The 72,089-nt window shown below is 33.4% G+C and overlaps 3 protein-coding genes across 4 annotated transcripts; 2 read left to right on the forward strand and 1 right to left on the reverse strand.

The window, feature by feature from the left end:
- Positions 1–29,153: 29,153 nt before the first annotated feature.
- Positions 29,154–29,873, reverse strand: LOC114368262 (CBL-interacting serine/threonine-protein kinase 5-like). Its single transcript, XM_028325584.1, has one exon. The coding sequence runs from the start codon at positions 29,871–29,873 to the stop codon at positions 29,154–29,156; it is 720 nt and encodes a 239-aa protein (XP_028181385.1).
- A 3,799-nt stretch (positions 29,874–33,672) lies between these two features.
- LOC114367273 (myb family transcription factor PHL5-like) lies at positions 33,673–38,392 on the forward strand. 2 transcript variants are annotated; one of them, XM_028324422.1, is made up of 6 exons: positions 33,673–34,538; positions 34,625–34,832; positions 35,230–35,346; positions 37,438–37,489; positions 37,631–37,700; positions 38,030–38,392. In XM_028324422.1, exons 1-6 carry the CDS (start codon positions 33,903–33,905, stop codon positions 38,219–38,221), a joined length of 1,275 nt encoding a protein of 424 aa, XP_028180223.1. In that variant the 5' UTR covers positions 33,673–33,902; the 3' UTR covers positions 38,222–38,392. The 2 variants fall into 2 exon arrangements, with proteins under 2 accessions (XP_028180223.1, XP_028180224.1); XM_028324423.1 differs by having other exon boundaries at positions 34,625–34,700.
- An 11,291-nt stretch (positions 38,393–49,683) lies between these two features.
- LOC114425564 (myb family transcription factor PHL5-like) lies at positions 49,684–52,355 on the forward strand. Its single transcript, XM_028392508.1, has 7 exons — positions 49,684–50,063; positions 50,158–50,275; positions 50,930–51,006; positions 51,236–51,275; positions 51,476–51,530; positions 51,664–51,733; positions 52,077–52,355. The coding sequence occupies exons 1-7, from the start codon at positions 49,722–49,724 to the stop codon at positions 52,188–52,190; spliced, it is 816 nt and encodes a 271-aa protein (XP_028248309.1). The 5' UTR covers positions 49,684–49,721; the 3' UTR covers positions 52,191–52,355.
- The last annotated feature ends 19,734 nt before the right edge of the window (positions 52,356–72,089 follow it).

Here is a 72,089-nt window from a genome sequence, read left to right on the forward strand (position 1 = left end):
TTCCATGCTGGCTGATCCACTTATTAAAGGTCAGACACTTAAAGTTTTTCATGAGCACATTGTTCATATGAGTGTAATTCCTGGTAGTACCTTAGTTTAGTGGGAGTCTTTCTTATGTTCTATATCTTATGGTTTACAAACATTTTGTTGTTTGGATTTTCTGTAGAAATAAAGTTGAAGTTTATCATTTCATTCTGAGTTTGTTTTGTTTGCAATATTTATTTTGTGTTTGTATTAATCTCTATAAAGAATAAAGTTTGGACCAATTGGAAATAGACATGACTGAGATCACATTACATATAATTTCCATGTTGCTTATCCATATTAACCTATGTCATTGAGTGTATTGATGTGGTGGTCATTAGGGTCTAGTTACATTTGTTGTAGTGACGACAGCCGTAATGATTCCATTACTGATACATGAGATGAACCAGGTTGTTAAGGTAGAAGTCTAAAGGTAAATAGCGTATGGATGCACGCTTAAGGATTTTGATATAATTGTTACAATATGTAGCCCAAGTGGAAGATTGCTAGAATTTTCTATTCCAATAACTAATGCAGACTAATATTATAGGGCAATTATATTAGCTATTTATCATTAGTGGGTTTTATTTTATGTGATCAAATTAAGTGAGACCGTTAGACAACTAAATCAGATGATATGGACTTAAATGAGCAGATGTCAGTGTTGATCCATTAGAGAATAATGGGAACCCTATTAGGTTAGTACATTATAAGAAGGATGTGGTCCCCAATATACCAAGCCGCCACACATAGTTTCTCTTCTCCCCATCTGAAGAGTTACGAAGGTCCTATTGAGGAATAAAGAGGTTTCGGTTGAGGAAGAATCATGAAGCCACCGATTATGTTCTTGTCTCTATATCATTCTATAACAAATCCTAAGAAGAGCGCATAGATCAAAAATCACCTACGGATTCAGGTATTTGTCTATCCTTAATAATCAAACATGTTATAGATCCTAAGATCTTCGGTAATTGTTCTAGGTTAGGACCTACTCATTCCTTTTAGCTTCCGCATAATGAATAAAGATTACCCAAGGATAAAGGTAAATTTCCATCAGTTGTATCTCAAGAACTATAACACCCTGAAATATTACTAGTTATAAATCGATGTTTAATTATATTCATTGTGTTATTTGACTATATGGTTGACTTGAATGAGTTGAGGTATGGCTTGAATTAGTCATGTGTGAATTTCTTGATGTGGATGTTGAGTTATGTGGAGTTTTGTTGACCTAAGTTGAAATTATGAGATTTCAAATTTTACCCAAAACTATTTCAGAAAAATCACAATCTTGGATTCGTTAACCGTTGGATTATCTTCAAATTTTGTCTAGAGCTTCCTAAGACAATTTTCCAGAGTCTGACCGTTGGGATATTGAAAATAAAAAATTCTAATGTATCACTAAGTGCAAAGGGTGCGCTAAGCGCAATTCCAACCCGAGAGGAAATTGTGCTGAGCTAGCAGAAGGGCGCTAAGCGCGATTCCAACCTGAGAAGGAATTGTACTGAGCGAGAATCGGCCCGCTGAGTGAGCCCTAGTGCAGAGGGAGTTGTGCTAAGCGCAAATTGTCGTGCTAAGCGCGAAAAGTGGGCTCCCGCTTAGCGAGATGAGCTCGCTAAGCAAGATCTGCAGATTATAAATACGTTCCTCAGCGTGAAAAACACGATTTTTCACTCTCCTCTTCTCCAAAATGCCACCTAAACCCTAACACCTCCTTTTCCACCACCCACGACCACCAGTGGCCGCTACGAGTCGCCGTTGCTTGCCGCCGAACCCCCACACCAAGAGGAACACTTTAATCGGAGCAGAATCCTCAGAATCCTCTTCAAGGATCCAGTGTCAAAAATTCCTTAATCCTCCATTTCAAAGCTTCTTTAAGGTGATATTGACTTCTAAGCCCTTCTCCTAGTTAGTTTGAGTTTCTCTTAGTGTCTCTTGTGTGTTGGGGTACTATAATAGGGTGTTTTTAAACTTCCTTTGAAAAACCCTTGAGAATGAGACATTGTAAAAGTTATCTTTTTATAACATTGATGTTATTTTCGTGACCTTCACTAAACCCCGGTCACATTGACGTGATCAAAATTTTAAAATGATATCTCCTTTTAGTAGAATTTGAAACACCTCTCAGCCCTTTATGTTTTGACAAGGGTATTTGACTCCAAATTGTGTCATTAACCTTGTTTCTGAAATCTATACTAAATTTCCTTCAATTTGGTATATAGAACCTTGCTTTTGGACTGACGAACGTGAACGAGAGAGGTCTCTGAGCGACACAAAGAGAAACTGACATAGAGCTCACGATAGGTAAAGGGAGTTTATTATTGTTTACAGTTTTTAATACCATAGTTGGGGTCAGGGAACCTAACTATGGGGATGTATGCCTGTCCCTGTTGCATGATGGTTTTCAAGAAAAAAATGTTTTTGACTAATGGGATACGATATATCTATTATTGATTAATAACATTATTGTTTCTATTAGACTTGTGTTTTCTGAAGACCTGGGGAGTGTGAATCTCATGCATGAACTGTATATGTATATGCAGAGTGTGACTTACTGATGATATTTCTATTGATGACATTAATTGATATGAGGTGATGTTGATGTTTATAATGATATTGATATGAGATGATGTTGTTATTGATGATTATGTCAATATGAGTTAATGTTGTTATTGATGATTATGTTAATATGAGATGATGTTGTTGTTGTTGATAATGTCATTGAGATGAGATGATCTTGATGTTGAGAGTGATATTGAGATGAAATGATGATGATGTTGAAAATGCACTGTGATGAAGTTTTTTTGTGTATGTACATGGGGGGTGCAGTGACCTTGTTGGATATCCCTGGTGGAGGAAATAGAGTGGTTAAAGAGTTTTAAGCATCTCTGGAGAGGGATGGCTTAGAATCTTTAATTATCCACGGTCAATGCATTGATGGTGCCCATGTTTCATACTTCATATGACATGGAAATAGTATAAACTTTGTCAGTAAGTACTTGTAGTTTCTCATGAGGAGGAATACTTGTACTTGGGAACATGTCACTCGGTTTGGAACTCCCTTGAGACTTAGGCTGATCACCGTGGGGGGGGGGGGGGGGGAGTTGTCTGTGCACGAGAGGGTGACCTCGACACTTACTGCCTAGTTTTCCTAAGTGAGAGTGTCGTGTGGACACGCTTAGGCTATTTCCTTGGGGATGGTACCACATTGCATTTGAGAATTGAGGTCAGGTGCATGCATCATATTGAGCATGATTGATTGGAACTATGGACTAATAATGACTATTTGTTGAGCATGTGTTGGACTAGTGAATGTTTGTGTAAGCTTATGATATTTGTTAATGTCTTCTTACTAATTATGGTTATTTGATCTTTGTATTAATTTATTTTATAATAAACTCACCCCTCACAATTTTTGTAACGTGTGGTTGATACCTGTGATGATTGCGAACCTTTGTTCGTGGGAGCAAAATGATAGCAGTAGAGTACGAGAAGTAAGATTCTTTTGTGGAGCCGCCGAGCCGACGTGATGACGTTGGGATTATTTTGGCATAGAGTTGTGTTTTGTTAATCAACTCCTCCATAGTTGGTTCCATAATTCTTTTTGTTGAATTGAGGATGTAAATCACAAATTTAATTATATGTATGAACAAATTTACTTTCCATTATGTGAATGATGTGTACTGAGTTACTATATATATATATATATATACATATATATATATATATATATATATATATATATATTCATTTACTTAAGTAATGGTGCGTTTTTTGGTGAATGTATATCGAGAAAAAAATTACTTTCATTTTTCATAAGCAAATTAACGGAGTTTTCACTTAAAAATTAAAATTCTCGCGGTTTGAAGTGGTGATATCATAACGACGAGGTGGGTCGTTACAAGAACAGGTAGAGGAAGTGCAACAACAAGTTGTTTGAACCAAAGACATGGAAGATGTCTAATCCCTCAAAATATAATAGTTTTGATGATAACAAAGATATAAAATTTTGATAGACTAATGAGGATTATTAAATGTTATAGGTTAACATGTGTCCAATATGGATATAGGTATTGTATTTCATACTTTATATATATATATATATATATATATATATATATATATATAATCTCTTTTTGAGTAATTAATTATAATTACTCTCTATGCTAATTGTTTGTGTTAATTGTGTACAGTAAATTGTTTGTAGTGTGTATTTAAATGTTTATTTCAGTGTGAGAATTAATTTAATTTGTTTGCATGTGGATTAATTATCTTGAGTTCTAAATTTGTCAGATAAATTAGTACTCGAGAAATTTTACCTATAAATACATTTTACAAATGAAATTTAATTAATCCACTTATCTAATTTTTTATTTTAATAGTTTCTAAAATTTAATTGCATTGTATTACAATTATACTATGTAAAATTATATTGTGCCAATTAACTCTAAGTTATTAATTTTATATGGTAGATTAGGAATAGTTTAAATTTTTATATGATAGATTAGGTTTGGTTGAATTTTTTTATATAATAGATTAGGAATAATTTTAGGTACCATAACTTATTAATTTTAGATTAGCTTTAGTTTAAATTTTGTATATGGTAGATTACATTTAGTTTAAATATTTGATATGATAGATTAGGAATAATTTTATGTACTGTAAATTATTAATTTTAAATTAGGTCTGAATTAAATTTTTTATATTAGTTAGTTTTAGTTATTATTAGTTTCATATGTTATGTTTAAATTAGAATAGTTTTATGTATTTTAAATTATTGATTTTGTATGTTAAATTATTTTACTTGTAATTATTTGAAGTCATTAATTTTGTATATATATTATTTTAATTTTTAGTTGAAAATATAAATATTATGTTATATATTTAAATTTATATTTGTATGTAATTTAATTTATTTGTAGAATATATATAATTTTTTATTTAGGTAAAATTGTGTTTAGATGTGATTTAATTTATTTGTAGAATATATTTAAATTTTCGTGATTGTATATTATATTTTGTTATTGAAAAATGTAATTTTTGAAAAATATAATTTATTTATTTTAAGTTGTGTTTGCATGTATTTGAAATTATTTGGAGAGTATATTTCAATTATATTATTCATATAATTTATTTATTTATTAAAATATATATATTTTGTTATTGATTTCACTCCATTTGTTTTACATATTTAATTATTTTTTTGTAAATATACTTAATTTGTGTATGTATAATTAATGTATAAATTTTATCGTCAATTAATTGTATTATATTTTATTTTGTAGGATCAATGGCATCTTCGTCGTCATGCTCATCAAATATACAAACTAGGTTTGGTCCAATTGATGGTGACGTTTTGTGGATGCAACCCAAGCATGTTTCAAAACATGTTTGGAATGGGAAACCAGACAGAAAATTACACATCAGACGAGCAGCCCCCACGTATCAAGGTGAAGAACAAATATCAGAGGAAATTGTTCCTCTGCTTCAGCAATCTGGGTTTTACTGGATAATGAAGATGGGATACCTAAAGATAAATGCGGCATTAATTAGTGCGTTGATTGAAAGATGAAGGCCCGAAACACACACGTTTCACTTGAGATGCGGAGAGGCTACTATTACTCTTCAAGATGTGTCAGTTTTATTAGGTCTTCGTACTGACGGGGCACCATTAATTGGTTCAACAAATCTTGATTGGGCCAATTTATGTGAAGAATTATTAGGAGTCAGACCACATGAAGGCGAACTTGAAGGCAGTGTGGTAAAATTAAGTTGGCTGGCTCACCATTTTTCTCACATAAATATTCATGACGGTAACGTAGACCAATTACAAAGGTTTACCCGTGCATGGATCCTTCGATTCATAGGAGGTGTCCTCTTTGTTAACAAAAGCAGTAGCAGAGTTTCCTTAAGGTACCTACAATTTTTACGTGACTTTGAACAGTGCAGCACGTATGCGTGGGGACCTACCGTGCTTGTGTATTTATATAGAGAGATGTGCAGCGCTACTGATTACAAAGTTAAATCAATCGGAGGTATGTGCATCTTAATCCAAATGTGGGCATGGGAACGATGCACGACTTTGGCTCCAAAGAGGATGCCTCCCGTAATAGAAAATAAACCACTCGGACACAGGTTTGTCGTTTAAAAAATTAGATTTCAATTGAAAATAATTAATGATGGAACGTGTTGACAATGATGATTTCATTTTTATTGTAGGTGACTGCGACGTGGAAATCAACATATTAGCAATGATGATCTTAGAGTTTTCCGTCGCAAATTGGATATCATGAAACGACATTAGGTAAGAAGATCGTAATGTATTGGTTAAATGAAATGTTAATATGTTATGTTTGACTGAAAATTGACAACTGTGTTGTTATATGCAGTTTGTCTGGGAGCCATACACAGCAACTGTGATGGCAGCGTTGCCTCCAATTTGTGTGGTTGGAAGTGTAGCCTGGTTTGCGGTGGTGCCACTGATTTGTTTCCATGTTGTTGAGTGGCACCAACCCGATAGATTTTTACGACAATTTGGATTGCAACAACCTATTCTCGGGTGTCCTTAACAACCACAGAATCTCTATGGCATAATGCTCAAAGGCAAACAAGACGAAAATTGGTTTCAGCTGTTGGCCCTGATCATCAGTCAATGGAACAATCGAGCTGAGTTTAGGGTTGACGTTTATCCTCTACAGGAGGGCCTACTGAGTTTTAACTCGGACTACATGGTCTGGTATAGGCGTAAAACAAAGATGTTTGTCGACCCAAACAATGCAAACACAGCTACATTGGTATTTATCTGTTTTTCAATGTTTAACTTCAAATTATTTTGTTAAGCATGAGCATTAATTTCTTGATGCTAATAATTGCAGGGTGAAGTTGTGGAGACTTTATAGTATATGGTGTCACCACAAGGGAGGAACACATGGACAGTTGATGATTTCGTGCCTTACGTGGAAAAGTTAGCGATTATATCCGAAGAGCAAGAGAGAATTACTGAGCCAATGTCACATGGTCCAGCATCAGAGCGTGAATTCCCAGCACAAGCATTTCACATTCTGCAGTCAAGTTTTGAAACTCGGGGCATAGGCAGACGAAGGGAGCCTGTTGAAGCAGAAGAATATTCCCAACAAATGATGGAGTGTGGTCATGGAATGTATTACACGCTAGCAACATTTTCTCAATATCCTTCACAGATGTATCAGTATCCTTTTGAGGGTCATCACACTGATACTTCTAGGAGCGAACATTCGTTCGGTGGTGTTGCGGAAACACAATCTCATTTTTCATGGCCCACTATGACTTCTTCACAGCAACACGATGCCCCAATGGCAACACCTAACGCCCCATTTGCTCCGCAATGGAATGTACCCAGAGCAATACCTGATATGGGCAACTTATTAGGTGTCGATTTGCGTCAGGAGTTTTTTGCTGAGGCTGAGCAAGTAGAAGTGGGGAGACATCGCGACAGAAGAAATCCTGATCGTCAAGCGCGAACATGGGATCGACCATGTGGCACATCCTCATGACATCATGGACACCATAATGAATGATTTTGATGTCTCTGTGTAAATTTGTTGTTGTATGTATGACATTTGATTTTGACAATTAATCTATCGCATCTCATTTATTATGCCTTACTAATGTATACAGTTTATGTAGCGCATCAAACTATACTAATAAAGAAAGTTTAAAAATAAAACTAAAGTAGAAAAATGAAAAATAAGTAGTTTTAGTAACTAAATCTGAACACCAACGCCATATGTGCAAATACTCCACATTGACTAAGTCCATAGTTCATCATTGTAGATAGTTCTCCTTTAGTATCAATTTGAATACCCTTAACTACAGCATTGGACTCCCCACTTTCACTCAACCTAGGTTTAGGGTTGAGGGGTTACGGTTTAGGGTTTAGGGGTTTAGGGTTAGGGGGTTATGGTTTAAGGCTTAGGGTTTTGGGTTAATGGTTAGGTTTAGGGTTTAGGGTTTAGGTTTAGGTTTTAGGGGTTAGGGTTTAAGGCTTAGGGTTTTGGGTTAGGGGTTATGTTTAGGGCTTAGGGCTTAGGGTTTTATGGTTTACGGTTTAGGGTTTTGGATTAGGGGTTAGGTTCATGGCTTAGGTTTAGGGTTAGGGGTTAGGTTTAGGGTTTAGGGTTTGGGGTTTGTGGTTTTGGGTTTATGGCTTAGGGGTTAGTGTTTTATGGTTTAGGGTTTAGGGTTTAAGGCTTAGGGTTTTGGATTAGGGGTTAGGGGTTAGGTTTATGGCTTTGGGGTTAGGGTTTTATGGTTTATGTTTTAGGGTTTATGGCCTAGGGTTTTGGGTTAGGGGTTAGGTTTGTGGCTTAGGGTTTAGGGTTTATGGTTTAAGGCTCATGGTTTTGGGTTAGGTTTAGGGCTTAGAGTTGAAGGTTTTATGGTTTAGGGTTTTGGGTTAAGGGTTAGGGGTTAGGTTTATGGCTTAAGATTTAGGATAGGGGTTAGGTTTAGGGCTTAAAGTTGAGGGTTTTGTGGTTTAGGGTTTAGGGTTTTGAGTTAGGGGTTAGGGTTAGGTTTATGGCTTAGGGTTTTGGATTAGGGGTTGGGGGTTATGTTTAGGGTTTACGGTTTACGGTTTAGGTTTTTTGGTTTAGGGTTTAGGGTTAGGGTTTATGGTTATGTTTTTAACTAACGAATTCATTGAACCCCACAAATAACTAATGTACACAAACCAAAATAAGTAATGTTTTTAACTAACGAATTGATTCAACCCCACAAATTCAATACATTGAAGAGAACTTAAACAAATACAAGTGAGTCGACTAACATACATAAATCAATGGTTTGAACAACTCCCACGCTTAGATTGCATTGGACAGCGACTCCTGTTATGGTCTTCGGCTCCACATCTACTACATTTTGTCGGTGCTCAGATGGTTTGACCCAATCCATCTCATTCCTTATCCTTGTTGATTTTGGCCAACCTTTCGCACGAATTGTAGTTGGGTCAGAGATAAGTGTCCATGCGTCATTAGAAGGAGGAATAGCCACTTCATTCCCAAGAGGCCACCATTGTGCGGAGTAAGCTTTTAAGATGTGCTCATTTGTGTAAACAACATCTATATATTGGTAGTAGTTCAGGCTCACGTAACCACAAGCTGCAATAAGTATGAACATGGATAGTGAAACGCTGAATACCTTCCGCATTGACAATAATGACCATTCAATTTAACTGCCCACTTTTGTCCGCCACGTTGCATAATAGGATTGAAGGTCTCCTCTACTTCAAACCTTGTGGAGTGGATGTCATACACGCGAACGATGTGCAAACAAGCTTGTTCTTGATTTTTTCTAAGTTCTTTAACAAGCTTTGAACAATATACTTGTCCTTCATTTAACTATCTTTGGGCTTGGCGGCCATGCTCAACAAAGTACTTTCAACACCTACTGTACGTTGATTTGACCAATGTTGTTATGGGAATGTTGCGAAAATCCTTCAAAACCTTATTGATACATTCTGAGAGGTTGGTTGTCATGTGACCATATCGACGTCCTTCTCTATCATAAGCCATCGTCCATTTTTCCTTTGAAATGCGATCAATCCATGTTGCTATGACTAGACTCAGTTGGCGAAATTTTTCTATATTTTGATCAAAAATGTGCTTGCAAGGAGTGTAGGCTGCATAAAATTAGTTATGAATAAAAAATTTAAGTATATATGAAACTTAAATAAATGTGACCATCAAATATGAAATCTTACCCAATTTCTTCAACATTTCTTTTTGTTTGGCATTATTGAATTTCCGATTGAAGTTGCTTGCTATGTGTCGCACACAGTAGCCATGATAACCGTGGTGAGGTTGCCAACCAAGTGCTTCGTTAGCGACAACGGACTTTATACTCGCGTGTCGATCAGATATCAGACAAATACCATTTTTATTTGTGACGTGTTCACGCAAGTGTGTCAAAAACCATGACCACGCTGTTAACGTCTCACCTTCGACCACCGCGAATGCTAGAGGAAGGACACCACCATTTCCATCTTGTGATGTGGCCATTAAGAGGGTCCCACGGTATTTGCCGTACAAATGTGTGCCGTCAACTTGTATGATTGGCTTACAGTACTTGAAAGCCTCTTTACATTGGCCAAAAGTCCAAAAAACTCTATGAAACTGACGGTGTTCGCGACTAACCGTATTCCCAATGATAAAATCGTCATGTAGTATTTGAAAATATGATCCAGGAGAATGATTTTTCATGTGTGTTAGCCACGACGAAAGTTTCTCATATGACTCATCCCAATCGCCATATTCAATTGCAATGGCTTTTTGTTTCGCCAACCAAGCTTTTTTGTACGACACCTTGTACGCAAATTCATTGTTAATCCTCTCTTGAATCAAAGAAACTTTTATTGATGGATCTTCTCTGATCATGCCTGTCAATAACATAACAAAATTTAAATGACAATTAACAAAAAATTAACATAATATGAACATAAAATACGTACCTACTACACAAGTGGCAATTAAATCTGAATCAAGTTTCTCGTGATCTTGTGTCATGGTCATATTCAGACATGTGTGTGGTCCACCCCATTGTGTGACTTTCCACGTATCTGTTTTTTTAGATAAAATTGCCCTCATATAGAAAGAGCAAGGGCACTCTGCACTTTTATTCAAGCAACAAATCACATGTTCGATTTGCTTTCAACAACTTTGAAACTTTAATGCACCTTCATAACATATTGTTTGATTGCATTTTTTACCGCATCTTTACTATCAAATTCCATGCCAACATATAATTCTTGGTCAACATTAAAGGTCGACGACATCTCCAAACCGCAAATGTCCTCCTCATCAGGATAACTTCAGTTGATATTGTTATAATGTAAAGCATCATTCCAAAATGGATTTTCAATTCCTTGTGCACCTAACAGTTCAAAATAAAAATTTAAATCATACTTATTTAGCATTAAATACAATTGTCATCAAATAATAAATGTATTGTCTAATTTTTTTATATAGCAAATTATACCTTCTGCTGGGTGAACAATTCTTACTGGTTGAATCATGTCGGTGACTTCATCATCTGTATCAGATATACCATCAACACTGTCATCTTCGTCTAAAGACTCTTCAACATATGAGTTAGACACAAGATAATCATCATCATCATCATCATCTTCGTCAACATGTAAATTGCTCATATTTGTTGGCGGTTGTGTCTCATCATTAGATATATAATTTCCACATGATGTAAGTGAATTTGCAGAATGAAACATTGAACCACCAGCCACATCCTTTTCTATGTACAATTCCAGAACTGACATTTGTTCTTGTTGTTTAAAACTTTCCAGCATCGTTTCAACATCTTCGTCATCACAAATTTGCAAGGTAATATATTTTCCTAACACTAAAAATCTACAACTAATAGCAGAAATAATTTCATTATTTTGTAACTTTACCTTATCTCCAATTTTTTTCTTCAAAGCATTGAAACTAATTCCACGTTTAATCTGAAACGTTTTTTACTATCTTCAAATATTACACCATTATTATCTTCATATACCCTTCCATTGAAATACAACACTGTTATAACTGAATTCATCGTGTACCTACAAAAACAATATTTTAACACGTCAAATAAATTATAAAATGGGTATCACAAAAAGTCATTGCTGGAACTTCAAAATAAAACTTTATTTTAAAAAAAAATTAACTTCAAATCAATTTCACATTAACACACTTTAAAAACATTAACGATTTCAATGTAGTAATTTTAAATTAATCAAGATGTAATCAAAATTATTAACTTTAAATAAATTTCACATCAACACACTTAAATAACACGAACGATTTTATAAAACTTTAAATCCAAACTAATAAAATGTAATCACAAAAGGTCTCTTTATTGGAACTTCACATTCAATTTTTCTTTTAAAAAAATTTAATTAACTTCAAATTAATTTCATGGGACACACTGAAAAAAAATGAATAATTTCAAGATAGTAATTTTAAAGACAAAATAAAATAATTCATGAACGAAGTTAGTAGTATAAATAATTAATCTTAACAATAATAACTTCAAAATGAAAATAGGTAATTACAAAATTACTACAAATATATTAAAATAAATATGATACGAGAAACAACAAAGCATCATCAAATAACACTTTCAACTTGAACGCTTATAAAATTTTAACACACCAACAAATGAACCTAATCTAATTAAAAAAATACTAGAACTTCATATTTAAATAAATTTCGTACTCAAAATACTCACTTCAAATAAATATGATCTACAAATTTTTTTAAATGAAAGTTCAAACGTTCATCAATTATTAAAACACTAATAAATCATCAACACCAACCTAATCTAATTAAAAAAATACTACAAATTTCATATTCAAAATATTTTATTTTCACTAATAAAATTTTCTTCAAATAAAGATTATTACATAATTTTTCTTTTATTTTAGACATTTAAACACACACTAACAAGTCTATGGAAAGTCTATGAAATATAAAAGCTACTTTAAAAAAATATTTCATACCACAGAATTTTGATTGCCAAAGCCAACAAAGGAAAAGAAGTTGCAGAGGTAAACTGAATCGCTGAAAGGGGAGGTGTATTTAAACACCCTAAAACGCCAAAGGGAGTGGCGTTTTAAACAGCCTAAAACGCCAAAGGGAGTGACGTTTTCTACTTATCCTAAATCGCCAACACTATCAGCGCCTTGTATGGTACACTGTCATCTGAAAAAGCTGGAAGCTGCCTGAAAAAGCTGACCCTAGGCTGGTGGCGCCAAGCTGACCAGCGAGTCCACCCTGCATGGCCAAAGCACCAGTGCAGGTGGCGATACCACTGGTGTCACCAGTGGCAGTGGCGCCACTGCCACGTGTCGCCGCAACAAAGGACGCGCCAATCATGCTGGCGTTTTGCATAGATATTTCATGCAGGGTACGTAAAAAATAGTCCCCCTCGAGAAAAACTTTAAAAAAGACCCCAAATGAAGAAATAGTTTGTAAATAAGCCCCAAACTGGAAATTTTGCCGTTTAATACCACCTCGATGACATGTCACCCAGTTAAATGCACAAACAATATGATATATAGCTGAATCAGCTCAGACATGGTTCGAGTTTCCGGACCAATTGATTGAACAAGTCAAACCAAGCTGAGTTTAATAACTATGATTGGACTTGCTAACATAAATTGAAAAGTTACAAATGCTGTCAACATTTGAAATTGATTGGGCTTAGAACCGGTTACTTTCTAAATCCGTTATACCAAGAACTGACCGAGAAAGTATTTTTCTAAATCGCTTCTATAGAAACTAATTTACAATGTTCTTCACAATATTTCAAAAATGTCACCTCGTTCCATATCAATTTTCGGCGTAAGTGTAACGAGTTTTTTTTTTTTTTTTGTGCTAATGGTGTTTCCGTTCTCAGCTTTTGAATTAATGTTTCAATTATCGATATGATATAAAGACATATGGAATTATCGATATGATATAAAGACATATGGAACAGGTTCTAAACTTCCACCAAGAAAAGGAGAGTAGGAAAGTAAGTAAACTATCAATTAGAGGTAGGGGCCATGATGAAGTTGGCAACTTGTGATTATTAATGAAGGAATTATTTTCCCTTTTTATTCTTGGCCCTTTTGGGCGGCAATCTCTAGATTAATTCATATTTGTGCGCATAAGTGTTATTAGCTAAAGGTTTGAAGGGTGAAAACAAAGTTCGCGCACTTTTTTGACTGAATTTCGGGACCTAAATCCACGTAGAACATTATTCGTTTTGAGGTTGAAGAGGCTGAACTGAATCTTGCTTTCCATCCTTTAATTGCAATGCTAAAATCATTAATATGATTCTCCACTTTTGATAATGACATTCACGCTGTAGCTAGCATGATAAGAAAATAAATTATTTACATCTTTGTGACTATTATAGATTTTTCTTTCTTATGTCTAACACCATTTGTATCCTTCTTAGGAGTTCGGCTCCTCTCCAGTTTACTGGAGAGGATATTATTCTCTTTCTTATTAGAGTTGGGAGAAAACCTAAATATTACTTAGATAATTTTTAAGATATTTTCTTAAATATGCAGACATAATTATAGTTTTCTATGTATAATATATTATTTATTTAAGTGCTTCATCACTATCACGGTTTTATCTTAGTGAAAGGCACCTTGAAGGGTTAAGAGTAGAAGGTATTTATAAGCGATTATTAACCTCGATTGTTTAGTGATGTGAAACTTTATGGCTATCAGAACAATTCCTCAATCGAGACTAAGGGGCAAGAGTGGCCTAAGTCCTCCTTCTAGCACTAAATGTTCCTACCTCAAATCTACAAGTATCGTTTGAGTTTTCTGTATCCGAGGTATCGTCCATTTAGGTGTTTGATTACCTTCATGATTTTATCGTTAGTAAAAGGTGTTTTGGTGGGTGAAGATGAGAAAATGCTTATAAATAATCATTGGTATCGACTTTTAAGTGATATGAGATTTTGTAACTACTTGAATAAGTTGCTTTAAAAGTTAGTTTATATTATTTGGGAAAACCTTAATTCTAATTGAATAAAATAATAAAACTTATGAAATATATAAAATATTAAGAAAGTCTAACTCAATTAATAATTGAATAAGATGCCTGATTTATTGTAAATTGTTTACTTATAATTTCTACATATAAAAATAGCGTTAACTCTTCCTATGAGCGTTTTCTAAGAAAAATTAAACATGTACCATCTTGATCAATACAGCTGTCTTTATATTTAATAATGTTGATCATCCTTATCCACTATGGTGAATAATTCATTCCGCCGGGTTATCCAAAGTAGAACCAATTGCTTGTTATAAGGGTTCCTAATGTTTGTAGTATAGAAATCGACCCCCATGAAAATGCTGATAATTTAATCCAACTAGTTTTGTTTTTATTATATTGTTTTATTCCGCTAAAATTTGTTCCCATTGAATTATATATAGACCGCTTAGCTTGCTAAACAGTTTGATCACAATACAATACTACAATAGCAAAGGACAGATACTACCTTTACAATTAATTTATTGTATATAAAGTTGTTCGATATAAGGGTGGTAGCCATGAAAAGTAGCTGTTTACATAGGGTGGATACTCCCAAAGAAATTAATTTCGTCAATATTGAAGTTGATAAAATGTAAGCTTAATTGTTTTATATCTCCAACTTTTAAATTTGATGCATTTAACTTCTAATTTTTTTAAAAAAAAAAAATTATTCAACTGATGTAGCTATGTTAACATAAGCACAAAAAATGAGGGTAAATTTTTTCAAAAAGTAAAAAATACAAATATTTTAACATGTTATGTTAGCTTAACAACAAAAGATAAATCAAAATTAAAAATAATTATAAATCCTATTTTGTGTCATTTTTTAATAAAGGAGATAAAGAAATTATGTATAAATTAAGATATTTTTTATTTATCAATATATATAAGGAAATATTCTAAAATTAGATGTTGATCACTCAACTAAAGTTGATTAATGTGAAGATAAAAGTAAGCTTTATACATAAATTTTATGAGAAAAATGCAAGAATAAAGTGAAATTGACATAATAAAGATAAATAAATATATTTAATGAAAGAAAAATAATCAATCATAATAATAAAACACATAAAAATGATGCGAATAAAACACCAAAAATTCTTCATTTAAATAAACTTTTTGTATTTATTCGCCTTTTTCCTTACTAGACTTTCTGATATTGAATAAGCTTCATTTGATGAAGAAGATGCATCTTTTGACTTCTCGGATGCTTGTAACTCTGAGCTTTTACTTATGACATTGTTTTTTCATATTTTTCTTTAGTGGACTTTCTTCTTGTTTTGATTATTAAGCTGCATATTTTGACTTCTTTGATAGTTGTAATTTTGGACTTTGAGTTGTGACATTTTGTTTATTCGCTTTTTTTTTCTTAATGGACTTTGTGAGATGTGATAAACTTCTTCATTAGATAATAAAGATGCACATTTTGACTTGTTAGATGCTTGTAGCTTTGGGTTTTGGCTTATAATTAGTTCTTCATTTGACTCATCTAATGATATTTGTTGTGAAGTGAAGTGAGCTCTTTTTTTAATAAAAATATTAATTACTAGACGAAATTATTAATATTTTGTACAAGAAGTAAAAATATAAATAAATGATAAATGTGGTTACATGTTTAATTTCTTTGAGGAGAAGATCATATTAAATGATATTTTTTGGGATAAAAGTCCATGTCACGGTATAGGTTTTTGAAATCCTTTTTTCAAGTTGTGAGCTGTGAGCTTGATTTCAAAAATAAAAATGCGCATATAAAGGGGATACAATATTGGGGGTATGTTAGCCTTATTTGTATTTTGGGTGTGAAGGAGTTTAAATTTTGTTGTGTTTAGAATTTGTTGTGCATCTCGATTAAACATTGTGAATGTTGCTACACTGGTATCATAAGAGACTTTCAATTGTATCTTGAACCTAAAAAACATTTTTGAAATTTTAATATTTATTTAATTATGTTATAAAAAATAATTCATTATAAACAAATATTAAACCTTCTTGTTGGTACTTAGGAGTCTGTTTGCATTCTCTACAAGTGTATTGATCTCTCTCTTTTGTGACTTTCTTTTGGCATCTCTCACATGCAACATAATTTCAAACAAACGTATCATCGATTTCATTGATTGTCATAAATTATTATCCTATTATTTTATATATGTTAAAACTAAGAAAAAAATAAATTATTATTGAATATTATGAATATGAAGGTCATGGTAGGTTAACATATTTGTGATTCTGATATCCATTTCATGGACATTATATCTTGCTAAGATTTTCTATTTTTTGACATTCTCTTGTCAAAATCAATGTTAGCATAACTTAGATAAGATAGTTCTTTTATTTGATGTTGCTTCATTTTTTTTCTACAAAGTAGTTATTTAGAATAAAATTTATAATATTTTAACTACATCAATCAAAGAATTAGAATAAATTAACGATTTTATTTTTTGAATGCTACAAAATGTGTATAATAAAATAAAATAAAAGAAGGAAGTTCATTTTACTCTATCTCGAACTTTGCAAAATCAGGATTGTCTAGGTTGATATAGATCATTGTACTTAAAATTGAGTTGATTGAATACTCAACTAAAAAACAATTATTAAAATATAATTGTTAGTAAATTAAAATTATTATAGTAAATAAAATATAAAAAAATATCATAAGCAAAAACTATGATATAGAATTAATTGAATTAAAATTATTTATTTATTAAATAAGTTGAATTGAAAACAATACCTAAGATAGTAAAGAAACATCTCAAATAAATAAATAAATATCAAATTAAATAACATGGAAATATTAAAATAAAGAGATACAAAATTATGGATCAATTTTTTTAAAATCTTATTTGAAGATTATATATATATATATATATATATATATATATATATATATATATATATATATATATATATATATATATATATATATATAAATTTAGAAAAATAATTTCAATTTCTATAGTGAAATGACATATGACAATTGTTAAATGTAAACATTAAGTACAATTTAACCATCCATTTATCTATTTATTCATATTTTTGGCTAAATTATGTATATATATAAAGAAAAGAAAAGAAAAGAGATAGAGTAATAAGATATATAAAGTGTAGAATATAAATTTTGTTAAGGATTTTAAATGTGTGAAAGTAGTCAAACCTCTCAATTTCTTAACCATGATAAAAGTAATTGCAACTATCTTTGAGCCTTTTTTATTGATTGCTTTTTCTAATTCTTAGGCTTTGTTTGTCCACAAAGTAACTTTAACAACTTTAGTTTTGAAAATAACCAATAAAAAAAGGATATGTGAAAATATAATGTTCTATATTATATTCTATTTTGTAAAGAAATATATATTAATGAATTGTACAAAATAATTATTTTAACATAATTTATAGTTAATGATAAAGTAAGGATAATTTATTTACTCTTTTAATAACAATTCCAATCTCCTTATTTTTGTTGGTTTGTCACGGGCAAGTGGACCTGTTTTTCATTTCCAAGTGCATGAAGTGCATCAATAATGTCTATAATAAAATATGAGATATGTTAAAGTGAAATAAATTAGTTATGAATTTGAAAAAAATTAATGTTATACACGTTAAGACAACTCTATCATCCACCCTTTGAGGTAGAGTTTCCATTGAACCAAACTCAAAATAGTGTAAAGGAATGCTAATGAGTATCTTATTGATTTCCTTGACCACATTAGTAAGCAAAAATAATCCCTTGAATGTTCTTTTGACAGATTTTTATGCATCATTTGGTGAGACAATTTTTAAATTATGTATGGTGTATAAGTTTTCCTCTTGTAGAATATCATTGATTTTTGAAATTATATTCTCTCATATCGCTACATGTAGTGAAGATTCCTATTGCAATATATTTAAAAGTGAAAATCGGATTACAATTAAAAGTATTAAATATATTTAATCAACATAAAATTTGTTTAAAATAATTTAATGTAAAAATAGAATATTATTTTTATTTTTATTTATAGAGTAGAAAATATATTGAATTTAGAAATTACTAATGTAAAAAAATTGAATGATATGTAAAATGTAAAAGAAAATGGTTACATTTTCATCCAACAATAACATTTCCAATAACATTGGATGTTGCTCATCTTTCTTATTACAAACATTCCACAATCGAGCAATACACACTTTTAGAAACCAATCATTTGAGGTCTTCGATAAATTCATATTCCATTTTATTTTGCTAGATTCTCATGTAAAGAAAGAAAATATAGTAGATGAAACTTGTATGTAATTAGAAAACATTTTCAATTATATAGCAATATGATAGGTAAGGTAATACATGATTTTAATATGTATTGAGTTAAGAAATTGAAATTTAAAATTCAAAATTGTGTTATACATCAATAATGAAACCAAATTTGAATCAAATAATTAATATAAATAAAAATCAAATTGTGTCATAATGAGACAAAATAATGACATAAATTTAAATTAAAAATTCAAAAGTGTATCATACATTAATAATCATAAAATCAAATCTAAATTAAGTATTTTTAATATGAGAAATCAATAAAAAAATGTGATCTAATGAAAATTTAAAATGTAGTAATTTTTTTACAACTCGTAATAAATAAGTTAAAATTTCACATTTTATTTAATTATCAGTTAAATATTAATTGTTAATTAATTTTGAGAGGCTTAATATTTATTAAAATATATAATATAAAAATATATATAGAATGTATATAGTATTAAATATATAAAAATATATAGAAGGGAATGGGGAAGGTTGGGGCATTCTCAACGTTGGGAATTACGAAAAAATGTCGGAGCTGAGAGAAATACCCTTTGCATCGTAGCTTTTTCTTTTCCCGCAGAAACCCAAAACTGTCTCAGTAAAACTACGATCCCGGACTTGTTAACTGTTGAATTGCCGTGAAATTTTGATATGTGGTTTGTGATGCTTTTTCTCACATCTTCACGGTTGGGATTTTCAAAAGAACATCTGTGGATGGAGAAATACTCATCGCACGTAGACAGTGGAATGAAAGCTTCAATCTGTTTGACCTTGTGGCCTCAATAACTTACGAAGGGGTGAATTAATTTTCCACTAACAAACTTTTAACCCCCTTCTAAAAGAGATAGGCTCAAAATGCAGAAGAAGCAGCAATCAATTTAATAATGTTCTTTAAACATGAAAGACATAATTGATTGCAACAAAATGAATAAGATAAGGGAAGAGAGAATGCAAACACAATTTTATACTGGTTCGGCAAATTCCGTGCCTACATCCAGTACTCAAGCAACCCACTTGAGATTTTCCACTCCCTTTGTAAAAATCCGTTTACAAAGTTTGAACCACACAGGGACAACCTTTCCCTTGTGTTCAGCATTCCTTACAACTTAAGAGACCTTCGGTCCCTTAAACAATCTCTTTGAATGAGAAGAAAGAAAGAAGAATTCTCTCTTGAAGAGAAGGATATTACAATTGATGTCCATGGATGAACTCTTAATGGATTTGCGGGTGTTTGCCCAAAAGTTTCTTTTGAGAGAGCATTTGACATTCAAGTTCTCTTGGAATCTGTCACATTTTCTTTTGAGAGGATAAGACGGACCAGCAAAACTCTCTACCAATTTCGTCCCAAGTCACACATATATATAGGCCTTTGATGGCCATTCAAAATCCAGATGATAAGATGTGACTGTTGGCGATATTCCTTGAAAATCCTCTCTGGTAATCGATTACAGCATTAGTGTAATCGATTACACAGTTATTTTACTTGAACAGTTGTGACTCTTCATTTAAAATTTGAATTCCCAACGTTCAGAGTCTCTGGTAATCGATTACATATGATGTGTAATCGATTACACACTTTCATGTGCCTTGGTAATCGATTCCATGTATTGGTAATCGATTACATATGCCTTGGATGACTTGAAACCTATTCGTTTTGAGGCAAGGCTTGATCTTGAAGAAATCTTGAATCAAGGCTTTGTTTGTTGAAACAATCTTGTATTAATCTTGAAGCAAATGAGCCTTGTTTGATTCCTTCTTTTGATATCATCAAAATCATGTATGCATACATTCACACAATCCCTTTTCCTTCTCTCTAATGATTGAGAACCCAATTAGAGAAGTCAGAGGAAAAACTTGAGGAATCTCTGGAAACCGTTAGAGATGCCGCTATTGCTGTCACAATACACATGTGAGCTGCTTAGAGGTAAGGGATGAGTTTATCGCAATTGAGGTTAGAATGAACATGTGTAGGGGTTTTTAAAGGATCAAATTGAGTTTATTTTTAGATGTTTATTGTATTGAAATTTTTTTTTGTACGATTATGTGAAATTGTTTGAGGGGTTTTACTCCCCGTGAATTAAGAAATATTTTTGTATAATTTTTTGTGTTTTGAATAAGATTAGCGTAATAAATAATTATATTGGGATTATGAAATTATGATTGAAAGTGTATATAAGTGATAAATTGAATATATGATGAATTGTAGAATAATATATTACTTTAAGATTATAATATTGTTATGGAGATTGAGTATAAGTGCAAAGTTGAATGTGTCAATTGGAGAGATACATATAAACATGAGATGGTTAATTGTGACCTAATGAGATGTGAAATTGTGAACATGAGTTTTAGTTGTGAATAATTGTGTGGTTAACACTTGATGTGACATTACTTGTGTTGTGAGCTGTAAAGTATACAATAATTCGACCAGTGTTTATCTTGAGAAAAATGTTGATGTAACAATCTGCCTCGTCGCTACGATATCACCACTCTAAACCGCGAGAAATTTCAAAATTTTTTTAATGAAAACTCCGTTAATTTGCTTATGAAAAATGAAAGTAATTTTTTTCGATATACATTCACCAAACAACGCACCATTACTTAAGTGAATACATACATACATACATACACACACACACACACACAGATATATATATATATATATATATATATATATATATATATATATATATATATAGTAACCTAGTACACATCATTCACATAATGGAAAATAAATTTGTTCATACATATAATTAAATTTGTGATTTACATCTTCAAATCAACAAAAAGAATTACGGAACAAGCTATGGAGGAATTGATTAACAAAATACAACTCTCCCAAAATAATCCCAACGTCATCACGTCGGCTCGGTGGCTCCACAAAAGAATCTCACTTCTCATCCACTACTACTGTCATTCTGCTCCCACAAACAAAGGTTCGCGATCATCACAGGTACCAACCACACAGTACAAAAATTGCGAGGGGTGAGTTTATTATAAAAGAAATTAATACAAAAATCAAATAACCACAATTAGTAAGAAAACATTAACAAGTATCATAAGCTTGCACCAACATTCATTAGTCCAATACACACTCAACAAATAGTCATCATCCATCCTCAATTCCAATAATTCATGTTCAATATGATGCATGTTCCTGACCTCAACTCTCATATGCAATATGGTACCATCCCCAAGGAAATAGCCCAAGTGTGTCCATACGACACTCTCACTTAGAAAAACTAGGCAATAAGTGTCGAGGTTACTCTCTCGTGCACAGGCAACTCCCCCCTACCCCCCCCCCCCCCACGGTGATCAGCCTGAGTCTCAAGGGAGTTCTAAACCGAGTGACATGCCCCTAAGTACAAGTATTTCTCCTCATGAGAAACTACAAATTACTTACTGACAAAGTTTATACTATTTCCATGTCATATGAAGTATGAAACATGGACACCATCAAATGCACTGACTGTGGATAATTAAAGATTCTAAGTCATCCCCCTCCAGAGATGCTTAAAACTCTTTAACCACTCTATTTCCCCCACCAAGGATATCCAACAAGGTCAATGCACCCCCCACATGATCATACACAACATACAACGTATGAAACATAGGCACCATCAATGCACTGACCGTGGATAATTAAAGATTCTAAGTCATCCCCCTTCGGAGATGCTTAAAACTCTTTAACCACTCTTTTTCCCGCACCAGGGATATCCAACAAGGTCGCTGCACCCCCTATGTACATACACATCACACAACGTATGAAACATGGACACCATCAATGCACTGACCGTGAATAATTAAAGATCCTAAGCCACCCCCCTCCAAAGATGCTTATAACTCTTTAACCACTCTATTTCCCCCACCAGGGACATCTAACAAGGTCAATGCACCCCCCATGTACATACACAACACACATCATCACAGTGTATTTTCAACATCATCAACATTTCATCTCAATATGCTCAACATCAACATCATCTCATCTCAATGACATTATCAACAACAATAACATCATCTCATATTAAAATAATCATCAATAACAACATCAACTCATATTGACATAATCATCAATAACATCATTTCATATCAATATCATCATAAACATAAACCTCACCTCATATCTATTAATGTCATCAATAGCAACATCAATAGTAAGTCACATTCCGCATATACATACATCTTAGTTCGTGCTTGAGATTCACATTTCCCAGGTCTTCAAACCACACAAGTCTAATAGTAATGTTATTAATCAATAATAGATATATCGCATCCCATTAGTCAAAAACATTATTTTCTTTGAAAACCAGCATGCAACAGGGACAAGCATACATCCCCATAGTTAGGTTCCCTGACCCCAACTATGGAATTAAAAGTTGTAAACTATAATAGACTTCCCTCACCTATTGTGAGCTCTCCTTCAGTTCCTGTTTGCGTTGCTCAAAGGTCTCTCTCGTTCACGCTCGTCAGTCCAAACACAAGGTTCTATATGCCAAATTGAAGGGAATTTAGTATAGGTTTCAAAAATAAGGTTAATAACCATATTCGAAGTCAAATACCCCTTTCAAAACATAAAGGGTTGAGGGGATTTCAGATTCTACTAAAAGGAGACATCATTTTAAAATTCCGATCACACCAATGTAATTAGGGTTCAGTGAAGGTCACAAAAATAACATCAATTTTATAAAAAAGATAACTTTTACAATGTCTCATTCTCTAGGGTTTTTCAAAGGAAGTGTAAAAATACCCTGTTACAGTACCCAACACACAAGAGGAACTCAAACTAACTAGGAGAAGGGCTTAGAAGTCAAGATTACCTCAGAGAAGCTATGAAAAGGAAGATTGGGGGAATTTTCTCCACCGAATCCTTGAGGAGGATTCTAAGGATTTCACTCTGATTAAAGTGTTCCTCTTGGTGTAGGGGTTCGGCAGCAAGCAACGGCGGCTCCTGGCGGCCACCAGTGGTCTTGGGTGGTGGAGAAGGTGTTAGGGTTTGGGTGGCGTTTTGGAGAAGAGGAGAGTGAAAAAACGTGTTTTTCACGTTGAGGAACGTATTTATAATCTTCAAATCTCGCTTAGCGAGCTTCTCTCGCTAAGCAGAAGCCCATTTTTTTCGCTCAGTGCTACTTCCTCTGTACTATGGCTTGCTCAGCGGGTCAATTCTTGCTTAGCGCAATTCCCTCTCGGGTTGAAATTGCGCTTAGCATGCCCTTCGCGCTTTGCGCGCCCTTTGCACTTACCGAGACGTCAAAAATTGTTATTTTAAAAATCCGAACGGTGAGACTATGGAAAATTATCTTAGGAAGCTCCATACAAAATGTAAAGATGATCCAACGGTTAACGAATCTAAGATCACAATTTTACTAGAATAGGTTTAGGTAAAATTTAAAATCTCATAATTTCAACTTAGCTCAACAAAACTCCACATAACTCAACATCCACATCAAGAAATTCACACATGACTAATTCAAGCCATACCTACACTCATTTAATTAAACCATATAGTCAAATAACACAATAAATACAATTAAACATCGATTTATAAATAGTAATATTTCAGGGTGTTACAGTTGATGCATAGTGTTAAAGGAAAAATGTAGGTTTCCTAGTTAGGAACCAATGTTAAATTGTAAATCATGTGTAAAACGTGTTTGAAACAGAGTGTGAGGTTGTGAGTATTGTATAATTCATGAGTAGTGCTTGCTTATAATATTATTGTTGAAATCGAGTATAAGTATAAGTTGAACATGTGTTAATTTGTGAGATACATGTAAACTTGTGATGGTGGATTGTGATATTATAATATGTTAAATTGTGGATATGATATTTGGTTGTGAATAAGTTTGTGTGTTTAACACTTGATGTAACAATAATTATGCTGTGAGCTGTGAATTATACAATAACCACACCAGTGTTTATATTGAGAAAAGTGTTTATACGCAATGTTAAAGAGAAAGTGTAGGTTCTTAGTTAGGAACCAATGTTAAATTGTAGCGCAATGTGTTAAACGTGTTTGAAACACAAGTGTGAGGTCTGGGTATTGTATAATTCATGAGCAGTGTCTGCTTGCAAAAATTGTTTTAGGGGTTGGACCTAAATCAAGAAGGTGAGGCCCTAACGGATTCTATGGAGTCTAAGCCTTGGGGGTAAAGACACTCGATTTGAGTACTCCTTTAAGTCTATGTTGATCCCATATAGTTGGAGCATTCTCGCAAAATGGAGTGACCCTGACTGGTCACCTTATGATTTTACTTAGTGAGAGTGACCTGACATACCCATTGAGTGGTGTGTCTTGTTATGTACTCCTAAGCGCCCCAGGGTGGTTTTTCACTGACATGACACATTGCATGTAGGCTTGAGTCTTAGTATAATTGTTGCATAACGCTTGCTAATTGTTTATTATTAAATTGATGAGTGTTATTATGTCTTGACCCGAGTGTGTGATTTATGTGTAATGTGATTGTTGATTGAAAAATGAATTTTAAATGATAAAGTGGTGAAGTGACGTGGATTGTATTAAGTTAAGCTATGTTATAAATATTTCCATAATTTATTTTGATTACATCTTGTTTATTTGTTTTGTCATTTTTTTGTGTGATAACTTACTCTCAGTGTGTTATTTGTCTTTGGATCCTGTGATGATCTCGAACCTTGTGTTCGTGGGAGCAGATGACTAGGTAGATGACTTTAAAGAACCTCGTGTCAAAGGACGTTGGGACACAATGCTCTGATAGGATGTGACATTGGAGATGAGTTTTTTATTTTAATTGCATAATATTATTTTATTTTATTTTACCTCATTGAAGTGAATGTGAACCTTTTATCCACGTGAATTCGTTGATTAATATTTTTATGTTTTATTTATTTATATGTATGTCGGGGTAGAGGGTGTCACATATGGTGCTTCCATGACCATGCAAGAGTCTATTGCGCTTTTGTTGGGTGAGGCTTGTGATTGCAAGTTGTGTACCTTTCTTTTATTATCATTTCTATTGGGTGCGCTTTTGTTATATTGTGAGTAACATTGAAGTTGTGAGTAATATTAAAGAAAGAAGAAAAAGAGAAATGATAGACACAAAAGGAGAATGTTCTCATTCTTCCAAATCATCAATTTTGTTGACGCAACAGTGTAATATTGAGGAGCTCGGCTTTTATATATTATAAATAGAAATTTAAAGTTTAAAATTATGTTATACATCAACAATGAAATCAAATTTGAATCAAATAATTAATATAAATAAAAATCAAATTGTGTCATAATGAGACATAACAATGACATAAATTTAAATTTAAAATTCAAAAATGTATCATACATTAATAATCATAAAATCAAATCTAAATTAAGTATTTCAATGTGAGAAATTAATTAAAAAATGTGTTCTAATGAAAATTTAAAATGTAGTAATTTTTTACAACTGGTAATAAATAATTTAAAATTTCACATTCTATTTAATTATTAGTTAAATATTAATTGTTAATTAATTTTGAGAGACTTATATATTTATTAAAATATATAATATAAAAATATATATAGAATGTATATATTATTAAATATATAAAAATATATAGAAGGAAATGCAGAAAACTGAGACATTTTCTCTAGTGCTACTACGCTGAGATTGACGCTTTGTGGCTTTGCTTGCAATCAGGTAGTGCATATGGTGCTTCCATGACCATGTAGGAGTCTCTTGTGCTTTTGTTGGGTAAGGCTTGTGATTGCAAGTCGTGCACCTTTCTTTTATTGCCATTTCTGATGCCCGTGAACATGAGAAGAATTTGGAGGTGAGTAAGACTAAATTGAAATGTACTGGTATAAGGTTTTGTTATGTTGTGAGTAACATTGAAGAACAAAAAAGAAAAAGAGAAGTGATAGACGCAAAAGGAGAATGTTCTCATTTCTCTAAATCATCAATTTTACTGACGTGACAGCGTAATAGTAAGAAGTTTAGTTTTTATATATTATAAATAAATATGGATGATATTGCTTATTTACAACCGTCGCTAAGAGGATGACAATGACTAAAAAGAGACTCTTATAAAAATGAAACCTAATTAAATCTTTAAATACCAATGAAATGAAATTGAACATAATAAATAAATAGTGAGACAAAAAGTAATTAATTGGGCCTATTGCTTAATTATATTATGTGGGTAGACCATGAAACATATATAAAAAAGCAAAATTCAAACAATGTATATATTTAGCAATATATTGTCAACTTGTTGGAGAATTTACTAAAGTCATTTTAATACACTAACGATAAAATACCATATATTGTGTTTGAGGTAGTTGAGGTTAAATTTGATTGAGCTTTGATATGGCCGAGATATATATGGTGAAAAGGGATAGGGTACCTAGCTACAAAAAGGTATTCTAATGCTCAAATTATTAGCAATTTGGCAAGATAATGTCATGTAATAAATATATACTTGTCATTGTTCACATTAATTGTATTATGAATTGAAATAAAACTTTAATTATCACTTTACTTGAGGCTTCGGCGGACTCCTTTGTATACCTAAGATGTTGTAGCAATCTTATACATGCATATTGATATTGACTTTGGTCAACACCTAATATAATGGTTAAGTTTCCTAGCACAGAGATCAAGGTTTTTGAAAGGCAATGTTAGCCTACTATGGAGTGAAACACTATCATTTTACTCTGAACTGTGTGACACCCTTTACCTCACACATATATGTACTAATAACAAAAAGAATAAAAAAAATTTAAAACACATTTAAATAAAAGCATTTCAAAAGGGTAAAAGGCTCACATTCACTTTCCTGACATCATAATAGAATGTGTCCAAATAAATAATAAAATAATCTCGGTTCAAAACAAGGTTGTCCAATACTTCATGCAATTAATATAAAAACCTATGCCCTAATGTCACATCCTATCAGAGTATTGTGTTTTAGCGCCCTCTAGCATGAGGTTCTTTAAAGTCATCCACCTAATCATCTACTCCACGAACACAAGATTTGAGATCATCACAGGATCCAAACACAAATAGCACATAGGGAATGAATTATGACAATTCTAAAAAAATACAAAAAAATAAAGATGTAATCAAAATAAATTGTGGAAGTATTTATAACATAGCTTAACTTAATACAATCCACGTTACTTCACCACTTTATCATTTAAAATTAATTTTTAATCACCAATCACATTACACATGAATCACACACTTGGGTCAAGACGTAATAACACTCATCAATTTAATAATAAACAATTAGAAAGCGTTATGTAATAATTATACTAAGACTCAAGCCTATATGCAATGTGATACCATGTTAGTGAAAAACCACACTAGAGCACTTAGGAGTACATAACAAGACACATCACACAATGGGTATGCCAGGTCACTCTTGCTAAGTAAAATCATAAGATGACTAGTCAGGATCACTCTATTTTGCAAGAATGCTCCAACCATATGGGATCAACATAGGCTTAAAGAAGCACTCAAACTGAGTGTATTTACCCCCAACGCCTAGACTTCAAAGAATCTATTAGGGCCTCACCTTCCTGATTCATGTCCAACCCCTAAAATAATTTTTTTGCACACAGACACTGCTCATGAATTATACTCAAAACCTCAAACTCGTGTTTCAAACACGTCTAACACATTGTAATACAATTTAACACTTTAGGTTCCTAACTAGGAATTCTACACTTTCCATTTAACACTGCGCATAAATAATTTTCTCAAGGTAAACACCAAGGTTATTGTATAATTCATAGCTCACAACACAAGTATTGTCATATCAAGTGTTAATCACACACTTATTCACAACCAAATCTCATGTCCACAATTTAACATCTCATAATGTCACAATCCACCATCACATGTTTACGTGTATCTCACAAATTAACATATGTTTAACTTTGCACTTATACTCAATCTCAATAACAATATTATAATCTCAAAGCAACATGTTATCCCACAATTCATCACATATTCATTTTATCACTTATACACAATTTCGTGATCCCAATATAACTATTTATCACGCTAATCTTATCCAAAACACAAAATTAAATTACACAAAAATTCTTCTCACAACACAGGGAGTAAAACCCCTCAAACAATTTCACATAATCATATAGGAAGAATTACAATACAATAAATATCCCAAAATAAACCTCAATGTGATCCTCTAAGGGTCCCAACACGACGGCGACTAGGGTGCAAAAGTGAAACTACTTTTGCACCCAACGCAAGTTTCGGTAAAAAAAGAAAAAGAATGCATCGCGTCCGTCCGATTTTAAAATTAGAAAATCAAACGATGGAGATCTGTTTGGGGTACCGGTTGTAATAGGAGCCCTCCCCTTCCATTGTCTTCGTCGCGAAAGTGACCTCCGGCGCCACCTCGAACACCTCTACCGTGACCGCTTGCCTCTTCTTCCTCCCCTTCGTCGCACCCTTCAGCCGGATCTTGAAGTCCTTGACCTTCGCCACGCGGAACCTCAGCCCCCATGTCGCCACCGCAATCTTCGCCACAATCACCGCCGTGGAGCACTTCAGCGTGAACATCGTCGTTGTCTTCCTCTTGCTCTCGAACATCCTTGAGAGGTTGAACCTAGAAGACATGGACGAAATAAACTCAAACGCGTTGAAGAACTTAGGCATCTTGAAATTGTTTTCTTCCTCCGTAATCGTAAGGGCCTCTTGTTTCTCCAACTGACACAAGTCTGGAGCAAAAAATGAAGAAAAGCCCTTCCAGAACCACGACATGCGAGTTATGGCCGAAATCGTGGTTCTCTTGGCGGGATCCGCCACTACAATCTTGGAGATTAGCTTCTTTGACTCAGGCAAAAACCACGGTGGAAACTCAAACTCAACTCTGAGAACTTTGTTATACATGGTCATGAGATTCTCGTGTTGGCCAGAGGTGTTCAAGGTGGCGCCGGAGGTCACTTTCGCGATGAAGACAATGGGTCTGAAGCTTACACCGAAGGGGAGGGCTCCTTTTACAACCGGTACTTCCTCCGCCGCCATAACTAGAACCGTCGTCGCTGGAGATCTAGCCTCTTCGACATCACCACAGGTAGAGGGGGAGGGGGGAGGGAAGAACAATTACCGTAGGAGCAACCTCTCAATCCGGTTGCCATCATCAAATCCAATCCATTCAATTTTTTTATTATTAAATCATACAGACCCGAATGACTGTTACCTTTTTTTGTAAACTTGTGTAGGATGCGAAAGAAGTTTCACTTTCGCACCCTAGACATCGTCTCCCAACACATGTTCATTCTAACCCCAATTGTGATAAATTCATCCCTTACCTCTGAGCAGGCTCACATGTGTATTCTGGCAGTGATAGCAGCATCTCTAGTAGCTTTCTAAGATTTCTCAAGTTTTTCCTCTAGTTGCTCTAATAGGGTTTCCAAACGTTAGAGCGAAAGAGAAGGGATTGAAGCCTCCATTTTACTGTCCCCGTGCGATGGACATTTCTCTCTCTATAGATATTATTCATAAATCCCAACGGTGAAGGTGTGAAAACTTAAATCGCAAACTTGATGTTTAAATTTCACGATGATCCAATGGTTAACGAGTCTGAGATTGTAGTTTTAGTGGAATAGGTTTGGGTGTATGAGGAAAAAAGAAAGTTACGATGTGAAGGGCATGTCTCTCAGGTCAGACATTATTTCAAAAATTCCAACGGTGAGAATGTTTAAAAATGAGTTTCAAATTTGGTGCTCAAATTTCACAACGATCCAACGGCTAACAGATCCGGGATCGTCATTTTATGAAACAGGCTTGGGTGTATGCAAAAAAATAGAAGATTTTGGGAGAGGAAGAAGGGAAAACGAAATTGAGAGGAAGAAGAAGCATAGAGACGTATCGCAAGTCTGAAAATTGACCTAACATGTCTCTATTTATAATTAGGGTACTCCAAGCCTATTATTTACTCTATTTTTCTTTCTTTTTATTAATTTATAAACAAGAATTCTATTTTATTTCCTATCAAATGAATAAATAAAATATCTTTTTTATTTTGTTTCAAACCATTATTTTAATTAATAAAATTATGTTTTCTTATTTATTTAATTATAAAAGCCTCATCATTTTTTTAAAACTATTTATTTTTAAATAATTTTTTTTAATTTATTTTAAAAAAATGGGATGTTATAAACTGGGGTAGACTCTTTAGTTATAAGCATCTTATATATGGATAATGCTGTTTTATGACTTCAGTCAACATCTAAGCTAGTTGATTCTCCCTTTGAGCTGAGATGGCACTTTAAACATATTGAACCTCAAACCCAATTTAGAACACTAGGTGTTAGTTACCACATTGGCTAGTTGAAAAATATTTTAAAGTTGGTATAAAGAATAATATGGAACTTTTGCCATGCAGTTAGTGCATCACAACTTTTCATACATAGTCAAAGGTCATAAGTAAAATAGGAAAAGACAGAAATTTTGCTCTATAATTTTTAACATTTTCACTTTAATCTAAACTATATATACGGAGATTAAATGATAAGAATATATAGAACTCAATCAATATTATTACCTATAACATAATTTTTAATTTGATTTTAGTCCAAACCATAAAAAAAATAAAGTGCAAAAATAGACAAATACTTCAAGAAAGTGTTAAAGTACAGGAAAAAAAGTCAAGTACAATTTATCCTAAAAATTGTGTTGTTTTGTATGTTAAAGTTCTATGTACAATGAACATAAAGTAAGACAACCAAACGTGCATTATACATAAATTCTAAGAAGATATTATACTTTCATTTCCCATTCAGAATAGCGAGCATACTTTCTAACTTCAACAAATATAAAAGTTAAGTGGGGCAAGTTATCTCTTGCTATGTAAATGCTAAGAAGTTATTATACTTTCAATTCCCCTACAGGATAGCGAGCATACATTCCAACTTCAACACACATAAAAGTTAAGTGGGCAAGTCATCTTTTTCTATGTTTATATGTAGATTTCACACCCCTTAAAAAAACCATTGAGTTAGTGACTAAATTTTATAATAAAAAGTTTTTTTTTTCTTATTAATCATGAGGTTACAAAAATTTTAGTGGGATGACAAAATAGGTTAGATCTGACATATTATTTCATTCATCAATCTACTTAAAAATGACAAGTCAAGATCTTGTCACCCGTTCCATCCAAACTACTAACTTAACGAGCAAAATAGGTTGGCCCACCAAATCACTAAATTTTTTAAGAAAAATAAATATGTAAATCTTATTAAGTATTTATTGTTTTGGCTTAGTGTTTTCACTCCAATATCTATCCGGTCTTGCAATTAGAATTAATATGGTTGGCAATTACCATTAATTTTTTTGTCAAGTTTTAGTGTTCTTCAAAAATCAAAATACACATTTATTATTATTGCTAGTGTATTTTATAAACTCAATTCTTTTGATACTATTAGAAAAATTTATATTCAAATCAAATTTAGGCTAAATTATTAATATAATTTAGGTCCTTTAATTAAATTTGCAATTTGAATAAGTTTTGTAAAAAAAACTTTAACTTTCTCTTTTATTTTATTTTTTTCATTTTTGGCGAGTCAACCTGTCCAGCATGTTTTTAACAGGGGTTAGGGGAAGAACAAGTCAAAATAGGTCAGATTAGTCCTCTTTATCATCTCTAATTAACAATAGAGAATATAAAAATATAGTAAAATCATGAAATGACTAGAATTTCAACAGTTAATTATTAATCGAAGTCTATAATTATCCCTTAGAGTATATTTCCTTCAGTTTTAGAGAAGTCATTAAAAAATTCGCAACTCAATTTGTTATAAGCTCTTTTTTATATATTATTATTCAATCAATTTCTTATAAGTTATCATATGAATAAAATTGACCTACAGTTAATGGATATTTCTTGCATTTTGACCTTGTTAAATCAATGGCCAGAAGAAAGTACAGTGGATGAATACGCTGAATATGTGTATATCCTTTTACCTTTCGTTAATGGAAAGCCCATTAAGATTAAGGTTACTGAGCAATGTTGGAAACTCTGAAGTTGAAATTCTGTTATGCTTTTAAGATGAACAAAAGTTAGTTACACTTTTTTAGTAATTTCTGATACCCCACTTTGCAAGATGCAGTGTCAGGCAAATGGGACAAGATTTTTAATTCTAATATATATTTTCTCTTTTCGGAAAGGAAGATTCGGCTATCTATCTATATTCATATTTATTACTCCTGTGGGTGGCTAATGATATTTCTTCCGAATCCAATATAAGAATAATTGCAGATCTTTTACTTGTGAATTTATGCGAGTATCTTTATCTAACATTTTATTATCACACTATAGATGGCAACAACAATATTCTACAATTTCAAGATGATGATGAATAAGTATTTAGTAATAGTTTTGGGCCTGTTTTGAACCTCTATTTGTGACTCATTCAAGTTCGGTTGCTTAGCTTTCATCTTTCTTCTGATTCTCTTGCATTTTGTTTTAAATGCACTTGAAGATAACATTAGACAAAATTATCTATTTGTTTATCGAGCTTTGTTGTTTTCGGTGTTCTGTACTTCGGTTGTGTCAATTGATAATTGTTTCATTCATTATAACAAATAATGAAAACCACCAAACGCATGATAAGCAATCTCAATATGGAATCTAGGCATCCAGCTGCATTAAATATTTGGAGGGAAAGTTTTAGCGCCTATGATAGTAGTCTTAGTCAACTACATCAGAATTGTCTTCTCTTAAAGATACAAGTGGTCTTAAACAAATAAATAATAAATAATGACCTTGCATGGTAGCATTTAGACAAATTAGATTCAAATCTTATTCATGAAGCTTTCAGGAATAAAAGACAGCACTTTATGCCATAAGGCTAGAATATAGCCGTATTCTTACCTTTCCAATCTTCTTGTTGCGTTTCTGGTTTTTGTTTTCTTCCCTTCACCACCCTTCAAAAGGGTGCTCCTTAACAAGGATGAACTTCTCATAGATTCATGTAAGCTCCAGAAAATTTGAACAGTTATTTTGCAACTTTTCTAGTCAAATTTTGAAGGGACATTTTGGGGTGTCTATAAATGAATGAGAACAGGATTGATTCATGTGTAGGACGGATTCAACAAAGCTATGGTCTAAATGGTGATTGGAACTCTGAGTTTGGAAATTGTTCTAGTCAATATTTTGATATGAGACAGGCTTCAAATATGGGAACTAGCAATCAGCCACTTGCCATGGCAAGTGGTGGAGGAGTGGAACAAGAACCAAACATAGGCCAAACCAAATCATCTAGCAGCATTATAAGCCGTTTTGAGTCACCAGCTTCAGCCTTTTATGCAACAGAAATGTGCATGGGTGGTTTCCCACAATATGATAGCCAAATTGGTAATAATCTCTCTTTGATGTCTCAGTCCTCTAAGTTTAGTAATATGGAATTCCCTTTGTATCAATCTCCCAGGCAAAGCCTTTTCATGGCTTCATTAGCAAACCAACCTCCCCCCAACTTTGACTTGTCAAATCCCTTGCAAGAAATTCTCAAATCTCATTTGAATAGTGATCAATGTGTTAGATCTCCTGAAGACTCTAATAAAATCCCATATGGGGATTTTCCTGGCAGCAATTTTCTTCCAATTGAACAACATAAGTTTTTCATTGATGATGCTATCTCAACTGGTATAAGCCCTTCAATTCCTTCTAAAGGAAATCAGGATCAATCAGTAAGTTTTTTTGCCAACCACATATTTAATTTTGTCCGTTGTTCATTCCTTGATTGGCTTATGTTGTTACTGCATCCTTTGTGTAGGTTTCTTGTGGCCCATTCAATTTACCTTCTGCACAGCTTAGCTTCTCTTCTCAGCAAGAGATGCTTTCTCCAACAGGTAGCATGTCAACTACTTCTGGAAATTCTAATTCAAATGGACCAGTAGTTTCAAGTAAAACAAGAATAAGATGGACTCAGGAACTTCATGAGAAGTTTGTTGAGTGTGTGAATCGCCTTGGAGGTGCCGAGAGTAAGGGCTTGTTTGATTCCCTTTTCAACTTTTTTGTTTTAAAAACTGTTTTCTAAAATAATTTCATAATACTTTGCAATCAATTTCTCATCCAAAATCTAACAAGTTTTGAAAATTGTTTTAAAACAATTGTTTTAAAGACCACAAAAACAGAACTGCTGGGAGTTCCCATCTTTTGTTTTCATCTTGTTCAATCTCTCCCTCCATTTCACACTCTCATTTGTTCCTTACACCACCCTCCACAAGCTGTTTGAGCAACCTTGTTTAGTTTCATTTTGAAAACTAAAAACAGTTTTTAGAAATAGAAATCAAACGTACCCTAAGTAACTAGCTAATTTTTTTCATTACATAAAACACTATTCAACATCTGATAATCTTCTTGGCTGCTTGATTGTAGAAGCAACACCAAAAGCTATATTAAGGCTGATGGATTCAGATGGATTGACCATCTTCCATGTTAAAAGTCATTTGCAGAAATATAGAATTGCCAAATTCATGCCACAGCCAACTCAAGGTAATTTCTAACACAGTTGCAGTGCAGTTTCTATATCATATGTCAAGTACATTTCACGGCACTTAAATTTGATAGCATTCACATAATAAATTACCTTTCTAGGCCTGTCAAAATAGTCATAGGTCCTAGGACCAGCCCACTTGACTCTCCATAATGGTCCTAGTGGGCCTCAGCCCCCTATTGAGGGATCCTATAGGACCCCAACCCATACAACCCCACTTAATATGGGGTCAAGGCCAAGGGTAGTCCATGGGTCATGCTATTTTAAAAAGTGATTTTTTTTCAATTATCCAAAAAATATATTTTTAAATCAGTTGGTTAACGTTAATTTTGATCAACCTTTTCTAGGTTAACTTTAAATTATTTCGACTAAGGTTATTTTTGGTTGACATTCATGAGAATTTTTTTGACTTACCTCGACAAAGTTGTTTTTGGTTGACCTTTGCTGTGAAATTTTTGATCGACCTTCACCAAGATAGTTTTCAGTCAACCTCGACATAACTGTTTTTTGCCAACCTACGCTAGGGTTATTTTTGGCCAATCTCGACCATGGCTATTTTTTTTTCCAATAGTGACCTAGGGTTATTTTTTATCGACCAAGCCCAGGGTTGTTTTATGTCAACCTAGGCCAAGGCTATTTTTGGCAAACCTCAGTCAGGGCAGTTTACGACCAACCTCGAGACCTTGGATAGGGTTGTTTTTGGTCGTCCTTAACCAGGGCTGATTTTGCTCGACCTTGGCAGAGCTCTTTTTGGCTGACCTCAGCTAGGGTTAATTTCAATCGACTTCGGCCAAACTGATTTCTACTGACCTCAGGTAGGGTTAATTTTCAGTTGATCTCAATTAGGGTCAATTTTCGGCCGACCTCTTTCGATCAACCTCAACTAGAGTTATTTTTCGACCGAGCTTGACCAGAATTATTTTGGGTCGTCCTTGACCATAACTATTTTCGGTTGACCTCGGTCAGGACTATTTTTGGACAAAGTCGACCAAGGTTATTTTCGGTCGACTCGAGTAAGACTAATTTCAAATGACCTCGACCAAGGCTATTTTTAGCTAACCTCAATCAAGGTTATTTTTAGCCACTCGACTAGACTATTTTTGCTTGACCTCAACTAGGGTTAGTGGTTGACCTCAGCTAGGGTTAATATGTGGTTGCCCTCGAGTAGGGTTCATTTTTGGCCAAGCTTGGCTATGGGTATTTTCAGTCGACCTCAGCCAAGACTATTTTTGGCCGACATTGGTTAGGGCTGTTTTTGATCGACCTCAGTTGGGGATATTTTCGGTCACCTAGGTTAAAGCTATTTTTGGCCAACCTCAGTCAAGGCTATTTTTTATCAACCTCGATAATGATTGTTCTCAACCTAACTCGATCGAGTTGATTTTAGCTGACCTTGGTTAAGGTTAATTTTTGTTGACCGTGACCAAGGGTTATTTTTGTCCTACTTCAGTTAGGATTAATTTCAGCCAACCTCAGTTAGGGTTCTTTTCGACCAACCTCGACCAAGGTTGTGTTCACCCGAACTTGGCTAGGGTGGTGTTCAGTCGATCTCTATTAGGACTATACTCAGTCAACCTCCATTGAGGCTATTTTCAACCAACATATATTTGTTGTTAATTTTGGTCAATCTCGATTAAAGTTATTTTTATCGACCTTGACTGTTTTTGGAGTTTATTTCAGTTGACTTTGACTTGAGTATTAAAAAATGACATAATATTACTAGCCCTGGGGGATTTTTTACCTATGGGCCTTTTGGCACTTAGCCCACACGAGCTAGCGATAGACCGGGCCAATCAGGCCATTTTGACAGCTCTATACCTTTTATAGGATGAACTTATAAACTAATATAAATTGTTTAGTTGATACCTTCACACTTAACTAGCTAAAACTGAAAGGGTAAAATAGTGCTTTCTTGATTGAATATAGTTCCAGGTATTCTTTCATATGGTACAAAGCTTGAATTATTAAATGTCAAATACAGTTTACTTCCTCTGCTATAGAAAATACTGTATTATTATTCTGCTGTTATTCAGGATCTTCAATGCCCTTTTTGTTATTATTCATTTTCAAATTATGTTTTCATGTTTCAGGGAAATCTGACAAAAGAACCAATGTAGAGAATGTGCATCTTGATGTCAAAACGTAACACTACTTCTTTTTCCTAAGCCACCGTTATCAATTATCCTTCTACAGTTCAAATACTTCAATTCATAGTTATTTTCATATTGGCATAAGATGCTGTTAATCAACTTAATTTCTTGTTTCTTGTTTCTTGATTCTCAGTGGATTGCAAATTAAAGAGGCACTTCAGTTGCAGTTAGATGTTCAGCGGCGTCTTCATGAACAGCTAGAGGTATATCCTTGTTAGAGGACTCTCAGTAACACAATCTTTACTATTAGTTAAGATTTTTTGAGAACTACAAAATTACGAGTGAAGTTCATTAAATATAAAGTGGACATTAAATATAAAGTGAAATCCACAAAATTTTGTGATTTTTCATAAATTTCAACTAATAGAGATTGTGTTACTAGCATTTCTCATCCTTGCTATATCTTGTGACTTTTCGGCAACTATATTTTCATGTTCTCCAAATCTTGATGTTCATACTTTGTACTTCATAGTTACATTCTCTTCATAATGTTCATTGACTTCAAATTTTCATTTCAATTTACTTGCTCCAGATTCAGAGAAAATTACAGTTGAGGATTGAGGAGCAAGGTAAGCAGCTGAAGATGATGTTTGATCAACAGCAGAAGACAAGTAATGGCCACTTGATTACTGAGAATAATGATAGACCAATTAGTTCTAAAGATGTTCTGGTTTCCACTTCTGACGGGTCTGAAAATTCCTTATTCTCTACCAATATAAGCTAGTTCTCCAATCTCATAATTTCGTAGCTCTATACATAAACAATTAATTTCAGTAACAGTGTGCCAACAAATCATACTCCTTGTAAGAGACAAACCACGCCATACAATTTCATTTTGAGAAGTAAAGCACTCTTGTTGTCCTGCAAGTAAAAGTCAATAAATTAGTCCATATAAGATGAGTGTGCTACTTTTGCATTACTTGAAAAACACATCACAATTGGTTAATCGTAATTTTCATATAGAAAGCTTTTGTACAAGTTTAGCACGGCTTTGTTCTCTTGCTTCCTCTGCACTTCCTTTATGGCTTTATCTTATGATAAACAAACCTTTACTTTGAGTTCTCTTGAAAAACTTTACATAAGCAAAAAAAACAAAAGTGATCTCAGAAGATATCTAGTTTTTGAAATGTGAATGTGATAAACACCCCATAAATAAATAAAAAAACTTAAATATATTTTTCATTTCTACAATTTATCTTTCTTTTTAATATTTTCATCTCCACAAAAATAAAGTTTTAATTCTTATAAATGATTGTTATTTTTCATGATTGTCATTTATCTTTATAACAAAAATAATAATTTGACAAATAAATTGATGATATAAAATATCACATCATCACATGATGTTATCATATTCCATCAATATGTCACATCATCATTATTTATTGAGACAAAAAATAATCTACCACGATTAAAATAAAATAATATATTTATATGGACAAAAAGAAATTATTTTATATTACATATTAAAATAAAATAAATGATTAAATATTAATTTATTCACATCTCCATCTTTAACACTATTTGCCTTCAAATTGTTTTTCTTTCTTTCTCTCATCTTTTATTTCATGTTTTACCCTTCCTCCCATCCTTTAATGTTTTTCTCACATCCTTCACCACCATGGTAGTGGGGGTGGTCACGTTCAATAATAAAGGTAACTGTGGACATAACACAAAAAATATTTATTAAAAAGTAAATTTATGAGAGATAAAAATATATTTAAACATTTTTTTATAAGGATATCTGTAACTAATTCCTTCCGGCCTTAGAAATTACTAAAACTAGATATATACGCACGCGTTGCGGGGGGTTAATCTTTTTAATATTATAATAGGTAAATTAAATAAAAATCATAAAAACATGGTACAGCTAATGAAATAGAAAAAATATGTTTAACTATTACATTATCATTTTTCATTAAAATATTGCCATTATTTTGAATTAGAAAATAATATAAAAAATAAATATGCATATTCTTTGTAAAAAAATTAATTAAAATAAAGTAAAATATATTTATACTACCATGTAATTAGAATAACTATTTTAAATATCATACTTCGAATGTTTATCTTGGTTGAAAGAGTAAAATTATGAAAATTAAACTTTTATTTATAAAGTGAGCATATTTTATTCATGTAATTTAAACATCAATCTTCTTGTACGTACAGTAATGCGTATTTAATGCTTAATGAAAACAATTAAAATTAGGAATATAAAAATACTCTTGAACATTTAATTAAAATGTCAGACAAGTAATTATTATTTTTTAGATCAGATGTATTTTTAACGGGAGATAATTATGATCAAGTTTTCCTCCTAAGTAACTCAGTATCACTAACGACACCAAGACACTAAGCAAAAGCACCTGACAAGAGTCCCAAATTTTCAAACTATCTCTAAACATTGAACCTTGCTTAGCTAACCAATACTTCCCTCTTTATCTGTGGCGAAGCATAGAAGGGACCTCTAATATACTGTTTATTTTATGATGATAATCGATTTTGGGAATATCCTCTAATTATAGTTGTTTGGCTTATTAAGAAAAAATGAGTAGTTGATATATGTATTATATTGATAATGGAAGATTTTTATATTTTTATTTAATTATAAATTCATATTTATGATAAGTGATAATTAAATAAAAGTGTTCTTAATATTTGCATCCAAAGATTATAATCTATTTTTGCATTCAAAATATTCCGGAAAGCGTATTCTTGAACAACACAAATTTTATTCCATTACTTCCATTAATAAAATGAAGACATTACATATATCAACATATTAATCTTTGCTATCCGGATGAGTGAAACTCTAAAAAAAAAATTATTTCTATTTTTTATGCCTAGAAATTAGACTTCATTTTTTTTAATTTGTGTTAGACATATGCTTCTATTTATAATATTATAGAGTTATATATGAATTTGGATCTTTTAAAAAAAAGATATTTTATTTAAAATAATTTTAAATCTCTTTATCTTTATATTTTAAAAAATTTCATGATATAAGTCAAAAATAGTTCGTAAATAATCACATGACTAGTTAGTGTAATTAGTCACATGATGATTTACTCTTTATATTAGCCATTAATATAATACTATTCTTATTTTGTGGACAATTTTTATATTTATAAAATAATACTTTATTTATATTAATTATAGTCTTGATGCTAACAAAGAATATAATAATATTACACTAAAATATTCATTTAATTAAATTAAATTCTCTAATTCAATTATCAAATAAATTATTTTCTTTTATAAAGATTGAAACACACATTTATATGTGATCTCATAGGTTCAATAGTAAATTAATCATAATTAATTTACTACTCAAGCGTCTAACAACATTCCTTAATATATACATAGAATGAAGTAACATCTTTTACCTTTAAGAACCAATAGAATAATAATATAATATTTTATTCCATAATCTACCGCTACGGTTAATTAGTTTTAGAGTATAATATTACGGTCAAACGCTACTATGTTAACATATTATATTTAATCAATGAATGACTTAAGAAATTATCTTAGAGTATAATATTATTGTCAAACTCGTTTGTGCGTGATCTCGTAAGTTCAATAATAAATTAATATTAAATTAATCATAATTAATTTACTAATCAAGGTAGGTGTCTAACAATACCCCTTAATATCGAGATAAAATGAAGTAACATCTTTTACCTTCAAGAACTAATAGAAGAATAATGAAATATTTAACTTCATCATTTACAACTAAGGTTAATTTTAGAATATAATATTACCATCAAACTCTAATAAGTTAACACATTATATTTAATCAATGAATGACTTAAGAAATTATTTCATTCAATTGTATTGACCAAAGTCTTAATTATATCATATAGTTCAAACTTATTACCTAGAGTTGATGGTTTCCTTCTTAATTAATCATTAATTCTAAAAGTATTTAATCATATTTAACATTCATTCAACTAGTATCCTAAGTAATTAGGTTACTGAAATTAAAATATTATAAATAACTTATTAATTATTATATAATCTTAGATCTAGGAATGACAATGAGCACGGGTAGTATATAATTGCTACCCGCCTCATGTGCTAAAATAACCGCCCGTGAAACTGCGAGTACCCATGTATGCAACTACCTGTGGACATTTGCAAACTCGTGGATATCCATGGATAATAAAAAATAAAATTAAAAAAAATCTTTTTTTTTAGGAAAACAAAGAAAAATATAGATAATGTTCAACAACTTCACGAGAATTACACTCTTTAAAACATATCATTACATAACACCAAAAGCATAAATTCAAATAACATTAGTCTCTTTAAAACATTAGTTAAAATAAAATTAGTCTATCTAAAATACAAGTCCAATAAAAACATTTGTTCAATTCCCTAAGTCTAAATAATAAAACATTCTGCAATTGATATTTTACTCTTCAACAACCTTACTTTTCAATTGATATATATACATATATAAAGAGAGAGAGAGATTATTTTGGTAATTTTTCAGGTAGCGATACCCGCATGTATGAGTATCATATATCCATATGTGTGCACTATCCATCTCATATTCACTACAAATTTTATCCACGCATGTTCACGGGCACATATTTTTTTGTCATTCATACTAAGTAAAAAAAAATATTATATTTCTTCTTAAGAATTTCCTATTAATATATTAAAGTAATATTAGTCACTAGGAATTCTTAATTGAGAATTCAATTCAATGATGATATCCAGGTATATATCATCTATATAAGTAATTTAATAAATGAGATTTATTAATTTTTATCTAATAAATATCATTACATATATATTTATATATTTAAATTATATATTGATATCTTATTCACAATAATTATAAGTCTTTAATTTTAATTAGGACTTGTTAATTAACAATTTAATAAAGGGGATCACTAACTTATTCTCACTAATTTTTATGAAGGAGTAAGGTAAAAATCAACACCTTTTCTTTTTAAGAAAAAACTATTTCTTTTTTTAAAAAGTAATTTAAAATAAAAGATATTTTTGTTATTTTATCTATAGACACTTTCTCTCTCTTTAACCATTCACACCATTTCCTTCTTTGGCAGCCATATTGATCTTAGTTTAAATCTGAATATTTCAAAAAGAAAAATGGTCAGAAACTAGACATCACCAAAAAACCAAACAAAATTACAAGTTGTAAATACCACATTAAAAAGTATTAGCAGCAGCCCGCAACTAAATACAATAACGTCTCATGTGCAAAACGGACCGAGAGTTCAGATTATAGATAAATACTATAGCTGCAATTATGTGCCATTTGAAAAGCAAGATTGAATAATTAGGAAACGTACCTTTGTGGGGAAAACAATTTGGTGCAATTGTTTTGAGAAGAAATTGGAGAAAAGCTTATGGCGTTCAGACGAGAGCTCCGGGAAGAGAGAGAAAAAACAAAAATTAGAAAAAAGTGTAATTTTGGAAGATTTAGGATGATAAGATTGATTTATACAAAAAATAATAATAAAAAAACTGATTGGAGAGAGAGTCTTAGATAAAATAATAAAAATATCATTTATTTTAAATTACTTTTTAAATAAAGAAATAGTTTTTTTGTCGAAAAGAAAAGATGTTGATGAGTAACTTATCCTTTATAAAAATTAGTCGAAATAAGTTAACAATCCCCTCTAATAAACAACAAATATGATATTAAAATAAAAAATAATTTTTTACTGATAATATGATACATTAAATTTTAGATATATATATTTATCTTCAATAATAAATTTATTAATTTTTGAATAATAGTTTTAAAATTCATACTTACCATAATTTTTTATGATTTATAAAATAAAATATTTTACATAAATAGACTATAAATATTAAACTCAAATAATTTATAATATATATAGGTATTAAAAAATAGGTTTAATTATCATTTTTATCCCTTATAATTACAACTTATCTTTTTAGTCTCAATAGTTAAAAATATTTAATTTTGATTTTTATAGTTACAATTTTTTAAACTTTTTTTTCCTGTCTAAAGTTGCATAACACATTACATTCCCAATCTTTTAAAATCGCTATAAAACTAGATTTGATGGTGTAAAATAAAATAAAAAAAATACAGTCAAAGCTTTGTCACTGCATAATAAGCTCGGCAATAAAAAGGCATAAAATTGTAAAATAAATAATCTGAGTAGTGTTATTAATAAATTACAAAAGAGATTTTATCTGTCAAGCTCTGCAACGGGGAACGGATATAGGTTAGAAACTGTGGGGACAATTGCCCCCAAAATAATTTTTTTTTATATGTATTTGATAAAAAAAATATTTTGCTCTCATAAAAAATAGATGTTGTTTCAAAGGTAATATTTTATGTAGAAAATTATAGCTAAGAGATAAAAAGGGTTATAAATTGGTATTAATTTTACTTTTAATTTTTTTTATTTTTGTTATTTTACTCTTATAATAGCAAGCATATATATAAAATCAGTGAGAAACACACATCTTTAAGTCGATTGTAATTTGTAAAAACTTATATATGTAATTAAAAAATTATATATTTGATAAAAATATATAATATTTTTCTTCTATAAAGATATAATATATTGTTTTCTTTTACCTCACTAACAAAATTTTTTGGATCTGACTGTCATTTTCCTCTAGAAAAATGGCAAAAAGAAAGAGAACAAAGTTTGTCAATATAATAAGAACGAATTTGATTAACCACTACAGCGTAAGGATGGAAGAGTTGAATCCTCCTTCGTGTTCAAATGCAAAGCCGTCATAGAATCTGCTTCACAAATGATGGGTGTAAAACCAGAATTCCAAGCTAGCAGCAACCCTTGATCAATAGCCAGCAATTCTGCATCAACATTAGACGTATGTCCAAAACCAGAAAAATCCACTAAGCTAGTGCCACATCTTGTGCATATAACCAGAGATTTTTTTTTTCCAATGGAACACTGAATAACTATGTAACTGAATTTAATATTACACTTAATCATTTTATGAATTATTTTTTCATTTATATTGTTGTTAACTTTTTTATCTTTAATCTCTCTCAAGTGAGAAAGACTTTTTCAATCTATAAGTATCCAATGATCATCTTTAAAACTTAATTGTGATTGTCCGGCCAGGGTTGTGTCTAGATAAATTAGGATTTAAAGCAAAATATCTATAAAAAATAAATGAAATAATTATTGTTTTTTATGTTAATTTTTTAACATTTTGATATGCAAAATCATTTATCTTTAAATGTTTTATAATTAATTAATTTTAATATTTCACTTTTAATAGATAAAATAGTTGATTTATTCAACCTATTTTGTAACATTGTTGATCTTAGATAAGATTTAAAGAATTTTAATTTTGAAAAACTTCTATCGATAGTAGCAATTGTTACGGGTATTGTTAATAATATTCTATAAACAATATACACATGTCACACATGGGAAAGAATGTAATCATTTTATACAATTTAATACTTCGTTTGGAGTGCTAACTTTTTCTTTTAATATTTCTTTCAATACTTTTAATTTTGAAAATAAATCGAGACCATCAATATTTGAATGTTAACTAGATCTTAAAATTTTTTCAAGATTAATACAATATTTTTTTAATTTATCATCGCTTAAAGTTTTAAAATTTTTAAATTCAAATAAAAAACAAAAATAGCTTCATATTTGAAAATCTGCTCAAATCGAGTCTCAATAAAAGAAATAGATTGATCCACTGGGCATATAAAATATTCAATCCAAACAAAATCTTGAACTAAATATGTGATCTCATCATTAACATTTTCATCAAAGTATGATTTTCTATGAATTATATACTTTTCACAAAATTTGGGCTTTATATCCATTTAAACAACTAATTTTTTTGTGGAATCCAAAACCAAAGTAAATCCATTTTTCCTATAATTTTTTAAATAAGCAATAAAACCTTTTAAATTATCTATAACAACATCTATATGCATATCTTTCTATTGTAAAATCTTATTAACAAAATTAACAACAAAGAAAATATCATACCAAATATTCATTCCTAATAAAAATTCAAAATTTTTAATCTTATAAGTTGTTAAACATAGGGCTTCACTTTTTAATTTAGGATCTTCACTATATTTTGATAATTGAAGCAAAACATCTCTTATCTATGGTGCTTGAAGTTTTATTGGTTTGACACTTTCAATTCTACTCTCCCATCAAGTTTGAGATAATGATTTAATAGAAAATTTTCATACATTATCTTGCAAAAATTTCCATTGTTTAGTGTATGAAGTAAATAGAGAATAAATGTGTTGTAGAACTCTAAAAAAAAAAAAAGAAATAGCTCCAGGAGATAAATTAGGCATATAAGACTAAATCTAAATAATAACATCCAAATGACGTATAAAATTTTGTAGAATTTATAACTAATAATCTTTTTTGCACTTCTTAATTTTACCCTTCTTGTTAGATCCAATATCATAACCTTGTCCCCTTATATCATTAATATCAAGCTTGTATTTTTTCCAAAATGTTAATAAGCTCATCAAAAAGGCATTTTCCTAGTGTATCAAAAACTTATAAAAACTCTATAAAGTGTTTTTCTATTTTTTATTGGAGAATTCGATGCGTCAATGCATCTAAAAAATAATAGTCAATTGTTTTTTTATGACTTACATCAGGTTTACAATCAAGAATAACATAAACATATTTTGCATCTTTAACTTTCTTTATTTTTATTTGGAAGACTAACAATTTTATAAGTTCGTTATGTATAGTATTACTTAAGTAATGAGCACAAATTTCACTATTTTTTATGCATCTCACATGTTCTTTTATAATTGGATCAAATTCTATAAATATTTCAATCAAATTCAAAAAGTTATCATTTTTTTTCATATATCTTCTCATTTATACCACGAAAAGTATGATTATTTTTAGAAAGATATTTAATTATAACTATAATTTTAAGTAAAACTTTTTTTCAATGTTCCTTTTATTTATTAATTTGTTCTTGTAACTTTTTTATGTATAGTCTTTTTTCTAGTTCAATCCATTAGGCCATATTACTAATATGTTCATGAGTTGTCTCATGACTTTTGAACTAAGATTTTTTCAATCTCTAGTCCTTTCATTTACTAATTGACTAATATCATTTGAACAAAATAACTTACAACAAAAACAATACACTTTATTTAAATCTTTAGAATAAATTATCCATTTCCTATCATATTTTTCTCCATTTGATAATATTCTTTGATAAAAGGATAAATTAAAATGTCTATTATTTTTATCTTTTTTGGAAATTGTAAATTGTTATGTCTAATTGGACTTTTTTCTATCTTTAAATCTCTACATTTTTCATCAATAGTTTTCTATTTTCCTGGATCATAAATATTTTTAGGAACTTCACTTGGGGTGTTACTATGTTCATTATTTTCTTCTAATAAAGTATTCACCTATAAATTCTTTTGTTCTTGATTGAAATTAAAACTATCAGTATTTTCAATGTTATCTACAAGTAATTTTTTTTATAATTTTTCATCAATTGTACTTATTCCTATATCTTTTTTTTATGAATAATAACAAATTTATCAAGAACACCATATTGATATTGAATTCAATTTTCAATTTTTCTCTCTTTTTTTTAATTTTTCAAAACCTGATTCATATTTCTTATTTGACATTTAATACTATCACAATTCTAAAAGTGTAAGAAGAAAATAAAATGAAAACACAACAATAAGAACTTATAAATCAAAATGTTATAAAATAAAAAAGAGAAAGGGTTGAAACGATAGAACCTGAAAATAAAAAAATTACGCATGAATGTTTTCTATTGCAACAATTTGATACCAATTATCCACTCTGACAATTCACTTAAAGTCTTAAGAAAATAATAGAAAAATGAGGAAAAAAAGAGAAAAAAGATTACGAATGAAATAGTGAAGAGAATGACTTGAAAATATTAATTTTTATAATGTATATATAGAGATAAAAAAAAAATAACCGTTGAGGTATAATATTGGAAATGATTAATCATCAAAATGATTTTTCTTTCAATTAAAATCTTATTATTAATCATAAATTAATATTGTTATTAAAACTTTACCCTCAATATATCATTAAAAAAGGTAACTTGAAAATTTTTGTGGTCATTGGTCAATGATTATGTGAACATTGGAATTTGAAAAATTAATGATGATATCTCATTGCTACTAAGTATTTTTAATTTACTGCAATTTACTCATGATTGTGTGTCCCTCAAATATCTACATTATTATTATAGCAAAAAATTTACACTATTAATAACTTTTCAATTTGTGGGCCTAAGGCACTGACCTAATTGGCCTTACTGCCAACACGGTACTCACCCCAACCTGTCTAACCATTGCCCTCAACATGTTCTAGTAAGTATCTTGCACTGTTGCGCTCTCCCCTATTATGCAACAATAGGACATGCTACTTGACCTTTATATATGAACTCATGTGTCAAGGAGACGACGAGTTGGTCACCAAATTTATTAATTCTGATATTAATTGTTGTGCATAAGAGGGTTAAATACACGAGAGATTTTAATCAATGGATCACCGAGCAATCACACAAATAAAATTGATACGACATTTTAACTCAAAATCATAAGATTTGTTTACATGTTTTTTCCTCACTTATAGAGTGTTTAACTTTCTCATTTCAATCCAATGTAAAATTTTACCTCATATTTATACTCTAAGAGAACATGAATCACAAAACAATCCTCTAAAACCAGAAAACCTAGGATTACCAAGAGAAGATCCATCTGTATTAAGCTTGATGTAATTCTGAGGTGGAGGAGACCAACGAACATAGATAGGCAAATTGGTAGCATCCAACGCAGAAAAAAAAAAGGAAGCAGCAGCATCATGCATAGGTTTTGCTTTCTTGACGATAATCCACAAGGACCAGACGTTGTCATCAAAGATCTTAGAGTTACGAACTTTCCAAATCCACAGCAAGGTTGTGGCAAAGAAAGAACCTGTCTCAACTGCTCCCGTTAGGAAGGATTAAATGAATAAAATTGTTTATAGCTCAATTCTTACTCAGATTTAAGTCATTCAATTCATGAATCATGTTGAACAAATTAATTATTGAATTGAATTTTAAGGTAATTTTGAATTAATTCAATTCATTGTAAATTAATCATCTTTTAAAAGTACCTAGTTCAAGCCCTTTTCTTTAATTGGTTAATAGAGATTACCGCGTTATACAGAATTCTTTAAATTATATTATCGGATGCATCGTATAATAAATTTTTTAATACTTTATTTTAAGAAAATCGTACAATGTCGTTGAAAATGGGGAACAGAGGATAAAAGGGAGTATAATATTGTAAGTGTTTTATCCTTGATTTTAACTATCATGATGCTCTGTTATTTTTGTTGCTAAATTGGAAAATAGAAACATGACTATTTCTTTTCAATTAGCAGTTTTTGTATTAATTACTATTTTATTTATCTATTAATTAGTGTGTAGTGTTCAATTTGTTTCTCATACACTCGCACGGAGTATGTCAATTAAAATTTTATTTAGTTAATTAACGTCGATGGTTAATGTCAAATCTTACTATGTAGATTACTACAGTAAAATTCAATTTTAATTAAAAGAAATTACAAAAAAGTATTCCATCTTAATTTTGTGTTTATTACACTCTTGACAAATCTTCTTTCATTCTTTATAGGTTGTACTCCCACAACAGAGATGCTGTACTACAAGAACGAATTCCTCTATGAAAGTAGTACAAATACTCCTGTTTTATTCTTCTTTTTCTTTTTTTCTTTTTTTCCTCTTGATTTTTTTTTAATCTAAACTACAATGAATAAAGGTATTAGACAAGGTTAACACGGAGTTAAAATATAGTATTATATTAAAATCATTATACACGAATGACATTGTTTTAACTTAATCATAAGTCTCATATTTTAGTTCGACTGGATCGAAACTCAAAAAAAAATTATTGCCTACAACAGAAATGACCTTATCCAATTTAAATAAGATTATTTGAGATGCCTATACTAAAATAACAGTATTAAATTATAGAATCTAGGCACTTGCATGTTATTTATCTTCAGATAATTGCAAAATTAGGCCAATATAAAAGGTACAACAGTGACTATTGCTTGAGCATATGTTTATATATAAAAACATCAAAGAACTAAAACAAGTCACTTACCAAAACTAGAACTATACATCATCTTTAAGAAATGCTAGTTTGACAAATCAACATGTATCATTTTTCGCAGGTGTCAAACGGAGAACACAGCAGTGTAGCCAACGTTGGAGGCTTAGAAACAGACAGCTTCAACTTCCAACAACATGTGTTTGATGCTCAATTTTCGTGTTTGAAGTTCGATTCACAAAACTTGTTGTGTCAATCTTCTGGGGACAACTCTGCTCCAATATTATTCGGAAGTGTTGTTGATTCTTTCTTGTCCAGTGATGAAGACACGTTTTGTGACACATATAGTGAATATAGTGAACTTCCTTGCCATGAAGTGTCACTTTATGAGCATTTCAGACACGAAAACAACATCTTGGAGAGTAATTATTCTGCCCCAGTTAATGAGGTTGGTGTAAATGGTGTTTAATGTTGCTATTTGGTGTTTTAATTTTGATTTTTGAATGAGAATTATGAATTCTCTATTGGCTTTTTGTTCTCAGGTTGAGGTTGTTTGTGCTACTTCTGGCATGGTTCCAACTAGGAAAAACAGAATAAAATGGACCAAAGATTTACATGAACAATTTGTTGTGGCGGTCAATAGCCTTGGTGGTCCTCAAAGTAAGTTAAGTTAAAATTAGTCAAAATTATATTTTTGGTCCTCCTAGTTGTCTTTAATTTCGATTTTAATCCTCCTTTAAATTTATTTACGAATTTAGTCATTCAATTATGTCAAATCCAGTAGATATAATTCCCAAGTTTAGATTTAAACGTTGACTGTCACAAAAAAATGTTGACGTTCATATGTCACGTTTTGATTGGATGATGAAAAAAAAAATATTAGAACTGACTCTTGGGTGCACCTTTTCATGTCCAATTAGAATGTGTGACACATCACAATCAATTCTTCTTTGTGACTGTCAATGTTCAAATCTGAACTTATGGATTACATTTATAGAATTTGACATCATTGGAAGATTAAATTCATGAATAAATTTAAATGAGAATTAAAATCAAAATTAGAAACAATTAGAGAGACCAAAAATATAATTTTACCTTAAAATTAAATAACAAAACATAAATGCAGCTTTTTAAAAGTGTTTTTAGTGTTATTTTCCAATTATAATTGGAGTCTCATTCAGTTATCTATGTTAATTCTTAATGTAAACCTTGATTATGCAAATTACTATAGTAAAACTTTAATTTTGATAAGAGAACAACACCAAAAATATATAAAGAGCTGTATTTAATGTTTGTTCTTTTAATGAATTGTAGAAGCAAAACCCAAGGCAGTGCTACAGATGATGAATTCAAAGTTGCTTACCATTTTTCATGTTAAAAGTCACTTGCAGGTTACAATCTTCTCTTAAGGAAATTAGCATGTTGTTCTTGAATATTATTGTGTATTTGTTTTATAGGCAAGTGTTTTTAGTTTTTTTTTAGTGGGAGAGATTCAAATCCACCCCTTCTTCCTAATTAGCATGTTGTTCTTGAATTTGATTGCGTAATGTTTCCATTTCGTATATTCTGGATTACTGATTTTGATTATCCATATTTTTAATTGACACAATTTCGGTGCAGAAATATCGGACCACAATGTACATGCAAAACACTACCAAGGGTAAATTCCTGTTCCCTGCAGATATAATTTAACTTTTATCATTTTTGTACTCTATATAATCACATTTATCATTTTTGTCATCTATATCATGCTTGTTATTCTCAAATATTAATTAAATTAAGAAAAAAAGGGTTGAAACATTTGTGCATATACTTCTGTTGATATAAATTACCACCCATTGTCTTGTTTCCATTGTATAGAGGGGTACAAAGAAAGCCAAGGCAGAGACATGGTCACGGAACTTCAACAGAAAATGTAATGTAGTATAGCATGCCACAATATTTATATTGTACCGCTTGTGTGCGTGCTTATTTTCTCACTATAATATGCATGCCCCCTTATACAAATTTCTAAAATGTAATGGCCATTAGAATTATGCTTCTGGCAGCTATATGCAACTTGAGGAATCAAGACTACTGCAACTTGAGATTGAGAGAGGTATTCAAGAACAATTGAAGGTGCGTGTGAGAATTTTTGTTTTCCCACTATTCATTATTTTTAGAACTCTAGTATATACATTCAAATTTGTTCTTTAATTTCTTTATGAAATTCCAGTTTCCATTAACTTCTATCTTATCAGAACTTTTCAATTGAGATAATTAATTTACAAAAAAAATAATATTCTTATAAATTTTTAGGTACTTGAGAAAGAGTTAAATAAGTAAAATTCAAAAAAGTAAGAAGTTTAACTTATTTAATTGATTAATTTATTTTACTTTTTTTCCTATAATACTAAAAAGTTAATCCAAATTAACTATAAAATATGCTTATAACTGTCTTTTTACTTTTTCTGATGGTCAGGCTCAACGAAATTTGCAAATGCTAGTCGAAGAACAAAAGGAGCAAGTCAATAGTGTAACTGGTCAAAATCAAACAAAGCAAACTGGAGGATCCAAATCTTTGGAAGAAAAATAATTAATAGGCACGGACCTGTAATATTATTTACCTTTTAATATTTTTTAAGAACATATGACAAATTAAACTTTAAGTAAATAACTCGTAACGTACTTTTTCCTTTTTTTAACTACCCAATCAATCTTATATTTTTTTTATCTTCATATATAAACATTACATATTAAAATTAAATCACAATAAATAACTTGAAATTAAGTAATTATGCTTGAGAGTTTTGACTTTTTTTTTTCAGATAACAAGTAGAACATTCAGAACAAAATCCCCCATTTTTGCATGCCTTCAAAACTTAAAGTGCTATAGGAATATATGTCAACATATTGAACTATAAATGCTTCTGTTCTGGCTTCATTTTTATGATAGTGTTTGTGTCTTTCTCTGTGCTTATTTGGTGTGATCATTTTGTTCCGTTATTTGATTCATCATTTTTTATGTCTTATCCAATATCCAGTTATCTTTTGTCCACACTCACATTTAGATCTACGACGTCTAATGACGAAGACCAAGAATCATTCTTTCAAGTGTCGACATTTTTTGTCATTGTCGTGATGCATCTTTTTAACCATGTCGTCATCCCAGAGTTATTATGTTTCTGTTGGGTGCCTGTATTTATGCAAGCAAGTTTTGTCATACTCTTCTAAAATATTTCTTTAATAATGTTTAATATTAATATAAAATTTTGCATTTAATACTTTCAAAATATTTAAAGCATTTAATAATTTTTATTTAACAATTGAAAAAAATATATAAAAAAGTAAAATTAAATTTCACACAACCTAAGATTTTAGCTTATTACACTTAAAACCCCTAGGTTCTTTAAATACTTTTGACCCTTGCTTACAAACAACGTTAAATTTCCATTAAAATAAATAAAGAGTTAATTAAGTTTTTGATTCTTAAATTTTTTTCAAAATTTGATTTTTAGTCGAAGGACTTTTATTTGACCCATCAAAGTCCGTTAACTTTTTGTCATTAGAGTTTTAGTCCTTAAACTTTTGTTTGACTAGTTAATGTTCTACAACTTTTTTCTATTAAAGTTTTTAGTCCTTAAAATCTCATTAAATAAATAAAAATAATGGATTCAAACTTTTATTTAGAAACTAAAAACTAAAGGTTCTAAAAATTAAGGGACCTTGATCAATTAAACGAAAATTTAAGGACTAAAAACTTTAATGGAAAAAGTTAAAAGACCTTGACTAGTCAAACAAAATTTTAGGGATTGAAAATGAAATTTCAAAAAATGTTTAGGGATTAAAAACTTAGTTAACCCATAAATAAATAAACAAAAAATAAAATGTGTTAAGTTTCCTTTTTACTATTTTTCCAATTTTGTCTCTAAAATAATCAACACCTCCCTTAATGTTCTCCCCAATTTCCATTTCCCCACCATGTGCATGTTCGGTCCTTGATCTCCAAACACAATTTGTTTGCAACTTGTATTTTGGGTCCACCCCTTGGGGAAGGAATGAATGACATGGTAAAGCAGTTGCAAGCAAAGCCAATCAAAGAGGCTTAGGAAATAGAAGCAACCAGTTCCTCCTTCAAGCAAGAATGGTTAGAATTCATATAAAAAATCGAAAAACTCATGGGCTTTCTTCCAAAAGATGCACGTGCAAGCTCTAACCTCTATGAGCATCTAACACAACACATCATTACCAAGACTGGACTAGTCTTCAACAAGGCCCTATCTTTCATTATGAAATGTGGCACATCAGAATGTCATTTTTGTAAAAGTTTGAACACCACTCTCGCCACCTCCACCAATTCGGCCACCTTGTGTTGTTGCTTGCCACCATCTTCCACTGATCAACCTTTTTTTCACCAATTTATGGCCACTAAAGTGGATTGGTTGATCACTGGAAGGGGATTGAATAATGACATGCCAACTGACTAGGTCTTTTCCTACACAAAACTCTTGCTTTTGATTTTTTCTTTCTTGAGCTATTGCCAGGAAATCAAATGTTCTATTAGGAGCAAAGACTTCCCTTCTTAAGTTGATGTAAACCCATTTGCACAAGGATTGAAGATGGATCTTCAAAGGTTTTTTCTTTCTTTTTTTTTAAAGAAATTTATTGAATGAGAGAGAAAGTGACGAGTTTATGGAGGGTTGAATGTAAGGTATTTGGTTCAAAGTTTGAATGTGTTTGGATGGAAAATGAAGATGATAACAATGGTGTTCAAGTAGGATTAAAGAATGAAGGTTTAGAAAGATGAAGAAGGAGAATGAAGAAGGGGGTTGGAAGAATCACTCCTTCGGAATTGGTGTCACACACAAGGTGGTGTTCCTTGATAAACCAATTTCTTGAATCACTCAAGTAACTACGGAGATTCACTCTCACACTTTAGAAGGTGATTAAAAACTCAAATTCAATGTCTATTTTTTTATTAAAAAATGTGCAGCCTATAAATATGAATGACATCAAGTTGGTTACACAAGTGAAATAATCACCAATAACAACAATTGATGGTGTCATTAAACCTAATTAAAACTAGAATTGATAACAACAATTGATGGTGTCATTATACCTAATTAAAACTAGAATTAAGACACATAAACATATGGAAAATTGTGCAACTCCTTGGTCAGCCAAAAGGCAGCCACAATCCTAGAGTTTTCACCTTATTAAACCTTAATTTCTTTAAATTAAAACAAGCCCATATGTGGTGCAAATCCCAAGAGAATTGACAACCACTTTAACAAAAGTTTGAGCCTTTATTTCAACTAACAAAATGCTAATAAAATCACTCAACAAAAGTGGCACCCTCTACTCTTCTTGGAACATGGTGCAATTAACAATCTGAAGCTTCTCCACTTGTAACTTGGGCCTAAATTCAAATAGCATGGTTAACACTTGTTGAAGAGTTTCCTTGGCCTTCTTTGTTCTAGCCCTTGCCATAGGTCTTCAAAGTTCTTCTAAAGGTTCCTTGCCCTTATTCCTTGCCTTGTCCTCATCACTCTCTCCCTCTTCAAAAGGATTTGTCCTCAAATCGGCTTCTCCATCTACATCGAAAAGAGTTAAGTCAGACACATTAAATGTAGTACTCACATTATACTCACCGGGCAATTCAATCTTGTACGCATTGTCATTTATCCTTTTAAGTACTTGAAATGGACCATCCCCTCTTGGTTGAAGCTTGGATTTCCTTTGCTCTGGAAACCTCTCCTTTCTCATGTGAACCCAAACCCAATCTTCGGGTTGGAAAACAACCTTTTTGCACCCCTTGTTTGCTTGTTTAGCATAGCTCTCATTCCTCTTTTCAATTTGGGCCTTGACTCTTTCATGGAGCTTTTTCACATAGTCCGCTTTGGCTTATCCTTCCTTATGCTTAAAAACTAAAATATTAGGCATTGGCAACAAATTAAGAGGAGTTAGTGGATTGAAACCATAAACAACCTCAAAAGGAGAACAACTAGTGGTGCTATGCACAGTCCTATTATAAGCAAATTCAATGTGAGGTAAGCAAACTTCCCAATTTTTAAGATTCTTTCTCAAAACGGTCCTTATCAAGGTACCCAAAGTCCTATTCACGACCTCCGTTTGTCCATCTGTTTGAGGGTGACAAGTAGTAGAAAATAGTAGCTTAGTACCCAACTTCCCCCATAAGGTCCTCCAAAAATGGCTTAGGAACTTGTAGTCCCTATCACTAACAATGCTTCTTGGTAATCCATGGAGTTTCACCACTTCTTTGAAGAACAAATCCGCCACATGATTAACATCATCAAATTTCCTACAAGGAATAAAATGAGCCATTTTAGAAAATCTATCAACAACAACAAATATGGAATCCTTATCATTACTTGTTCTAGGCAGCCCTAAAACAAAGTCCATTGATAAATCAATCCATGGAGAATCCAGAATTGGTAAAGGGGTATACAAACCACGAGGCATTACCTTTGACTTGGCCTTTTTGCAAACAATACAACGCTCACAAAATTTCTGCACATTTTTCTTCATGTTAGGCCAATAAAAATGCTCTTTCAATGTATCTAAGGTCTTTTGGACCCCAAAATGCCCCATCAACCCTCCTTCTTGGGCTTCACACACAAGCAAGTTTCTAGTAGAACACTTGGGCACACATAATTTATTTTCTTTTAAAAGATAGCCCTCATATTTATAAAAACCATCTTTAGAAAACTTTTCACAATTTTTGAAGATTTCACCAAAGGTGTCATCTCCTTCATACATTTCTTTCAAGCAATCAAATTCAATCATTTTTGTTTCAAGCATAGAAAGCAAAAAGTGTCTCCTTGACAAGGCATCCGCAACAATATTTCCTTTTCCCTTTTTATGTTTAATAACATAAGGAAATTGCTCAAGAAATTCCACCCATTTGGCATGCCTTTTATTTAGCTTACCTTGTCCTTTTAAGTATTTTAGGGACTCATGGTCACTATGGATCTCAACCTCCTTGGGATAAAGATAGTGTTGCCATGTTTTCAACGCTCTCACTAAGGCATACAACTCCTTATCATAAGTAGAATAGTTAAGGGTAGGACCACTTAATTTTTCACTAAAATAAGCAATTGGATGACCTTCTTGTAACAATATAGCCCCAATTCCAACATTTGAAGCATCGCATTCAATTTCAAAAGATTTTGAAAAATTTGGCAAAGCAAGTATGGGGGCATTGGTTAACTTTTGCTTAAGAGCATTGAAAGCTTCTTCTTGTTTCTCCCCCCATTTGAAAAAAAAATTCTTAATTACTTCATTCAAAGGTGCTGCCAAGGTACTAAAATCATTCACAAACCGTCTATAAAAACTTGCTAGGCCATGAAAACTTCTCACCTCGGTCACACTTTTAGGTGTAGGCCACTCTTGGATAGCCTTGACCTTTTCTTCATCAACTTGAACCCCTTTGGAACTCACTACAAAACCAAGAAATACAACATGGTCTTTGCAAAAAATAAATTTTTCAAGGTTGGCATACAATTGTTCCTTCCTAAGCACACACAACACCAATTTTAAGTGTGCAACATGAAAATCAAGGGTTGTGCTATAAACAAGGATATCATCAAAGTACACCACCACAAATTTACCAATGAATTCTCTCAAAACATGGTTCATTAATCTCATGAAAATGCTTGGTGCATTAGTCAAACCGAAAGGCATAACCAACCATTCATATAATCCATATTTAGTTTTGAAAGCAGTTTTCCATTCATCTCCTTCTTTAATCCTTATTTGATTGTAACCACTTTTCAAATCAATTTTGGAAAAGAAACAAGCACCATGCAATTCATCAAGCAAATCATTAATTCTAGGTATTGGATACCTATATTTAATGGTAATATTGTTTAAAGCTCTACAATCGGAGCACATCCTCCAAGAACCATTTTTTTTTGGAACCAAAATTACCGGGACAGTACACGGACTCATGCTATCTCTTACCCATCCCTTACCAATGAGTTCCTCCACTTGTCTTTGGATCTCCTTGGTCTCTTGAGGGTTACTCCTATAAGCTGGCCTATTAGGCCAAGAAGCTCTCGGCACGAGATCAATTTGATGCTCAATTCCCCTCAATGGTTGCAACCTACTTGGAACACTTGATGGAAACACCTCCTCAAATTCCTGCAAAAGAGTTTTCACACTAGAAGGTGATATGAACCCTCATGGCACAAGGGCTGACTTAGGATCGTCTAGGATTAAACCTTGATGGAAAATGTGGAAATTGATTAAGGAAAGGATGGAAAATAAGGTGGTTAATTTCGTGGGTCTTAATAAGGTGGTTCTTAGCATAAAATGGATTAATGGGATGGTAAAACGTAGGTTAAGTGGTGGCTGGACAGAAATATAGAAATGTCAATAACTCAAGCTACAGAGCTCCAAATGAGGTGATTCCAAAACGAGGTGAAAGGTCTCATTTTGAAATTCAATTTAGGCTCAAGAGTCACTTAATTTGAGTGCGTAAAATGGGAGTTATGGCCATGAGATAATTCTACGCAGAAGTGGATTTTCTGGAATTGTGGTTTGAAAGAACAAGGTTGAAGATGAAAGGAAGGAAAGAATCACTCTTTCCGGTGAGGGCAACACACAAAGGTTGTGAAAGTCCTTTGATACAGCCAGGGTGTTCTTGAATCACTCAAGAATTTAGGAGAATCACTCTCACTAAGATAAAAGAGGTAAACTCTAATTTTCTGAATAAAACTCAACTTGTGTTTATTGATAAAATGGTTTAGCTTATATAGAAGCTTTACATCCGATTTTAGTAATGACCCACTAACCTAGAATTAAAATAACTTAATGCCATTAACCTAGGGAATTAAAAGAACTTAATGGCTGAGTGTAACTGAAATTGTGGCAACCAAAAGTCACCCCCAACAGCCAACAAGTCAGCCACCATTTGGTCTCCCAAAAGGCTGATGCCTAGGTTGCCAATTGGGCCCTTATTACAACTTGAACTAAACCTAACTAAAGCCCTTTTAGTTGATTAACCCAAAACATATTTTTGGTCAGCCAACTTTACAAGGATTGGGCCATTATTTAGACAAACTAAACACTCTAAAATTGAGACAAAGTGGTGCCATTTAGTACTCCTCCATTTAGGCCATGATACAACTCACAACCTTGGACTTTTCTCCTTGAAACTTGGGCTTGTATTCAAATAGTATGGAAAACACTTGTTGAAGAGCTTCCTTGGTTTTCCTTGCTCTAGCCCTTGTCATAGGTCCTCCAAGTCCTTCAAGTGGATCCTTGCCCTTGCTCTTGGTCATGTCCTCATCATTCTCTCCCTCTTGAGAAGGATTTGTCCTCATATCGGATTCTCCATCTGCATCAAAAAGAGATAAGTCAGAGACATTGAAGGTGGAACTAACATTATACTCACCGGGCAGCTCAACTTGGTAAGCATTGTCATTGATTCTTTCAAGCACTTGAAATGGTCCATCTCCACTTGGTTGAAGCTTTGATTTCCTTTGTTCCGGAAACCTTTCTTTTCTCATGTGCACCCAAACCCAATCTCCGGGTTCGAAGACAACCTTCTTTCTCCCTTTGTTGGCTTGTTTAGCATAGCTTTTATTTTTCCTCTCAATTTTATCTTTGACTCTCTCATGAAGCGTCTTCACATAGTCCGCCTTTGCTTGACCTTCTTTATGCTTAAAAATAGAAACATTAGGCATAGGCAAAAGATCAAGAGGAGTTAGTGGGTTAAAACCATAAACAACTTCAAAAGGAGAACAATTAGTGGTGCTATGAACAGCTCTATTGTAAGCAAATTCAACATGGGGTAAACAAGCTTCCCAAGTTTTTAAGTTCTTCCTCAAAACTGTCCTAAGCAAAGTTCCCAAAGTCCTATTAACAACTTCCGTTTGCCCATCGATTTATGGGTGACAAGTGGTTGAAAATAACAATTTAGTGCCCAACTTGCTCCACAAAGTCCTCCAAAAATGGCTTAGGAACTTAGAGTCCCTATCACTAACAATGCTCCTTGGCAAACCATGGAGTCTCACAATCTCCTTGAAAAACAAATCAGCCACATGGGAAGCATCATCAACTTTTTTACATGGAATAAAATGAGCCATTTTAGAAAACCTATCAACAACCACAAAAATGGAATCTCTACCATTGCTTGTTTTTGGCAGCCCCAAAACAAAATCCATGGATAAATCAATCCAAGGATACTCCGGAATTGGCAATGGAGTATACAATCCATGAGGCTTTACCTTAGACTTTGCCTTTTTACATACAATGCAACGTTCATAAAATTTTTGCACATCCTTTTTCATATGAGGCCAATAAAAATGTTCTTGTAATGTTTCTAGAGTCTTTTGGACCCTAAAATGCCCCATTAAACCTCCTTCATGTGCTTCACAAACAAGCAAATTTCAAGTAGAACATTTAGGCACACACAATTTGTTTTCTTTGAAAAGAAAGCCTTCATGTCTAAAGAAACCTTTTTTTTGAAAATTTTTCACAATTTTTAAAAATTTCTCCAAAAGTTTCATCATTTTCATACATGCTTTTCAAACATTCAAGACCAATCAATTTTGTTTCAAGCATAGAAAGTAAGGCATGACGCCGAGAAAGAGCATCGGCTACAATATTACCTTTTCCCTTTTTATGTTTGATAACATAAGGGAATTGCTCTAGGAATTCCACCCACTTCGCATGCCTTTTGTTAAGCTTGCCTTGCCCCTTGATATATTTGAGGGACTCATGGTCACTATGAATGACAAATTCCTTGGGATAAAGGTAGTGTTGCCATATTTTGAAAGCCCGTACTAAGGAATACAACTCCTTATCATAAGTTGAATAGTTAAGGGTAGGACCACTTAACTTTTCACTAAAATAAGCAATTGGATGGCCTTCTTGCATCAATACAGCCCCAATCCCAACATTTGAAGCATCACACTCAATTTCAAAAGATTTTTGAAAGTTTGGCAACACAAGTATGGGGGCATTAGTTAGCTTTTGCTTAAGAACATTGAAAGCTTCTTCTTGTTTCTCTCCCCATTTGAAACCAACATTTTTCTTGAGCACTTCATAGAGAGGTGCTGCTAATGTGCTAAAATCCTTCACAAATCGTCTATAAAAACTTGCTAAGCCATGAAAAATCCTCACCTCGGTCACGGACTTAGGTGTAGGCCATTCTTGAATAGCCCTAACCTTCTCCTCATCAACTTGCACTCCTTTTGAACTCACAACAAAACCAAGAAACACAACATGGTTAGTACAAAAGATGCATTTTTCAAGATTGGCATACAATTGTTATTCTCTAAGCACAGTCAAGACAGATTTTAAATGATCAATATGTGTCGCAACGTGCCCTTTGCGGGCGAGCGAAGGCGAGGCTCACGGGTGTGCTTTCCAAAGTTGGAAAGGTGCGCGGAGTCGCCACCAACGTTTATTTGTGGAAAACGTCGGAAAAACCGAAGAAAACCGGTCCAAATGAAAATTCTAAGCTCGGGAGTTGTATTTACGTTTGAGGAAGGTATTAGCACCTCTCACGTTTGTCTCGAAGGACAACAGCCTAGTTTTTAGAATTGTGGAATTGTGTTATCTTAACTTTTATTTCTTTTTATTTTTTGAGGTCGACAAAAGCGGGGCTTTTGCTCCTACGTACCCTCCTTTGGAGAGGAAATCAGACCTACGTAGTTCTTTCTTATGCGTGAAACAAGTGATTCTTTTACTTTGAAAGGTGATCATTTTAAGGCGTTGGACCTTAAAAATGATCCATTTTACTTGGTAAGAAACAGAAATGATAAATTTTCAAAATCCTATTTTTGTGGACGAGCTTGACTAGGCGAGTTGATTTTAGCCTTAGTTTCAATTTAGTTAATTAGTCAATTCGATTAAGAATGAGAAATCCCAAAGAGAAAACGTCCGATTGATCTTTCTCTTTTATTTTACTAAAAGGTATTTTTTGATTATTATATTATTATTTTACCTCTTTTTTGATTTCCGATGTGGTTACGGCACGACTGAACGGTCGGAATTCATTTTAACCAAAATTAACGGATGATACAATTCAAACGATCGGTGGAAATTTATTTTATTTTTAGATTAAGCGAGAAATGACTTAAATAAATGGCTTAAGCACGTCAAAAGGGGGTATAAAAAGTAAATGAAAATGAGAATAAAAATACATGAAACAAAATGTGGACCACCACGGGTACATAGAATGAATTGAAAAGCTTGGTTTGAGGTACTTACCCGTTGAAGACTGAAGAAAACGAAGAACGAACGATGAATCTTGAAGAACGGTCGAGAATCTTCGCGTAATTTCTCACGGAAACGTTACGGAAGCGCCTCGGCTTGGATTTTCTTCACGTAACTAATTTGCCTCAGCAAATTCGAAAGAGAGAGAAGTGCCTAAGGGGCTGAACCCTTTTCTTCTTCACTTCTTCCCCTATTTATAGCAAAAATAGGGGAGAAGCTTGCCGCCCAGCTCGCCCAGGCGAACAAGGTTGCTTCCTCCAGAAGCAACAGCCTTCTGGAGGAATCTTCTGGAGGGCCCAAGTTGGCCTGGTTGCTATTTACACCCCCTGTTTACTAAATGCACCCCCTTTTCTATTTTTTTGTAATTCTTTTTCCGTAACGTTACGAAACTTTACGAATTTCGTAACGATACCTATTTTCCTTCCGCAAGGTTACGAATCCTTACGGATTATGTATTTTACTCTTTTTTAGCTTTCGAAGAAGTTACGGAAACTCACGGATTGCGCAAAAACACCTCTTTTCGATTTCCGCCACATTACGGAATTTCATGAATCACACAAGCCTGCTTCCTTTCGATTTCTGAGACGTCTTGGGACTTCATTTATTGCACGTCATCAAGTAATAATCCCCGGACGAAATTAGGGTATGACAGTTGCCCCTCTTTACTTACCTCTCATCGGAGATAAGAGGAAAGCAAAGATAGGACACTGATTTCGTCCGTCCTACCCTTTCTGTGATGACGACTCTCATCTCTACTTCTTCTTTTTTCTTCTGCACAAAACAAAATGCAAACAACAACCAGAACAACGAATATAATACACATATACACATATACACATACTTGGCGAAGGAACCGATATGCAAAACAACAGAATAATGTGCTTCCCAATCACCAGAAGCTTCACACTTGATAATTGAGAACACGTGAACAGCGCTAGGCAATGACATTCATGGTGCTCCGAACAAAGGTGGAGAATGGAGGATTGCCTTGAGGGTCCTCTCTTAGGCAATCATGGAACACAACTCCAAACTCGAAAGTGGAGGACACATGAACAACCCTAAGCAATAACATTCATGTGGCTCCGGAACAGGATGAGAATGGAGGATTGCCTTGAGGGTCCTCTCTTAGGAAATCATGGAACACAGCTCCAAACTCGAAAATGGAGGACACATGAATGACAACGCAATTCATTCACGTGGCTCCGGAACAGGATGAGAATGGAGGATTGCCTTGAGGGTCCTCTCTTAGGCAATCATGGAACACAGCTCCAAACTCGAAAATGGAGGACACATGAATGACAACGCAATTCATTCACGTGGCTCCGGAACAGGATGCGAATGGAGGATTGCCTTGAGGGTCCTCTCTTAGGCAATCATGGAACACAGCTCCAAACTCGAAAATGGAGGACACATGAATGACAACGCAATTCATTCACGTGGCTCCGGAACAGGATGAGAATGGAGGATTGCCTTGAGGGTCCTCTCTTAGGCAATCATGGAACACAGCTCCAAACTCGAAAATGGAGGACACATGAATGACAACACAATTCATTCATGTGGCTCCGGAACAGGATGAGAATGGAGGATTGCCTTGAGGGTCCTCTCTTAGGCAATCATGGAACACAGCTCCAAACTCGAAAATGGAGGACACATGAATGACAACGCAATTCATCCACGTGGCTCTAGAACAGGATGAGAATGGAGGATTGCCTTGAGGGTCCTCTCTTAGGCAATCATGGAACACAGCTCCAAACTCGAAAATGGAGGACACATGAATGACAACACAATTCATTCACGTGGCTCCGGAACAGGATGAGAATGGAGAATTGCCTTGAGGGTCCCCTCTTAGGCAATCATGGAACACATCTCCAAACTCGAAAATGGAGGACACATGAATGACAACGCAATTCATTCACGTGGCTCCAGTACAGGATGAGAATGAAGGATTGCCTTGAGGGTCCTCTCTTAGGCAATCATGGAACACAGCTCCAAACTCGAAAATGGAGGACACATGAATGACAACGCAATTCATTCACGTGGCTCTGGAACAGGGTGAGAATGAAGGATTGCCTTGAGGGTCCTCTCTTAGGCAATCATGAAACTCAGCTCCAAACTCGAAAGTGGAGAACACATGAACAGCCCTAAGCAATAACATTCATGTGGCTCCGGAAAAGGGTGGCGGGACCGAACGGTCCACCGGGTTTTTCCACCTAGAAGGCAAACATGCTTTTTGCAGAGAAAAATAAATCATTCGCGAGAGCACCATATCTTAGAGAAACAATATACTTGTGCTACGGGTAATTTTCCTTGTAACCGAGAATGAAGGGCAGGATGTCAACTTTTAGCTTTTAAATGAACACGCGGAGGAAACATCGGGCTAAGCTGAAAATTAATCACTCATAGTGTATAAAACTCACAAGGCAAGTGTTTTTATCCTATTCCCAAACCATAACTGCACCAGGACTTCATTTTGCACACGATTTCCTATCGAATCAGAGATCACACGCACGATCACGGATCAATAGGATTTTCTCGAGGGTAGTGTTTTTTTTGGAGAGGAAACTGGGTGTTTCGGTCTTTTCCTCTTTGTTCATGTGGGGTGGGATATTGCCAGTCAAGAATGATTCTGAGTGGCAATCTGGCTTTGAAGAATTTCTGTCCTCTTTTTTTCATTGATCGAGAATTGCTTCTTTTCCCTTTTCACTTCATTTCGATCTTTGATTGGGAATCCTTCTTTCCTTTCTTCTGTTCTTTTCTTTATTTTCATTTTTCTTTTTTCTTTCTTTCCATTTCTTCCTTTTCTTTCTTTTCACTTTTCCTTCCCCATCCCTTTCTTTGGGAAATCGGGTTTAGCGTTCTATTTGCTCTCCCTTGAGGAGATTCCGCTGTCCTTTGCTTCGGGGGAAAGAATGAGGATTCCTTTTTTACAGGCCAAGGTTCAAAAAGGTCTAAGGTTGTGTTTCAATGGGGTCTTTTATTGTGGGAACCCAATCTTGATATCTGGGGCGCAACAAATTTGGGTGTCAAGGTATCAGTCTCGGGCCGAACTCCCATATTACTCCACAAGGCACGCGTGACAATGATGATTTGAAAACAACGTGCAAAATTAGTCATGGCTACAACCAGGTGGGCACTCAAGCATCCTGTTTATGGCATTGTGATACTACGGTTGAGAATTTACACAGACAGACCCAACGTTTCCAAGTTATGTTCTTTCATCAGTTCAATGAATTCATCCATCCTTATCTCGGTTCATTCCAGAAAATAAACTCTTAGCATCAGTCCCTTGTTTCCAGAAGATGCGTTTGCTCTTTACGAATGATTTATACTTCTTAACTATAACATGTCGACCTTCGCGGTCTTTCTTTCTCTTTACTTTTTTGTTTTATTTTTATATACGTTCACTACAACTATACACCTGTGGTCCTTTATGAGGAAAATCTTTCTTTGTACATCTATATTTTTATACATGACAAACTTTTTCTGTACACGCATTAGAACTCTTCTTTTTACGTCACACGGTCTATATACAAACCCTATTTACATTCAAAGATTTTTTATTTTTCCCAACATACCCTTATGGTTCACACAAAGGTTTCTTCATATACACTTGTTGCTCACACACACAAGAATTCCTTTCCACACATCATTTACACACAAAGATCTTCTATACACATTTTCCCTTTACATACATGTATAAATAAAAACCTTTTTTCTTTTCTTTATGAACATGACTTTCATTCACAACGCCTCTTTCCTTTTTTTATCATGATTTTGGTTCATTTTATTTTTAGGACGACGTTCCTAAATGGAAAACTCTACATGACTCCGGAATTTCAAAAAACACTATTGACAACAACGAAGTAAATACTAACGTAACAGTTCAAACGACATGTATGCACAAAACAAATGACAATCGCAACAACAAAACAAACATTAGTCCCTCAAGTCATAGAAACAAGATAACATACGAATGATAAATGATGGAACATACGGATTTGGGGATCCCACGGTCATGTAGCTTCGCATGCCACCGGTCTCTTGGGACACGGTAACAAAAAGTGGGGTGGTCGACAAAAGCAGGGCTTTTGCTCCTACGTATCCTCAATGTGTGATGAGGAACTCAGACCTACGTAGTTCTTGCCAACTGTGAGACTAAAAATAGTCTCGGTGTTTTCTTCACCAAAATGCGAACATGCTTTAGTAAAGAGACAAAACTTCCAACTGATCGGAGCAACATATGCTTTTTGGATGAAAAACAATGTGTCTATCGGGGAAGGAGAGTATGCTGATGAAATTTTCTCATAACCGTAAATGAGATTTTGGATGTTAGCATTTCATTTCTAAACGACCATTTAGAGGAAACACTGGGTCCAACAAAGATAGGAGAAAATCATTCAAAGTGTATCAATCTCACACAGGTAAGTGTTTTATCCTAATTCCGAACCATAGATATGTCATGACTTGATTTTGCAAATCATTTCCTATCAAATCAAAGATTACATGCGTGATCATGGATCAATAGGACTTATTTTGGGAATGGGTTCTTTTGGTGGGAAATTTGGCTTTGAGTGTTTTTGCCTTTTCCTTTTCTGTTTTTGTTTAGTGCGTGGCGAGAAAGTCGCTAGCGCCCAGGATTTTGTCGGCAATCAAAGGGAGAGGACCACTTTAGGTCGTGGTTTCCTTTCTTTTTTATTTACTTGGTGAAAATTCTGTATTGTTCAGATATTGTCTGGTCCGAAGACCTTTCTGCATATTTCTTTTGTTTTCTTCTGATCCTTGATCGAGAATTTTCCTTCTTTTTTTTTTTTTTGCTTTCTCCCACTCTTTCATTGGGAATTTTCTTTCTGTTTTGTGTCTTCTCCCTTTCTTGGATTGGGAATTTTCTTTTCTTTTTGTGTCTTTTCCCTTTCTTGGATTGGGAATTTTCCTTCTCTTTGTGTTTTCTTCCGAGGGCAAGGATTGACATTCTCACCCTGGGTCAAGGTTTATGGTAAGCTGGGATTTTGGCTCAAGGCTTGTAGAACGGCTGGTCATGATATATGTCAGGGTTTGGCCAGCGGTTCGGGGATAAAGGGAATGTCCTACATTATTTCCACGATACACGTGCAACAATGATGATTAGGAAATTTTATGCAAAACTGGTCATGCATGCACCTATGTGGACACTCAAGCATCAAGTTTTTTATGGTCATGTGACACTAGGGCTCATGATTCATTTTCCCTATTTAAGTCAACCCAGTGTTTCCAAAATACGTTCTTTTATCAATTTGTGCATTCGTTCGAGTCCATTTTGGGCGTCCGGGAAAATTTTCACAGCATTCACCCTTCAGGTGTATACACATTTTTTCAAAAACTAGTTATGATCAACAAATTTTTTTCAAAGAAAAGTTGGAAGTCATCTCTTTTCAAAAGCATGTTGTTTTTTTAGCTAGACAACTTTTTATTATTACTTTTTTATTATTTTTTCTTATTCTTTTCTTGCTCGCTCTCTTTTTGCTCTCTTTTTTTCCATGAGGTATTTTGCTACCTAAACATACGTATAATATTTTTGCTATATACATGCATATCCAAGGTATCTTGCTACCTAAACATACATATATATGTTTTGTGAAGTATTTTTTTTGCTACATACATGCATATCCAAGGTATCTTTCTACCTAAACATACATATATATATTTTGTGAGGTATGACTACATACATGCATATTCAAGGTATCTTTCTACCTAAACATACATATATATATTTTGTGAGGTATGACTACTTTCCGAGCTTGTGCTTGTTTTATTTAAATTCCTAGGATCATGAGCAACTAAGTGTGTCCTACTATGACTTGAGAAACAAAAGTGATCAAATAACAAGCAGAGATTTAAAAGGTACTAGGTTGCCTCCTAGTAGCGCTTCTTTAACGTCTTGAGCTGGACGCATGATGGCTTGTTGGTCACGGACCTAGTACTTTGCTTACCTTTGGCTTTGGACTTGGTCGCTTATTGGTCGGCCATGGGTCGTAAGCAACGCTCTAACCTTTTTGTGGATGAGCCGAGGTGAACTCTAGAGGTGATGGCGGTGCGTCTGTTGCCTGCTGCCGGCCATCCCTAGACTGCTATGGTGTTTCGCCCTGCGCCTGCTTGGGGACGCAGTACATCTTGATGAAAGCTCGATTAGTAGGGGGCCTAATGCCCTTGCTAGAGGTGGCAGGCACTCCGTAGAACTGACAGAGGCTCGTAATTAGAGCTTGACAACTCCAAGACCCTATTGGACTTCTTCGAGTCCACTGGGTGTCTTGCAGGCGCGATCCCTGCAAACAATAGATGAAATCAGAAATCAGTTGAGCGATGTGCATACTTACCTATGATGACGTGACCTTGCCGGGGGGAACGGGCACCCTGTAGGACTACAGAGGCCCGTAACCAGAGCTGGAAACCCCAGGGCCCTGTTGGACTTCTCCGGGTCCACTGGGTGTCTTTGTGGGTGCGATTCCTGCAAACAATAGATGGTATCAGAAATCAATTGAGTCACGTGCATACTTACCTATGTCACGATGGCATGACCTCGCTGGGGGGGCGAGCACCCTGTAGGACTACAGAGGCCCGTAACCAGAGCTGGAAACCCCAGGGCCCTGTTGGACTTCTTCGGGCCCACTGGGTGACTTGTGGGTGCGATCCCTGCAAACAAATAGATGACATCAGAAATCAATTGAACCATGTGCATGCTTACCTATGTCATGACGGCACAGACCAACCGATACATCTGCAGGGGGAGATTGGCATTGTGGTCGCCGGGGAGAATGTTACTAAATAGCAACGTAATCCATATCCATGTAAAAGTGGTCATGTTGGTGCGCATGATCCACACTCGTCTTTTTGCAGTGGCACGGGTCAAATCTTGCCCCGGTATGCATAGTAGATGCGTGATAGCCTCCCTCTCTGGATGTGCTCGCACAGTTGGTCGCCCTCTAATATCAGGGGGTGGCCCAGGAACTGATGAAAGGAAACTACTGGCCCCTTAACCAGGAGCGCAAGTCTTGGTTAAGCATCTAAGGGCAAAGGACCTTATATTCTCCTAAGGTGTGGATATGGAGCACACTGAAAATGAGGACGCGTAGCCCTCTAAAGGCGAGGGCGTGCAACCCTCTGATGGCGAGGACATATAGTCCTCTAAAGGTGAGGGCGTGTCGCCCTTTGAAAATGGGGGACATGTAGTCCTCTGATGGCGAGGACGTGTAGTCCTCTGAAGGCGAGGACGTGTAGTCCTCTGAAGGTGAGGGCGTGTAGCCCTACAAAGGTGAAGGTACATGACCCTTTGACGACGAGGACGTGTAGTCCTCTGAAGTTGAAGACGTGTAGTCCTCTAAAGGCGAGGGCGTGCGACCCTCTGAAGGCAAGGACGTGTAGTCCTCTGATGGCGAGGACCTGTAGCCCTCTGAAGAAGATAGGTACTAGTACCCAAGGGTCCACCTTTATGAGAAAACAAGAGGTCGGCCCATCGAGAGGGCCGGTCATCCAACAAGATTGGACACGAGATGTAGGAAATCTATGCAGTTAACATGATTTTTAGGGATGCAGACGCATGCAACCTTTGTTGTGAAATTTGGTAATGCTGACCTCATATGAAACAATGCAATGCAATGGAAAGTTGTACAATGTTCATGACATTCTTTCCCTATTTTGTGATTTTGATTTTGATTTAATTTTTTTTGGAAAACATAGATTGACTGTCCTTTTGAAAAAGGTGATAATTCATGCAACCTTATCCTATCTTTTGCAAATCTCTCCGAGAACTCCCTCAGAGTGTATGTTCTGTTTGATTTAGTCACTTGACCATTTTGGAGTGACGACAATGGAGCCGTTTGACGTTTAATCAATCTATTGAAATTCCAGGGCTTGTCTCCCTTTTTTTTTTCTTGTTTAAAAACATCAACGGGTGAGAACTTTTGATCTGCCCCTTTATTTACTTGAGGCTCATGCACGATGCCCCTCATTGCCCCAGTGTAAGGCTTTGAGGTACCAATCGTTGTCGTTCGTCATGACCTTGTAGCAAGGAACCTATTGGGTGAGAACTTCTAATCTGCCCCTGGGTTCATTTGAGGTTTATGCATGGTGCCTTTCATTGCCCCAGTGTAGGGCTTAGAGGTACCAATTGTTGTCTTGTTTTCACAACCTCGTAGTGAGGAAGAAGCAGCTGATTCTTGCAAAAAGAATTTTCCAAGGACGAGAAATAGTTGAAGGATTTTTCCGTTGATGGATTAAGTCAAATGACTCCTATGTAGAAGCAAGATGTTTTGATGTCTTGATGATGCTAAAGGACCAAGTGCTTCTAAGTTGTATTCAAGACAAGAATCCAAGAAAATCAAGATATATGATCAAGTTGATCTCTAGAACCTTTAGGAAGAAGTTTCCAAATTGAAAACAAACAAAAGGTTTGACCAAAGAATTCTATCATTTCAAATTGAGATTTGCTCTCTGGTAATCGATTACCAGCAGTTGAAGATGTTTTAATTCAAATTTTTAAAACCTGTAATCGATTACACAAGCCTTGTAATTGATTACCAAAGGGGATTTTCAGAATATAATTCCCAAGAGTCACATCTATTCAAATGTTTTATGAATGGCCATTCAAATGTTTTAAAGAGAGTTTTCATTGCCCAAACAGTTTTATCCTCTCGAAAGATTAAGAGTTTTTCTGAACTGAACTGTCTTATCCTCTCAAAAAGATTCCTTGGTCAACCACTTGCATATTCAATAAAGAATTTTGATTGATCTTCATTTTACAATCTATCTCTTTTAAGAGAGATTTCTTCTTCTCTTCTTCTTATTTCTGAAAAGGGATTAAGAGACCGTGGGTCTCTTGTTGTAGGGGATTCTTGAACACAAGGGAAGGGTTGTCCCTGTGTGCATCGTTAATCCGAAAAGAGAGTGAAGGTTTAATTGGGGAATAATCTTCATATCTTAATTCAACCCTCCTTTTTCTTAAGGTAGCTGAGGCCATTTGTCCAACATCCTATTCTTGATAGCTCACTTCTCTCTAAAAAGACAACCTTTCCAGGATGATAAAATGAGGTCACATGAACGTCTTGAAAACACAGTCAATCAAATGCTTCTTTTCTTTTTGAACACTTTTTTTTTTATTTTGGAAACTTATTTGTTTTGAACTTTACTCGTTGTTTTACGGTGCCCCAACAACGTGCAAGATGAGTAATCTCTGATTGAACAATCTTGGAAGTCCAAACTCAGGAGCACAGGTCGCTTGAGCAAACAAACCAATGGCTTGCACCCATATTCCGGTGAAAGTTGAATAAGAAAAGATGCGTTTGTGAGAGGATGAGGGACAAAGATATCAACTTCATCCATTTCTTTTAACATTGTAGCTATGGTTTACAATAATGGTACAAACTTGAAAATCCTGATGAGTCATTAGAGACATCTAACAACAGCTTTCAAAATTTCCCCATGTGTGGCATTTCTTGTCAATGTCAGGATTTACACGTGATTCTCCTCAAATTTCAGCCAGCCCGCATCAATTAGACCTTGCACCTTACGCTTCGGGCCCCTACAATGCTCAATGGAATGTCACGGGGCTTCTCCATGACAAGCACACATTGCGTTCGAGTCGTATTCTCGGAGAAATGGAGGTTGATGAACCTTGGTTGGGGTTATGGCTACCATTGAATTATCAAGTAGATATGGGAGCAAGTCAGCATATGACACTGGGATTGGGGTGAATTCTATAGGCTTTCTCGCTGCAAAATTCATTTCTTGGTTGGTGTTTTTGGATTGTGCTAAAGGTGATGTTCATCATTGGAAGTGCGGTAGACAGACTTTGTGGTTGATTTTAGGGATGGCCTTTGTGGATAACTGGGCGGTGGGTAAGGAGAAGGTTTGTTATTGGCTGAGTAATGACATTGTTGGGTTGGTGGGAAACTTGGCTGTATTGGAATGGCAGTCACAGCACGGGCTTCTCCTTCATCCTCACCCTCTTCATTTGCCCCAGTTTTCTCATTTGTCCAAGCGGGATGCCTAAATTTGCCTCTTTTCAGACCCACATCGATCCTTTCACTAGCAAAGACCAAATCCGCAAAGCTTTGAAGGTGCGTAGCCCACCATTTTCCATAGTAGAATACTGGTAATGTGTCTACTATCATTGTCATCGTTTTTTCGTCATTGAGGTGCCACTTGAGCTGCCAGGTCTCTCCACCTTTGGGCGTATTCTTTGAAAGATATGTGCCCCTTTTTGCACATGTTCTGT

The sequence above is a fragment of the Glycine soja genome, chromosome 9 (genome assembly GCF_004193775.1).
Source record: "Glycine soja cultivar W05 chromosome 9, ASM419377v2, whole genome shotgun sequence".
NCBI classification, from domain to species: Eukaryota; Viridiplantae; Streptophyta; class Magnoliopsida; order Fabales; family Fabaceae; genus Glycine; species Glycine soja.

Excerpts from the sequence above, each read along its gene's own strand:
- LOC114367273 (XM_028324422.1), top strand. The coding sequence starts at position 33,903 with ATGAATGAGAACAGGATTGATTCATGTGTAGGACGGATTCAACAAAGC. Across the intron at positions 34,833-35,229 it reads TCGCCTTGGAGGTGCCGAGA|AAGCAACACCAAAAGCTATA; the intron begins GTAAGGGCTTGT and ends GCTTGATTGTAG. Across the intron at positions 37,701-38,029 it reads GTCTTCATGAACAGCTAGAG|ATTCAGAGAAAATTACAGTT; the intron begins GTATATCCTTGT and ends TACTTGCTCCAG.
- LOC114425564 (XM_028392508.1), top strand. The coding sequence starts at position 49,722 with ATGTATCATTTTTCGCAGGTGTCAAACGGAGAACACAGCAGTGTAGCC. Across the intron at positions 50,276-50,929 it reads TAGCCTTGGTGGTCCTCAAA|AAGCAAAACCCAAGGCAGTG; the intron begins GTAAGTTAAGTT and ends AATGAATTGTAG. Across the intron at positions 51,276-51,475 it reads CATGCAAAACACTACCAAGG|AGGGGTACAAAGAAAGCCAA; the intron begins GTAAATTCCTGT and ends TCCATTGTATAG.
- LOC114368262 (XM_028325584.1), bottom strand. The coding sequence starts at position 29,873 with ATGGCGGCGGAGGAAGTACCGGTTGTAAAAGGAGCCCTCCCCTTCGGT.